General features: G+C 43.7%; 1 protein-coding gene across 1 annotated transcript; it reads right to left on the bottom strand.

The window, feature by feature from the left end:
• Positions 1-33,240: 33,240 nt before the first annotated feature.
• LOC132772552 (BPI fold-containing family B member 3-like) lies at positions 33,241-71,376 on the bottom strand. The gene is made up of 16 exons (XM_060771460.2): positions 71,271-71,376; positions 68,219-68,309; positions 65,441-65,542; positions 56,746-56,901; positions 52,677-52,743; positions 50,466-50,529; positions 49,763-49,854; positions 47,417-47,596; positions 42,926-42,979; positions 40,147-40,167; positions 39,884-40,030; positions 38,773-38,840; positions 37,510-37,552; positions 36,935-36,998; positions 35,441-35,517; positions 33,241-33,264 (listed from the first exon to the last, which is right to left on the bottom strand). The coding sequence occupies exons 1-16, from the start codon at positions 71,374-71,376 to the stop codon at positions 33,241-33,243; spliced, it is 1,356 nt and encodes a 451-aa protein (XP_060627443.2).
• Positions 71,377-72,089: the final 713 nt, after the last annotated feature.

The following is a 72,089-nucleotide window of genomic DNA, read 5'->3' as shown; positions in this document are numbered from 1 at the left end:
GTTTAATGCGATTTATTTATTTATTTATTTGGGGTTCTTGTACCCCGCCCTTCTCACCCCGTAGGGGACCCAGGGCGGCTCACAACAGCAAAGGCACGCTTAGATGCCTGCCACACAAAACAATCATCACAGAAGTACAACAATTCATAGTTACCACAATTCAAGCCATTATCCCAATAAAAACAATAAAAAAATTGATTAAATCAATAAAATCAATACAAACCTAATTCTTCCTCCTACCTATCAGTGTACACTAACTCATAGATCTGTTTTTGATTCCACTTCGACAATCCTGCTGATCTTGCACATCTGATTGTCTTATTTAATTGTCTTATTTAATTGCCTGGTTGCCCAAAGGCCTGGTTCCACAACCATGTCTTCACCCTCCTCCTGAAGGAGAGGAGGGATGGTGATGCTCTGATTTCCCCCGGGAGTGAGTTCCACAGGTGAGGGGCCACCACTGAGAAGGCCCTGCTTCTCGTCCCCACCAGCCTCACTTGTGACTGTGGTGGGGTCGAGAGCAGGGCCTCCCCAGATGATCTCAAACTCCGAGGTGGGACGTAAAGGGAGATACGTTCAGACAGATACACTGGACCGGAACCGTACAGGGTTTTGTAGGTTAAAACCAGCACCTTGAATTGTGCTCGGAATTGAACCGGCAGCCAGTGGAGCTGGCATAGCAGGGGGGTGGTGTGCTCCCTGTATGTCACTCCAGTGAGCAATCTGGCTGCCGCTCGCTGGACAAGCTGAAGTTTCTGAACAGTCTTCAAGGGCAACCCCACGTAGAGTGCGTTGCAGTAGTCTATGCTAATTTTCTAGGATCTCTTGGTTTTTTGTTGGAAGCCTCTAGGTTTTTTGGAAATATCCCAAATTTTCCCTCTCCGTTGTTTACTGCATCTTCTGTTCTATACCATTTTACTTCTCTTCCTAGACCAGTGGTTCTCAACCTTGCTAATCCCGTGACCCCTTAATGCAGTTCCCTATGCTGTGGTGACCCCCAACCATAATATTGCTTTCGTTGCTACTTGATACTCATCATTTTACTACTGTCATAAATCGTAATCTTTTCATTCACTGGACTAAATTGAGCACAGATACCCAATATGCCCAAATGGGAATGCTAGTGGGGTTGGAGGGAGGATTGATTTTGTAATTTGGGAGTTGTAGTTCCTGGGATTTATAGTTCACCTACAATCAAAGAGCATTCTGAACTCCACCAGCGATGGATTTAAACCGAACTTGGCACACAGAACTCCCATGACCAACAGAAAACACTGGAAGGGTTTCGTGGGCATTGACCTTGAGCTTGGGAGTTGTAGTTCACCTATATCCAGAGGAGTGCTGTGGATTCATGTAATGATGGATCTGGACCAAATTCGGCACGAATACGCAATATGCCCAAATGTGAACACCGGTGGAGTCTGGGGAAAATAGACGTTGACATTTGGGAGTTGTAGTTCCTGGGACTTATAGTTCACCTACAATCAAAGAGCATTCTGTACTCGACCAACAATAGAATTGGGTCACACTTCCCACACAGAATCCCAATGACCAACAGAAAATACTACGTTTTCTGATGGTGTTTGGCGACCCCTTTGACACCCCTCACGACCCCCTCAGGGGTCCCGACCCCCAGGATGAGAAACACTGCCCTAGACTGTTTTCTATCAGTGGCTTTCACTGAAATGCTTCATAATAATACTCGTATCATTCCAGGTTTGGTCACTCCCCACCCGACTTCTTCCTGGTACATCTAGGAGACTTGATTTGAAATTCTAAGTTGCTTTTCACTCAAGATTTACTCTCTAATAGTCCTGTTCCAAGTTTTATTTGTCTTTGATTAATTCCTAGTGGGAGAACCTGGAATAAATACATTAATTTTGTGATTAAGAATATTTTGGCTGCTTTTATTTTACTAAAAATATTCATTTTTTGGTCTTAAGAACCTTTTCCCATCCACGCCTCTTTAAAGTTACTCTTCGTCATCTTTTCTATGGTTTTTTTTTTTTTGTATTGTCACTGTTCTGTCGCCGCTGGGCTTAAAACGAAGTGCTTTTAAAACAGGATGTGCAACTTGAGCCCAGCGGGAAGCCAGGGACCCCGAAGAGAAGCCCTTAGAGAATTTTCCTCCATGAACAGTCTTTAGAGGTCTTGAGCTTAAATACAACAAAGTCTTTTATTGATGAACAATCAAACCGGAACTTCTTTTGTCTTCAAAGGTTAAACAAATGCTTCCAGGCTTCAAGCAACTGGTGGCTTCTAACTGTTTCTTTGCTTTACTTTAAAGGAAAATCCCTTTCTAGCTCCTCCCAGGCTAACTGTGAACCTAAACCTAACTGGTGTGGATCCACTACCGGGCTGAACTGTGTCTCAAAACCGAGTGGACCTACCAGTAGGCCTGTAGTCACTTAGCTGGATTTCTTGATGTTTAAAGCTGTTATTCCCTCCGAAATACTTCAGGGCTGTAAGGCTGTTTCCCTGGAACCTTTGGGAATTTTTAGATACTCTTAAGACTGTTCTCCCCCTGGAAGTCTTAAGGGTTGGAACCTTTGTACAGGAGAAAGTCTGTACACATTCTGTACATTAGCTATTCTTGGAGAGACTAACTAAAAATGGCTCCCTTCCCTTCTCTAAACCCAAAAAGGGGGCAGGACTAGGGAACCTAATGATGATGAACAGGTGGACTGCCCTATGACTGCAAACTTTAACAGGAAGCCACCCTGCTGTAGAATCCCAAGCCTAGGATTGCAAGCAAACATTTAATACAAAGCAAATAAAGTGGGAGCTTCTGGTACAGCTGTACCAGCACAGTCACTCCCAGGTATTATATTTTTCTCTTTTCCCATACCTATTTCTGTTATTTTGTTTGTTTCCATTTTTTCTTGTCTATTTACTTTAAAATATGTAATTTCCAATTTCTTTTATTTTAGCCCCCAATCCTGTATTTCTTTCATAATCAAATGCCTTGTGTGCATCTATTCGTTGTCCAAATGCCCAATCACAGTCTCCCAAAGAAGTTAATCTACTCCCAACTCAAGAATAGGAAACGCAATGTTGGTGGGCAGGAAAAGAGTTTTGAAGATGGGCTTAAAGCAACCTTAAAAACTCTGGCATAGACACAGAGAAATGGGAAGCCCTGGGCCTTGAGTCCTCCAGTTGGAGGTCAGCTGTGACCAGCAGTGCTGCAGAATTCGAAGAGGCATGGATGGAGGGAGAAAGGGAGAAACGTGCCAAGAGGAAGGTGCATCAAGCCAACCCCGACTGGGACCGACTTCCATCTGGAAACCGATGTCTTCACTGCGGAAGAAGATGCACGACACTTGGAGGACTATCATCCTCGAGCTTCGAGGATCGCCTAAATAAAGTAAGTTGTTTTTGTTTATTTTGTTTATGTATTTATTTACGCTATTTCTACCCGGCCTTTCTCGATCCCAAAGGTTCCTCAAGGCAGCTTTACAACATAGGCAGCTCTCGGATGCCATTAAAACAATGTAAAATTACGATAAACATTTAAAACAGAATTATAAAATGCATACATTAAACCAAGGGTCCTCAAACGTTTTAAGCAGAGGGCCAGGACACGTCCTTCAAACTGTTGGAGGGCCGGATTATAATTTGGAAAAAAATAATAATGAATGAATTCCCATGCACGCTGCACATATCTTATTTGTAGTGCAAAAAAACAATTTAAAACAATACAATAATTAAAATGAAGAACAATTTTAACAAATATAAACTTACTAGCTGTCCCCTGCCAGGCGTTGCTGTGGCCCAGTCTGGTGATCTGGAAAATGAAGTAATGAGAAAGTGTTGGTTTCTAATCTATGTAATGTCTTTCTGTTTGTGGGTAAACAGTATTTCTTGCTGCTTCTTTGTCAGTGTTGATGTGGAGAGTGTCTGGTTTGCCTACTCTGGAATATGCAACATATAGTTGTCCTTCTTTAGAGGTCCCTTTCAAATCTATGATACTATATCTCTCTCTGTGTGTGAATAATAGCTATCATCTATCTATCTCTAGGGCTCTTTGTCAGGAGGACTTTGATTATATCTTCTTGCCCTGATGAAGGGTGTTGGACTGGATGGCCTTAAGTATTTTCTGATGGTCATGGGGGTTCTGTGTGGGACGTTTGCCCCAATTCTGTCATTCGTGGCATTCAGAATGCTCTTTGATTGTAGGTGAACTGTAAATCCCAGTGACTACAATTCCCAAATGTCAAGGTCTATTTCCCCCAAACTCCATCATTGTTCACATTTGGGCATATTGAGTATTCATGCCAAGTTTGGTCCAGATCCATCATTGTTTGAGTCCACAGTGCTCTCTGGATGTAGGTGAACTACAACTCCCAAACTCAAGGTCAATGCCCACCAAACCCTTCCAGTATTTTCTGTTGGTCATGGGAGTTCTGTGTGCCAAGTTTGCTTCAATTCCATCACTGGTAGAGTTCAGAATGGTCTTTGATTGTAGGTGAACTATACATCCCATCAACTACAACTCCCAGATGACAAAATCAATCCCTCCCTACCCCATCGGTATCCAAATTTGGGCGTATTGGATGTTTGTGCTAAATTTGGTCCAGTGAATGAAATTGCATCCTGTATGTCAGATATATTTACATTATGATTCTTAATTGGAGTAAGATTACAGTTATGAAGTAACAATGCAAACAATTTTATGATTGGGGGTCACCACAATATAAGGAACTGTATTAAGGGGTCACGGCATTAGGAAGGTTGAGAACCACTGTTGTAGGTGAACTATAAATCCCAGCAACTACAACTCCAAAATGACAAAATCATAATTTTTGAGTGATAGTCACTCCTTGTGTTGTGAGACGTTTTGTTGCCAAATTTGGTGTGATTTCGTTCATTGGTTCTTTTGTTTTTAAGGAACTCATTATGCACAGAGCAGATAGATAGATAGATAGATAGATAGATAGATAGATAGATAGATAGATAGATAGATGATAGATAGATAGATAGATAGATAGATAGATAGATGATAGATAGATAGATAGATAGATAGATAGATAGATAGATTAGTATTTCAATGGGAATTGGGACCTGCTTTTGACTGATGAGATAGAATTGTTGTTGTTGTGTGCAAATTTCAAGTTGTTGAAGACTTAGCTTGTCAGTTGGAACATTCACACCTAGCTCCAGCAGACAAGAGTCCTTTGTCCCACCCTGGTCATTCCACAGATATATAAACCCATTTTCCTGGTTCTAACAGACCTCACTACCTCTGAGGATACTTGCCATAGATGCAGGTGAAACGTCAGGAGAGAATGCTTCTAGAACATGGCCATACAGCCCAAAAAAACCTACAACAACCCAGTGATTCCGGCCATGAAAGCCTTCGACAATACACTATCTTCACTATGAGCCTTGTCATCCAAAAGCATGGTCTCAGCCGTTCCAGTATCTGATTTCACATCATTCCGTGTTGATCTATTGCACTCGTTTCCCAAAGGCGTGTTCAAAGAGCCATGTTTTCACTTTTCTGCAGAAGGTCAGGAGGGAAGAAGGGGCCGATCTCATATCCCTAAGGATATGGTTGTTGTTTGTCTTCCATTATATTTAGTATATTTGTAATTGGCTTCAAGAAGAAGAATACAAAATGGCTGCCCTACTACTGCCTGGAAGAAGGGTGGCCATTTTGTTTTTCATGACTTTGCTTGACAGGATGGCCATTTTAGTTTTGGGCCTAACCTCATGGCTAACAGGGATCCTGCCTGGTAGTAAGGCAGCCATTTTGTGTCATTCTTCTTGAAGGCTTCAAGAAGAAGAATACAAAATGGCTGCCCTACTACTGCCTGGCAGAAGGATGGCCATTTTGTTTGTCTTAACTTTGCTTGGCAGGGCGGCCATTTTAGTTTTGGGCCTGACCTCATGGCTAACAGGGATCCTGCCTGGTAGTAAGGCAGCCATTTTGTGTCATTCTTCTTGAAGGCTTCAAGAAGAAGAATACAAAATGGCTGCCCTACTACTGCCTGGCAGAAGGGTGGCCATTTTGTTTGTCTTAACTTTGCTTGGCAGGGCGGCCATTTTAGTTTTGGGCCTGACCTCATGGCTAACAGGGATCCTTCCTGGTAGTAAGGCAGCCATTTTGTGTTATTCTTAGTAAAGGCTTCAAGAAGAAGAATACAAAATGGCTGGCTTACTACTGCCTGGCAGAAGGGTGGCCATTTTGTTTTTCATACCTTGGCTTGGCAGGAACAGCCATTTTAGTTTTGGGCCTAACCTCATGGCTAACAGGGATCCTGCCTGGTAGTAAGGTGGCCATTTTGTGTTATTCTTCTTTAAAGCTTCAAGAAGAAGCATACAAAATGGCTGCCCTACTACTGCCTGGAAGAAGGGTGGCCATTTTGTTTTCCATAACTTTGCTTGGCAGGACGGCCATTTTAGTTTGGGCCTAACCTCATGGCTAACAGGGATCTGAACATGAGGAACAACTTCCTGACTGTGAGAGCCGTTCAGCAGTGGAACTCTCTGCCCCGCAGTGTGGTGGAGGCTCCTTCTTTGGAATCTTTTAAACAGAGGCTGGATGGCCATCTGTCAGGGGGTGATTTGAATGCAATATTCCTGCTTCTTGGCAGAATGGGGTTGGACCCACAACAACCCTGTGATTCAGGCTACAAAAGCCTTCAATAACACATCTGTAATCAATAATAATAATAATAATAATAATAATAACTCTGATTCTATTATTCTATGATCCTTCCTGGTAGTAAGGCAGCCATTTTGTGTTATTCTTCTTGAAGGCTTCAAGAAGAAGAATACAAAATGGCTGCCCTACTACTGCGTGGAAGAAGGGTGGCCTTTTTGTTATTCATACCTTGGCTGGGCAGGACGGCCATTTTAGTTTTGGGCCTAACTTCATGGCTAGCAGGGATTATTCCTGGTGGTAGGGTGGCCATGTTGTGTTATTCTTCTTGAAGGCTTCAAGAAGAAGAATACAAAACGGCTGCCCTACTTCTGCCATTTTGTTATTCATACCTTGGCTTGGCAGGACGGCCATTTTAGTTTTGGGTCTAACCTCATGGCTAACAGGGATCTGAACATGAGGAAGAACTTCCTGTGAGAGCTGTTCAGCAGTGAAACTCTCTGCCCCGGAGTGTGGTGGAGGCTCCTTCTTTGGAAGCTTTTAAATAGAGGCTGGATGGCCATCTGTCAGGGGTGATTTGAATGCTATATTCCTGCTTCTTGGCAGGAGGTTGGACTGGATGGCCCAAGAGGTCTCTTCCAACACTAGGATTGTAGGATTCTATGATCCTGCTTGGTAGTAAGGCAGCCATTTTGTGTTATTCTTCCTGAAGGCTTCAAGAAGAATACAAAATGGCTGCCCTACTACTGCCTGGCAGAAGGGTGGCCATTTTGTTTTCCATAACTTTGCTTGGCAGGGTGGCCATTTTAGTTTTGGGCCTAACCTTATGGCTGGCAGGGATCCTTCCTGGTGGTAGGGTGGCCATGTTGTGTTATTCTTCCTGAAGGCTTCAAGAAGAATACAAAATGGCTGCCCTACTACTGCCTGGCAGAAGGGTGGCCATTTTGTTTTCCATAACTTTGCTTGGCAGGACGGCCATTTTAGTTTTGGGTCTAACCTCATGGCTAGCAGGGATCCTTCCTGGTGGTAGGGTGGCCATGTTGTGTTATTCTCCTTGAAGGCTTCAAGAAGAAGAATACAAAAATGGCTGCCCTACTACTGCCTGGTAGAAGGGTGGCCATTTTGTTTTTCATACCTTGGCTTGGCAGGACGGTCATTTTAGTTTTGGGCCTAACCTCATGGCTGGCAGGGATCCTTCCTGATGGTAGGGTGTCCATGTTGTGTTATTCTTCCTGAAGGCTTCAAAAAGAAGAATACAAAATGGCTGCCCTACTACTGCCTGGCAGAAGGGTGGCCATTTTGTTTTTCATAACTTTGCTTGGCAGGACGGCCATTTTAGTTTTGGTTCTAACCTCATGGCTAGCAGGGATCCTTCCTGGTGGTAGGGTGGCCATGCTGTGTTATTCTTGAAGGCTTCAAGAAGAAGAATACAAAATGGCTGCCCTACTACTGTCTGGTAGAAGGGTGGCCATTTTGTTTTTCATATCTTGGCTTGGCAGGATGGCCATTTTAGTTTTGGTTCTAACCTCATGGCTAGCAGGGATCCTTCCTGGTGGTAGGGTGGCCATGCTGTGTTATTCTTGAAGGCTTCAAGAAGAAGAATACAAAATGGCTGCCCTACTACTGTCTGGTAGAAGGGTGGCCATTTTGTTTTTCATATCTTGGCTTGGCAGGATGGCCATTTTAGTTTTGGGTCTAACCTCATGGCTAGCAGGGATCCTTCCTGGTGGTAGGGTGGCCATGCTGTGTTATTCTTGAAGGCTTCAAGAAGAAGAATACAAAATGGCTGCCCTACTACTGTCTGGTAGAAGGGTGGCCATTTTGTTTTTCATATCTTGGCTTGGCAGGATGGCCATTTTAGTTTTGGGTCTAACCTCATGGCTAGCAGGGATCCTTCCTGGTGGTAGGGTGGCCATGTTGTGTTATTCTTCTTGAAGGCTTCAAGAAGAAGAATACAAAATGGCTGCCCTACTGCTGTCTGGTAGAGCGGTGGCCATTTTGTTTTTCATACCTTGGCTTGGCAGGATGGCCATTTTAGTTTTAGGCCTAATCTCATGGCTAGCAGGGATCCTGCCTGGTAATAAGGCAGCCATTTTGTGTTATTCTTCTTGAAGGCTTCAAGAAAAAGAATACAAAATGGCTGCCCTACGACTACCTGGCAGGAGGGTGGCCATTTTGTTTTTCATAACTTTGCTTGGCAGGACGGCCATTTTAGTTTTGGGTCTAACCTCATGGCTAGCAGGGATCCTTCCTGGTGGTAGGGTGGCCATGTTGTGTTATTCTTCTTGAACGTTTCAAGAAGAAGATACAAAATGGCTGCCCTACAACTGCCTGGCAGAAGGGTGGCCATTTTGTTTTCCATAACTTTGCTTGGCGGGATGGCCATTTTAGTTTTGTGCCTAACCTCATGGCTAAAAGGGATCCTGCCTGGTGGTAGGGTGGCCATGTTGTGTTATTCTTCTTGAAGGCTTCAAGAAGAAGAATACAAAATGGCTGCCCTACTACGGCCAGGTAGAAGGGTGGCCATTATGTTTTTCTTACCTCGGCTTGCCAGGACGGCCATTTTAGTTTTGGGCCTAACCTCACGGCTAACAGGGATCCTGCTGCAGTGAACTTTTGGCGGAGTTCATAGAGGCCTTAAAGTGTGTTAACTGGTCAGTGTAGATCAGGCCCTTTGGACTCTTTCTCCTGACCTACGTCTGCTTCGGCCCCTCTTTTGGTAGTCAGACAGAGTATCTTGGGGTGCCCACAGACTGAGAGGAGGACCAAGGCAGAGACACACTCTCTGGAGAGCTCTCGGCAGCGGCATACTTCTTCTCCCTCTCCTGGGCCCAAGGAAAGGGGAGCGCTGCCTTCCCGGGACCCAGAAGAGCCAGAAAGAGAAACACGCCATTGGCAAGCAGCAGTGGCCTGTTTGTCTCCCTGGAGACAGACCCACCCCTTTCCTCTCCCGGCCCCAGCCCCTCCCTTCCAGCCCCGATCCCACTCCTTATGGCCCACGACCCCGCCTCTTTCGGCCCCACCCACACTCTTGGTCCAGTCCACAAGGCGGTCCCAGGGTGTCGATGGAGTCCTATCCCAGTCTGGTTTGGCATGACTATTCATACGCTTGTTTTTCCTTTGGTTCATGGAATCATGCACGATATATTCCGATAGATAAGTCCACCAACTTTCCAAATCCCGTCTTGTCTGGTCTCCCCATCCTTGGGCTATCTCAGCGTGTATTGTGGCTATCATATATTTTAGGATATCTGTCCAGTCATGGTTCTCTTCCTCTGCCTCTACACTGAGAGACGCAAACCTGGCTTCATCAAAATGCAACAAATGGAACAAATGCAAGATACTCCACTTTGGCAGGAAAAATGAAATGCAAAGATACAGAATGGGGGACAATGCCTGGCTCGAGAGCAGTACGTGTGAAAAAGATCTTGGAGTCCTTGTGGACAGGAAGTTAAACATGAGCCAGGAATGTGATGTGGAAGCAAAAAAAGCCAATGGGATTTTGGCCTGCATCAAGCGGAGCCTAGTGTCTAGATCTAGGGAAGTCATGCTCCCCATGCTCTATTCCGCTTTGGTTAGACCACACCTGGAATATTGTGTCCAATTCTGGGCACCACAATTCAAGAGAGATATTGACAAGCTGGAATGTGTCCAGAGGAGGGCGACTCAAATGATCAAGGGTCTGGAGAACAAGCCCTATGAGGAGCGGCTTAAGGAGCTGGGCATTTTATCCTGAAGAAAAGAAGGCTGAGAGGAGATATGATAGCCATGTATAAATATGTGAGGGGAAGCCACAGGGAGGAGGGAGCAAGCTTGTTTTCTGCTTCCCTGGAGACTAGGATGCAAGGCTTCAAACTACAAGAGAGGAGATTCCACCTGAACATGAGGAAGAACTTCCTGACTGTGAGAGCCGTTCAGCAGTGGAACTCTCTGCCCCGGAGTGAGGTGGAGGCTCCTTCTTTGGAAGCTTTTAAACAGGAGATGGATGGCCATCTGTCGGGGGTGCTCTGAATGCGATGTTCCTGCTTCTTGGCAGAATGGGGTTGGACTGCATGGCCCAGGAGGCCTCTTCCAACTCTTTGATTCTATGATTCTATGATCCCACTTCAATTCTTTCCCTATTATTTCTTGCATTCCATTTCTTATTTTACTACTAGCCATCCCCTGCCAGGCATTGCTGTGGCCCAGTCTGGTGATCTGGGAAATAAAGTAGTCAGAAAGTGTTGGTTTCTAATATATGTCATTTCTTGATGCTGGTGAGTAAACAGTATTTCTTGCTGTTTCTTTGTCAGTGTTGATGTGGAGAGTGTCTGGTTTGCCTACTCTGGAACATGCAATAATAATAATAATAATAATAATAATAATAATAATAATAATAATAATAATAATACACTTTATTTATAACCCGCTACCATCTCCCCAAAGGGGACTCGGTGCGGCTAACATGAGGCCAAGCTGCTGTGGCATACTGTGCTTTTGTGTCAATAATAATAATAATAATAATAATAATAATAATAATAATAACAATAATAATAATAATAATTTATTTGTACTCCACCCTCTCTCCCCATGGGGACTCAGAGCAGCTTCCAAAATAGTAACAGGCAAGCATTCAATGCCCATATAAACAAAAAATCATAAACATTTTAAACAAAGGAAAAATACTCAGCATTGTACAATAATAAACAGTTGCATTTAATTAATTATCATTAAAAACAATTTGAAAACTAGCTGAGGTAAAGTGTCATATCAGTTCCTTTCTGCTTTCTCTCAGGCTTCTCCTCTTGACGCAGCCTAAAATGGCATTGGCCTTTTCAGCATCACATCTTTCTTTCTTTCTCTCCCTTTCTGCCCTCCCTCTTCCCTTTTTCCTACTCTTTACTCTTTTCTTTCATCCTTTCCTCCTGTCCTTCTCCTTCCCTCTTCTTTTCTTCTCTTCTCTTCTCTTCTCTTCTCTTTTCTTTCTTTTTCTTTCTTTCTTTTTCCTCTCCTGTGTCCTCCTTCCCTCTTTTTCCTACATCTTTTCTTTCTCTTTTTTCCTCACTCCCAACTTAACTCTTTCTCCCCTCTTCACTCCCTCCTTCCCGCTCCTTTTTCCTACATCTTTCCTTTTCTTCCTCTCTTTCTCCTGTCCCTTTTCCCTTTCGTTTTTCTTACCTATATTTCTTCCTGTTTCTTTTCTTCTCCCCTCCTCCTTCCCTCCTTCCCATTCTTTCCTTCCTTCCTTCTTCTTCCTCCACTCTTCGCTTACTCCTTCCCTCTCTTTTTTCTCTTTCTTTCTATATTACTTTCTTTCTTTCTCTCTCTTTCTCCCCTCCTTCTTCCCTTTCCTTTTTCCTACTCTTTACTTCTTTCTTTCACACTTTACTCCTGCCCTTCTCCTTCCCTCTTCTTTTCTTTTTCTTTCTTTCTTTCTCCTGTGTCCTCCTGCCCTCTTTTTCCTACATCTTTTCTTTCTCTTTTTTTCCTCACTCCCAACTTAACTCTTTCTCCCTTCTTCACTCCCTCCTTCCCACTCCTTTCTCCTACATTTTCCTTTTCTTTCTCTCTTTCTCCCGTCCCCTTTCCCTTTCGTTTTTCTTACTTATCTTTCTTCCTGTTTCTTTTTTCTCCCCTCCTCCTTCCCTTCTTCCCATTCTTTCCTTCCTTCCTTCTTCCTCCACTTTTCGCTTCCTCCTTCCCTCTCTTTTTTTCTCTTTCTTTCTATATTACTTTCTTTCTCTCTCTCTCTTTCTCCCCTCCCTCTTCCCTTTCCTTTTTTCCTACTCTTTACTTCTTTCTTTCACACTTTCCTCCTGCCCTTCTCCTTCCCTCTTCTTTTCTTTCTTTCTTTCTTTCTTTTTTCTTTCTCTTCTCCTGTGTCCTCTTTCCCTCTTTTTCCTACAGCTTTTCTTTCTCTCTTTCCTCACTCCCAACTTCACTCTTTCTCCCTCCCTTCTTCACTCCCTCCTTCCTACTCCTTTTCCCTACATTTTTCCTTTTCTTTCTCTCTTTCTCCCCTCCCTCTTTCCTTTCTTTTTTCCTACCTACCTTCCTTCTCAGTTCCTTTTTTCTCCACTTCCCCCTTCTTTCCATACTTTCTTTCATTCCCTCCTTCCTTCTTCCTCCACTCTCTGCTCCCTCCATCCGTCTCTTTTTTCTCTTTCTATATTACTTTCTCTTTTCTCCCCCTTCCCATTCTTTTTTCTACCACTTTTACTTTTTTGCTTTCCTTCCTTCGTTCTCCCCTATCCTTCTTTCTTTCTCCCATCATTCCACTCTGCTTCCCTCCTTTTCCTTCCTTCCTTTTTCTTATTTCTGCACTCCTTCCTTCTTCCGTCATTTCCTCTTTTCTCTCTCTCTCTCTCTCTCTCTTTATTTATTTATTTCTTCCCTTCCCCATCCCCCATTCTCTCTTTTCAAAAATTATTTTTTGTCTTTGACTTAAGAAGTTACTAAGTGAGAAAATAAAAAATGATCAAGCAGGTTTCCTACCCAATAGATATCAAAGCCAAAATGTAAGAACAATTATTGACTTAATAGAATACTATGAAATTAAAAACCAAAAGAAAATAATGTTACTGGCCTTGGACGCGGAAAAGGCATTCGATAATATTAATTGGAATTTCTTTAAAGTATTAATGAAAGAAATGGACATTGGTTACTATTTTCAAAATATAATAAACACTATTTATGAAAATAAAGACACAAAAATATTGATAAATGGACAAGAGACAGAAAAAGTGGAAATTCAGAAAGGCACAAGACAGGGATGCCCATTGTCACCTTTGAGATTCATCCTGACACTGGAAGTACTTTTGGATAAAATAAAAGACAAAAAATTAGGGCGTTTGCAGACGACATAATTTGCATAATAGAAGATCCTATGGAAAATTTGGGGAATTGGCTAGACATAAGAAAATTTGGAGAAGTGTCAGGATTCAAAATAAATATGGACAAAACAAAACCATTAATGAAAAATATATCAAGAAAGGAGCAAGAAAAGATCAAAGAAATTTGGAAAATACAAATAGTGAAAAAATTAAAATATTTAGAGATTACCTTAACAACAAAAAATCTTCAATTATTACAAAATAATTATATTGAAACGTGGAAAAAGATTTTAAAATATCTAGAAAATTGGAAAAACCTACATCTGAGTCTATTGGGAAGAATTGCAACCGTAAAAATGAAAATATTGCCAAGGATGATCTTATTTCAAAATGTACTAATAATAAGAAACCAAAAAATATTAAATGATTGGAACAGGGACATTATAAAATTTATATGGCAAAAGAAAAAGCCAAGAATAAATTATAAGAATATGATTGAAGAAACAAAAAGAGGAGGCCTAGCAGTCCCAGATTTAAAATTATATTTTGAAGCAAGTTCACTAATGTGGATAAGGGAATGGGCAAAACTGGAAAACGAAAAAATTCTAAACCTCGAAGGAATAGAATTGAGAGCCGGATGGCACTCATATCTATAGTATGAAGGAGTGAAAAAAGAAAAAAAAACTTCGGAAATCATTTCGTGAGATCAGCTATTTACAAAATCTGGGGAAAGATAAAAAGAAAATGTACGAAAGAACTCCATTATGGGTCTCACCATTAGAAGCAGCACAAAGAAGAGAATTAGGGTGGAATGAATGGCCAAAGTATAAAGATCTAGTGAAAAAAGAAGATGGAATATTAATATTGAAAATGGAACAAGGGATGAAGGAAATAACGATAGAATCTCATGGTTTCAACCTTGGCAAATAAGAGAATGTGTCAAAAAAGATAGAGAATTAGGCTTTGAAGAACAAAAAAATTGGGACAAGATAATTCAAACAGATAAGAAGATAATAATGAAGTTATACAAAAAACTATTAGAATGGAATAATGGAACAAATGAAGAAAAAGAATATATGAAAAGGTGGAACAAAAATATTGGCAGAACTATATAAAAAAAGAGGAATGGGAAGAAATTTGAAACAGGAAATTGAAATACTCATATGCATCTGATTTAAAAGAAAATTGGTTAAAAATTTCCTACCTCCCTTTACATCTTACTCTCATTCATTTTCCTCCCATACCTTTCTCCTACCCATCTTAGTTTCTTCATTTCTTTGTTTCTCTTTCTTTCTCCCTACCTCAGTCCTCTATCCATCTTTTTCCTACCCCTCTTTATTTCTTTCTCTTTCCTTCATTCTTGCTTTCCTCTCTTCCTCGATGCCTTTATTTCCCACCTTTCTTTCTAATTCTTTATTCTTTTCTCCCCTCCTCCCTCTTTCTCTCTCTTTTTCCTTCCCTCCTTTCTTTTCTCCTTTTTTCCTTCTTTCTTTCTCCTCCTACCTCCTTCTCTCTTCTTCCTACTTACTTTTCTTCTCTTCTTTTTTCTTTCTTTCTTTCTTTCCCCTCCTCACTCCTTCCCGCTCTTTTTACTTACATCTTTCTTACGATCTACCTCTCTATTTATTTCTATCTCCCCACCATCCCCCTTCTCTCTTTTTCCTACCTCTCTTTTTCTTTCTTTCTACCCTCCCCTTTCTTTTTACAACCCCTTAATTCTTTCTTTCCTTCTTTCTTCCCCCCTCTTCACACTTTCCTTGCCTTTTTCCTTTTCTTTCTTTCTGTTTCATTCTTTCTCCCATCCTCTGCCTTCCTTTCTTCTCTTTTTCCTTGCCCCTGCTCTCTATCCCTCTTTTTCCTCCCTCCCTTTATTTATTTCTCTTTCCTTTATTCTTGCTTCCCTCTCTTCCTCGTCGCCTTTATTTCCTACCTTTCTTTCTAATTCTTTAATTCTTTTCACCCCTCTTCCCTCTTTCCCTGTCTTTTACCTGCCTCCCTTTTCCCTTCTTTCTTCCTCTCTTCCTACCTCTTTATTCTTCCTACCTACTTACCTTTCTCCCCTGCTCTTTCTTTCTTTCTTTCTCCCCTCTCCCTCCTTGTCTCTCTCTTTACTACATCTTTCTTACATTTTCCCTCTCTCCTTTTTCTTTCTCCCTTCCTCCCCCCTTCCCTCTCTTTTTACTACATCTTTCTTACATTCTCGCTCTCTTTTTTACTTTTTTTCTCCCCACCTCCATCCTCCTTCTCTCTCTCTTTCCTATCTCTCTTTTTCTCTTTCTTTTTTTCTTTCTCCTCTCCTGCTGCCCTTTCTTTTTCCTACTTCATTACTTCTTTTCTTTTCATCCTTCTTCCTCCCCTCTTCCCTGCCTACTTCCCTACTTTTTCTACCTTTCTTTCTTTCTCCCTGTCCCTCCTTCCTTCCTTCCTTCTCTTTTCTTCCTTCCCTCTTTTCTTTCTTTCTTCCCTTCTGCATCCTCCTTCAATGGGCTCCTTCCTTCCTTTCCTGTCATGTTCTGCCTTTCTTTTAGAAGCTCTTTATTTTTCTTGATGACTTCTTCCAATCTTAATGTGTTTTCATTGATTCTCGATTTCCCCATCTTTTTTGTTTCATTTAGGGTCATTTAGGGTCATTTAGGGTCATTTCTTCCCACTCCTTTTCCCTACATCTGTCCTTTTCTTTCTCCCCTCCCTCTTCCCTTTCCTTCTCTCGCGTCTTCTCACATCTTCTCCTTATCCACGCAATCCACGCCTTTTCTCTCCTCTCCCTCCTCCTCTCTTGGCCTCCTTGAGGAAGATCTCTTTGTTTATCTTTTCGGCGGGGCGTAGACTAAACAGTTGCTTTGTTTATCCCTTTGTGGAGTCCCTTCTGCATCGTCCTTCAATGGGCTCCTTCCTTCCTTCTTTCCTGCCATGTTCTGCCTTGCTTTTAGAAGCTCTTTATTTTTCTTGATGACTTCTTCCAATCTTAATGTGTTTTCATTGATTCTCGATTTCCACGTCTTTTTTGTTTCATTTAGGGTCATTTCTATTGGGCAATGGTCTAAATTTGATCTGGGTAAAATTTCTATCCTTGTGATTTTGGTTGTCAGTTGGTTTGTGGACCATATCATATCAATGCAGGATCAATTCTGATGTCTGTCGGAGTACAATGTATAATCCCGTTCTCCAGGGTGATGCATTCTCCGTGCATCTAGTAGGTGGAATTCTTCTTTTAGTTTTAATAAATTTTGAGGTAGAGAGTCTGATATTTCTCCTTTTCTTCTATTGTTCTTGTTTGACTCGTTCTTATTTATCCATGGGTCTAGTACTCCATTAAAGTCTCCAAAAATTAATATGTTACCAAATTCATTAGTTAACCTTGTTAACCTTTCTCGCGTCTTCTCGCGTCTTCTCCTTATCCACGCCATCCACGCCTTTTCTCTCCTCTCCCTCCTCCTCTCTCGGCCTCCTTGAGGAAGATCACTTTGTTTATCTTTTCGGCGGGGCGTAGACTAAACGGTCGCTTTGTTTATTCCTTTCTGGAGTACTTTCCAGCGTCTTTCAGATTGTTCAAGTGTTCATACTTTTACTATTATTGCTTTAGAATAGTGTGAGATTTCAATGCAAAATCTTTCAGCTTTCATTCCCTTTGCTCTCTTAGACTGGCAATTCCATACAAAGGTTTCTCACTCTATTTTCTATTTATTCTCTTTGTTTCCAGTCCAAAATTTCTTTCTAATATCTTATTCTTGTGTTATTAGTTCTTTTGCTCTATATTTCTCCCTTTATTGGGGCCAGTTCTTTCCTCTAGTCAGGAGACCGTCCCACCTCTTCTCCGATACCCTTTTTCTCTACTGACTTTCTTTGCTTCTTCTTCCTTGATTAAAAAGGTACGTTTGGACAGAGATTGTTGGATTGTGTCCTGTAGGCTATTGCCACAGCCCGCCGTACCTTGGGGTCACTGCCGGATCCTTTTGGGGTCCCCCTCTTGAGGAAGGGGGTCTCTTTTGGACCGTCGGCTGATCCCATGGTTTCGCCCTTCCCTTGCCTTTTTTTTTTTTTTTCAAATAATCTTTATTCAGTTTTTCAGCGTACATTTAAAATATAGTTTGTAGCCAAGGCTACCAAAAAGAACTATATTAAAAAAAAAGAAAAAAAAAAGAAAAGTGTGTATGTCTTTTCTCCGAAGTGTGAGGTGATATAGTGCATAGGATAGAAAAGGAAGTATATAGAGATATAGTAAGAGAAGATTCAAAGCCCCAAAGCCCGTATAAGAGATGGAAAAAGAAAAAAGAAAAAAAAAGAAAAAAAAAAACCAAGAAGAAGAATAGCTTCTTGCTTTCAACTTCCCGGGGTTTTTCACAGGGTCTTCTCCATCGTTCCTATAGCCTCCTTCCCCTCTCCTTCCTCTTCCTCTCTCCTCGTATTCTTTCTTTTCTTCTTCCTTCCCTCCATCTCTTCCTCATTTACATCAGGATCTTTTTGTTCCTTTGTTTAAAGTAATCCATCACTACTTTCCAGTTTGTTTCCTTCATTTGTATCCCTTTACTTCTTGTTATTAGAAATGTGAGCCGGTCCATGTTTCTTACTTCCAATATTTTTGTCAGCCTCTCGTTTTCGTCTGGCGTGTCTTCCTGTTTCCATCTTCTGGCATAAGTTATTCTTGCTGCTGTTGTTATCAGAAACAAAATCTTATCTGTATTCTTTTCTATTTTCATATCATGCATCCCTAGGAGAAATAATTCTGGCTTCCAAGGTATTTTAATTTGTAGTATTTCTTGAAGTTCCTTTTGAACTTCCCTCCAAAAAATTTTCGCCTTTTTACAGGTCCACCATGTATGAAAGTACGAGCCTTCTTTTTCTTTACATTTCCAACACCTTGTGCTAGTGTCACTATTGCTCTTCCCTAATTTTTTCGGCGTCATATACCATCTATGTGCCGTCTTAAGCCAATTTTCCTTCAAATCAATGGCATGGCAGTATTTTAATTTTTCTCTCCAAATTTTTTCCCATTCCTCTTGCTTTATATTTCTTCCAATATTTTCGTTCCACCTTTTTTTGTAATTTTTTTCTCCCTTTGTTTCCATTTTCCATTCCAGTAGCTTTTTGTATATCTTCGTTATCAGTTTCCTTTTTGACTCCATTATTTTGTCCCAGAAATTTTTGTCCTGGTTGAAACCTATCTTTTTATCCTTCTTATATTTTTCTTTTATTGTCCAATATTCTAGCCATGATACTTTCTGCTCCACTGTATTTAATTCTTCTTGTGATTTTAGTATTATCTCTCCTCTTTCCATTTTTAGTAAATCTTTATATTTTAGCCATTCATGCCAACCTGTGCATCTTCTTTGTCCCGCCTCTAGCGGGGATACCCACATCGGTGTTTTGTTATATAGTCTATTTTTATATTTTTCCCATATATTCAGAATTGTCGATCTTATGAAGTGATTGCCAAAATTTTTTTCATTTTTTTTCCCTTTGTACCACACATATGTGTGCCAGCCTTCTCGTAAATCCGCTCCTTCCAATATTAATAATTTCTTCTTCTCTAATTTCGCCCAATCTTTAGCCCAAATTAAAGCATTTGCTTCCAAATATAGTTCCAAATCTGGTGCTGCCATTCCTCCTTTTTCCTTTTTTTCTGTTAAATTGTCAAAACTAATTCTCGGTTTTTTATTTTTCCAAATAAATTTCTTAATATCTTTATTCCAATCATTTAAGATTTTCTTATTTCTTATTATTGGCAAATTCTGAAATAAGAAGATTAATTTTGGCAATACTGCCATTTTCACTGTGGCTATCCTGCCGAGAAGTGAGAGATTGTAGTTCTTCCATTTTTCCAAGTCCTTCCTTATCTCCTTCCATTTTTCTATGTAATTGTTTTGTAGCAAGTGTAGGTTCCTTGACGTCAAAATTATCCCTAGATATTTTAGCTTATTTACTATTTGTATCCTCCATTGATTTTTTAATTCCTCTTGTTCCTTTTTCCCAATATTTTTAGTTATTGCCCTTGTTTTTTCCATGTTGATTTTAAATCCTGATACTTTGCCAAATTCCTTAATTGTTCTTATCCATTCTCCTAAATTGTTCTTTGGATCCTCAATTACACATATTACGTCATCCGCATATGCGCGAATTTTAAATTCTTGACCTTGCACCTTTGCGCCTACCAAGGTTTTTTCCTCTCTTATCTTGTTTAACAATATTTCCAGCGTTAGAATAAAAATTAGAGGCGATAAGGGGCATCCCTGTCTCGTTCCTTTCTTTATATCGATGTACTCTGATTCCTTCCCATTCACTAAGATTTTTGCTTTTTGTTCCTCATATATGGCCTCGATTGCATTTTGGAAATAAAAACCCAGATCCATTTCTCTCATTATAATTTTAAAAAAACTCCAATTTACATTATCAAAAGCTTTCTCCGCGTCTAGCGCGAGTAGCATTACTTTCTTTTGATGATTATTTTCATAGAATTCAATCAGGTCCACAATCGTCCTCACATTTTCATTTTGATGCCTGTTGGGTAGGAAACCCACCTGTTCTTCCTTAATGTATTCGTTGAGTACCCATTTGAATCTTTCTGCCATAATCAAACTAAAGATCTTGTAATCTACGTTCAACAGCGAGATTGGTCTGTAATTCTTTACTTGTTCTTCATCTGAGTTTTCTTTATGTATCAAGCATATATGTATCAAGCATACTGACTTTCTTTGCTTCTTCTTCCTTGATTAAAAAGGTACGTTTGGACAGAGATTGTTGGATTGTGTCCTGTAGGCTATTGCCACAGCCCGCCGTACCTTGGGGTCACTGCCGGATCCTTTTGGGGTCCCCCTCTTGAGGAAGGGGGTCTCTTTTGGACCGTCGGCTGATCCCATGGTTTCGCCCTTCCCTTGCCTTGATCCACGAATGGGAAGGGAGCTGTTGCTCCATTATTTTAATTTCTGTAATTTTTGAGGGGAGCTGAACAATGCCAACGTAGTCCAGTTCAAGGCATCCTAGGGCACATCTACCCTGGTCACTTCAATCAGTTTGAAGAATGGAGATTGTAAACCCCGTAAACTGGATGGCACACAGAGGGTGAACTTGAGATGTGACCTTGGGGTCACTGCCAGATCCTTTCGAGGTCCCCCTCTTGAGCTGGGAAGGGAGCTGTTGCTCCATTATTTTAATTTCTGTAATTTTTGAGGGGAGCTGAACAATGCCAACGTAGTCCAGTTCAAGGCATCCTAGGGCACATCTACCCTGGTCACTGGCACATCTACCCAGGATGGCCTGGATGGCACACAGAGGGTGAACTTGAGATGTGACCTTGGGGTCACTGCCAGATCCTTTCGAGGTCCCCCTCTTGAGCTGATCCCATGGTTTCGCCCTTCCCTTGCCTTGATCCACGAATGGGATCTGTAATTTCTGTAATTTTTCTGTAATCCACGAATGGGAAGGGAGCTGTTGCTCCATTATTTTAATTTCTGTAATTTTTGAGGGGAGCTGAACAATGCCAACGTAGTCCAGTTCAAGGCATCCTAGGGCACATCTACCCTGGTCACTTCAATCAGTTTGAAGAATGGAGATTGTAAACCCCGTAAACTGGATGGCACACAGAGGGTGGGATGGCACACAGAGGGCCTGGATGGCCTGGATGGCACACAGAGGGTGAACTTGAGATGTGACCTTGGGGTCACTGCCAGATCCTTTCGAGGTCCCCCTCTTGAGCTGATCCCATGGTTTCGCCCTTCCCTTGCCTTGATCCACGAATGGGAAGGGAGCTGTTGCTCCATTATTTTAATTTCTGTAATTTTTGAGGGGAGCCCAACAATGCCAACATAGTCCAGTTCAAGGCATCCTAGGTCACTTAAATCACTTTGAAGAATGGAGATCGTAAACCCTGGAAACTGTTTGAGGCCTGGATGGCACACAGAGGGTGAACTTGGGATGGTTCCAGGATCTGCAGGATGTGTGGCTTGGCTGTTTGCCCCCCACAGCCCCTCCCATAATGCACAACTGAACATCAGTGGAGCACTTGGGGAGTCTGCACACTGTTTCGCATTGGGCAGAGCGCATTTCTTCATGTGGTGCGGTTTTTCCTACACCTTCCTGATGCACATCAAGGGCATCATTTGGGAATTTCCCCCCACGTTGTTCATGCCAGCTTGATGTTGCATTAACTGGTCAGTGTAGATGGGGTTCTTATGACCTCCTGTGGGCAAAATAAATAAATAAATAAAAACAACATTGCAACAACTGCACAGTTTCTCTATCCTTCTGCACTTTCTCTATCCTTCTCACTTTCCCTCCTTCCTATTTCTTTCTTTTTCCTACCTCCCTTTCCATCTTTCTCTCATTCGTTTCTTCCCCTACCTTTCTCCTACCCATCTTAGTTTCTTCATTTTTTTGTTCCTCTTTCTTTCTCCCTACCTCAGTCCTCTATCCATCTTTTTCCTACCCCTCTTTATTTCTTTCTCTTTCCTTCATTCTTGCTTTCCTCTCTTCCTCGTTGCCTTTATTTCCCACCTTTCTTTCTAATTCTTTATTCTTTTCTCCCCTCCTCCCTCTTTCCCTCTTTTTCCTTCCTTTCTTTTCTCCTTTTTCCCTTCTTTCTTTCTCCTCCTACCTCCTTCTCTCTTCTTCCTACCTACTTTTCTTCTCTTCTTTTTTCTTTCTTTCTTTCCCCTCCTCACTCCTTCCCTCTCTTTTTACTTACATCTTTCTTACGTTCTACCTCTCTATTTATTTCTACCTCCCCACCATCCCCCTTCTCTCTTTTTCCTACCTCTCTTTTTCTTTCTTTCTACCCTCCCCTTTCTTTTTACAACCCCTTAATTCTTTCTTTCCTTCTTTCTTCCCCCGTCTTCACACTTTCCTTGCCTTTTTCCTTTTCTTTCTTTCTGTTTCTTTCTTTCTCCCATCCTCTGCCTTCCTTTCTTCTCTTTTTCCCTGCCCCTGTTCTCTATCCCTCTTTTTCCTACCTCCCTTTATTTCTTCCTCTTTCCTTCATTCAGAGGGTGAACTTGAGATGGTTCCAGGATCTTCGGGATGTGTAGCTTGGCTGTTTGCCCCCCACAGCCCCTCCTGTGGGAAAAATAAATAAATAAATAAATAAAGATAACATTGCAACAACTGCACAGTTCCATCATATTCAATAGATACATCTGACCGCCATCTTAAAAGCCGAGACTCAAGGGATGGGTCCAGGTCAAGGAGGCACAATCAGGAGGAGCCAAGAGAGGGAGGGGGGCAGCAGCCTTCTGTAAGGGAAAGGCCAAAGAAGGAAGGAAGGAAGGAAAGAAGGAAGGAAGGAGAAAGGAGGGAGAATGGGAGGGAGGGAGGGAGGGAGGGAGGGGAGGGAAGGGAAGGGAAGGGAAGGGAAGGGAAGGAAGGAAGGAAGGAAGGAAGGAAGGAAGGAAGGAAGGAAGGAGAAAGGGAGAGAAGGGAGGAACGAAAGAAGGAAGGAAAGAAGGAGAAAGGGAGGGAAGGAAGGAGAAAGGGAGGGAGGGAGGAGGAAGGGAGGGAAGGAAGGAATGAAAGAAGAAAGGAGAAGGGGAGGGAAGGAAGGAAGGAAGGAAGGAAGGAAGGAAGGAAGGAGAAAGGGAGGGAAAGAAGGAGAAAAGGAAGGAAGGAAGAAGAAAGGGAGGGAGAAAGGGAGGGAGGGGAGGGATGGGAAGGGAAGGGAAGGGAAGGGAGGAAGGAAGGAAGGAAGGAAGGAGGAGGGAAGGAAGGAGAAAGTGAGGGAAGGAAGGAGAAAGGGAAGGAAGGAAGGAAAGAAGGAAGGAAGGAAATGGAGGGAAGGAAGAAAGGAAGGAGAAAGGGAGGGAGGGAGGAGAAAGGGAGGGAAGTAAGGAAGGAAAGAAGAAAGGAGAACGGGAGGGAAGGAAGGAAGGAGAAAGGGAGGGAAGGAAGGAGAAAGGGAAGGAATGAAGAAGAAAGGCGGAAAGGAATGAAAGGGAAGGAAGGAGAAAGTGAGGGAGGGAGGGAGGAGAAAGGGAGGGAAGGAATGGAGGAAAGAAGGAGAAAGGGAGGGAAGGAATGAAGAGGGAAGGAAGGAAGGAAGGAAAGAAGGAGAAAGGGAGGGAGCGAGGGAAGGATTGAAGGAAGGAGGGAAGGAAGGAAGGAAGGAAGAATAGAGGGATGGATGCCACCAAGCAAGGTCTCATCCCCATTGGAGGAGGAGGGTCCCCAGACACCAACCAACCAGAGAGGAATCCACCACTCGGCCTCCTCATCCTCACCACAGCCTCCTCCCAAACCAAGCTTCATGGCACCTGGGAGTCCCTGCAACTGATTTTGGGGATCGTCTTCTGGCATCTCAACCCACGTCCCTTTGACCGACCCTCTTAATCAGGGGTCCTCAAACTTTTTAAGCAGAGCGCCAGGTCACAGTTCCTCAGACTGTTGGAGGGGCAGATTATAATTTGGAAAAAATGTGAAGGAATTCCTATGCACACTGCACATATTGTATTTGTATTGCAAAAACAATACAATAATTAAAAGGAAGCACAATTTTTAAAAATATATATAAACTTATTAATATTTCATTGGAAAATTTGTGGGCCTGCTTTTGGCTGAGGAGATAGGATTGTTGTTGTTTTTGTTGTTGTTGTTGTTGTTGTTGTGTGCTTTCAAGTCATTTCAGACTTAGGTTGACCCTGAGTGAGAGCCAGTTAAATGACCTTGGAGGGCCGTATCTAGCCCTCAGGCCTTAGTTTGAGGACCCCTGCTCTTTGTTTCTCCTTCCCTCCTCCTTTCTTTCTTTCTTTCTTTCTTTCTTTCTTTCTTTCTTTCTTCCCTCCTCACTCCTCCTTTCCTCTCTTTTCCTTCTCTCTCTTTCTCTCCTCTTTTCTTTTCTTTTCTTCTTTCTTTCTCCCCTCATCCCTCCTTCCCTCCTTTTCCTACCTTATTTTCTTTCTTTTTTCTTCCCACCTGCCTTTTTCCTTCCCTCTCCTTTTCATTCTTTCTTCCATCCTCCTTCCCTCTTTTTCCTACGTCTCTTTCTCTATTTTCTAGCCTTCCCTTTCTTTTTTCTACACCCTTTTCTATTTTGTTCCTTTTTTCTTCCCTCCCTACTCTCACATTCCCTCTCTTTTTTGTACCTACCTCTCTTTCTTCATCTTTCTTCATTTCTCCCCTCCTTCCCTCCCTCTCTCCTTCCTTCCTTCCTTCCTTCCTTTCTTTCTCCCCTTTTCCTCCTTCCCTCTTTTCCCTACATCTTTCCTTCTTTTTCTCTTTCTTTTCTCCCTTCCTTCTTCCCTTTCTTTTTCCTACACCCTTTACTTTTTATTTCCTTCATTCTTCCCCCTCCTCACTCTCCCCTTCCCTCCCCTTTTCCTAAGTACCTTCCACCTTTCTTTCTTTTTTTTCTCCCCCTTCTCCATGTCCTTCCTTCTTCTTTTCTTTTTTTCTTTCTCCTTTTTTCCTCCTTCCCTTTTCCTACGTTTTTCCTTCTTTCTCGCTCTGTTTATCTTTTTCTTTCTTCCCTCCTCCTTCCCTTTCTTTTTCCTACACACTTTATTTATTTCCTTCATTCTTCCCCTCCTCACTCACTCCTTCTCTCTCTTTTTCCTAAGTGCCTTTCTCTTTTCTTTTTCCTTTTCTCCCCTTCTCCCTTCCCTATTCTTTTCTTTATTTTTTCTCCCCTCCTATGTCCTCCTACCCTGTTTTTCCACCACTTTCCCTTCTTCTTTCTTTCTTTCTTTCTTTCTTTCTTTCTTGCCTCTACACTCCATCTTTCCTACCTCTGTCTTTTTTCTGTTCTTTCCCCCCTCCTCCTTTCCTCCTTCCCTCTTCCCTCACTCCTTTCTTCCCTTCTCCGTTCTCCATCTTTCTTCCTACATTTTTTTCTGTTTTTCTCACCTTTCCTTTCTTTTTCCTACATCTTTTACTTCTTTATTTATTTTCTTCTTTCCCCTTCCTGTTCCCCTCCTTCCCTCATTTTCCTACCTAATTTTCTTTCTTTTCTTCCTTACTCTCTTCCTCCTTCCCTCTCTTCTTTTCTTTCTTTCTTCCCTCCCCTCTACCCCTTCCTTTTTTCCGACCCCCTTCCTTCCTTCCTTCCTTCCTTCCTTCCTTCCTTCCTTCCTTCCTTCCTTCCTTCCTTCCTTCCTTCCTTCCTTTCTCCCTTGCCCCTCTTCCCTTTCTTTGTCCTACCACCCTTTGCTTCCTTTATTTCCTTACTTGCTTTCTCCCCTCCTCTCTTCTCCTTCCCTTTCTTTTTCTTACCTCTCTTTCTCTCTCTTTCTCCCCTCCCCCTTTCTTTTCATTTTCCTACCTCCTTTACGTTCTTTCTTTCTTTCCTTCTTTCTTGCTCCCTTCCTAGCTGCCTCATTCTCTCCTTTTCCTAGCTTTCATTCTTTCTTCTCTCCTTCTCCCACCCTCCCTCTTTCCAACCTACTTACCTTGCTCTCGCCTTCCTTCTTTCCTTCCTCCCCTCACCTTCTTCGCTCTCTTCTGGAGAGGGGTTTCCACAAGGCGGGCATAAACAAGAGGGGCGGAGGCGGGCCCACAGCCGCCTTAAAGTTCGGACTATACGGGCCCGGATGTACCTGTGCCGGTTTGGAGGAGGAGGAGGAGGACGAGGAGGACGTGGACGACTTTGAAAAACGTCGGGCTCTCCGCTGCCTGCGTCCAATTGCCTTTTTAAGTTCTCCATTTTTTTGTAAAATTCTAAAAGTTCTTGTACTTGGTCCTCTGTGGAAATGAAAAAAGAATAGAAAGGTTAGAAAAGGGGAAAGGCCCCAAGAAGTCAGAAAACCTTGCAAAGCCCACCAAAGCTGGGCCTCTCCCTCTCTGGGTTAGGGTCCTATCTTTTCCTCCTAGCTCCAGCCCTGGGGAACCACCAAAGGCCACCTAGTCCAACCCTTTGGGCCTTGCAGAACAAATGGAATGGGGTTGGAATGGATGACCCCTGGGGTTTCTGCAACTATAGTTTCTGCAACTGCTTTTAAACAGAGGCTGGATGGCCATCTGTCGGGGGTGATTTGAATGCAATATTCCTGCTTCTTGGCAGAAGGGGGTTGGACTGGATGGCCCATGAGGTCTCTTCCAACTCTTTGATTCTATGATTCTATTTTCATCATCATCATCATCATTGATCTGGCCGGGGTGGTCCATGCCTTGGTCACCTCTAGATTGGATTACTGTAATGCGCTAATGAGTTGAAGTCCAAAACACCTGGAGAGCCCAAGTTTGCCCATGGCTAGGCTAGGGCTTCTGGGAGCTGGAGGGCCACAAAGTTGACCCCTCCGGTCTCCCAGGTGCAGAAGAGTAGCGGGGAGCCAAAAGGATTTAGGGGAAAGTCCTCTAGACCTTTGTGCCCAAACTAAGTGAAACCTTCCCCTCTTCCTTTACCTTCTCCTTCAGTTCTTCCTTCTTCTGCTGCTCTTCCTCCTCCTTCCTCCTCCTTTTCTTCCTCCTCTTTCTTCTCTATCTGCTTTTCCTCCTCCTCCTCCTCTTGTTGTTCTTCCTTCACCTCCTCCTGCTCCTTGTCATTCTCCTTTTCCTCCTCCTCCCCTTGTTGTTCTTCCTTCTCCTCCTCTTTATGGTCTTTCTCCTCCTCTTCCTCCTCCTCTTTATCATCTTCTTCCTCCTCCTCCTCATCGTTCTCCTTTTCCTCCACCACCTTTTCTTTCTCCTCCTCCTCCTCTTGTTGTTCTTCCTTCACCTCCTCCTGCTCCTTGTCATTCTCCTTTTCCTCCTCCTCATCCCCTTGTTGTTCTTCCTCCTCATCCTCTTTATGGTCTTTCTCCTCCTCTTCATCCTGCCCTTCCTCCTCCTCGTTCTCATCTTCCTCCTCGTCCTGCTCCTTGTCATTCTCCTTTTCCTCCACCACCTTTTCTTCCTCCTCCTCTTGTTGTTCTTCCTTCACCTCCTCCTGCTCCTTGTCATTCTCCTTTTCCTCCTCCTCCTCCTCATGTTGTTCATCTTCCTCATCCTCGTTATGGTCTTTCTCCTCCTCTTCATCCTGCCCTTCCTCCTGTTCCTCCTCCTCGTTCTCATCTTCCTCCTCCTCCTCCTCCTCCTCCTTGTCATTCTCCTTTTCCTCCACCACCTTTTCTTCTTCCTCCTCATCCTCCTCTTTCAGATCTTCCTTCTTCTCCAGATGTTTCTCCTCCTCCTCCTCCTCCTTTTCTTCTTCCTCCTCCTCCTCTCTAAGATGTTCCTCTTCCTTCCACTCCGCCTTCTCCATGTTTCCAACTCCTCCAAGCACCAATCTGTCAGGAAAAGAGAAACCCCTGGTTACACAGCAATTCGCCCCACGGCCATTCCCCTCTGGAACCCTGCTTTGGTCACTAGAAATAGTTTTTGTCAAGCATTCCAAGTCATTTGGACTCCATTAGATAACATAAGAGAAGCCTCTAGTTTTATCCCCTGGGCTTAGATGCAAAGAATAGATCCATCAGTAGTGAGTATCAATCTCTACCCACTTATAGATCACACCACGATTGAACTATACCAGTCTTTTGCTCAATACTGACTTTATGCCATCAGTGAGTGATGACTTGGGATGCTGGGTCTGTTTAGCATGCAGAAGAGAGAACCGAGAGTCATAGGACAACTATTCTGAAATATCTGTAGACATGTTACATGGAAAATGGGACAAGCTTCTTTTCTGCTGGTCCCTGGACTAAAGCACAAACCAAGAGATTGGGACTTGTAGGCAAGCAAAGACCGAAACACCGGGAAAGAATCTTCCTGATCACAACAACAGTCTCAAGAACGGAATATGCAAAGCTATGGAAGCAACCAGAACACCAACACCAGGCGAACGAAAAAACAACAACATTGAAATGGCTGAAATGCACAAATGAACTTTAATTCTACAACAAGAGAACACACAAAAACTGCAAGAAGAATGGAAACCTCTTGTGGATTTTGTAAATAACCAGGAGAATATGACGGAAATTGGATTTGTGAACTGAAAGTATTGTGTAATAATAAATGGGTATACTATATAACTTGTAATAATAATAATAATAATAATAATAATAACAACAACAATAATAGCTTTATTTTTGTGCCCTGCCTCCATCTCCCCAAAGGGACTCTTACATATGGCACATCGTGCCTAAAACAACACATAAAATAAGTACACAATACAATACAAGATAAAACCAATAGCATATAAAACAAGGTTTAAGCTCCAAACAGCGGCCCATCGCCTAGGATGGGAATTGTTGTAAAACAAGCTCGAAAGGCAGAAGATGGGCCAAAAGTGGAAAGGCAGAAGATGGGCCAAAAGTGGAAAGGCAGAAGATGGGCCAAAACTGGAAAGGCAGAAGATGGGCCAAAACTGGAAAGGCAGAAGATGGGCCAAAACTGGAAAGGCAGAAGATGGGCCAAAACTGGAAAGGCAGAAGATGGGCCAAAACTGGAAAGGCAGAAGATGGGCCAAAACTGGAAAGGCAGAAGATGGGCCAAAACTGGAAAGGCAGAAGATGGGCCAAAACTGGAAAGGCAGAAGATGGGCCAAAACTGGAAAGGCAGAAGATGGGCCAAAGCCAGAAAGGCAGAAGATGGGTCAAAGCTGGAAAGGAAGAGGATGGCCCAAAACTGGAAAGCCAGAAGATGGCTCAAAGCCAGAAAGGCAGAAGATGGGCCAAACCTGGAAAGGCAGAAGACGAGTCAAAGTGGAAAGGCAGAAGATGGGTCAAAACTGGAAAGGCAGAAGATGGGTCAAACCTGGAAAGGCAGAAGACGAGTCAAAGTGGAAAGGCAGAAGATGAGTCAAAGTGGAAAGGCAGAAGATGGGCCAAACTGGAAAGGCAGAAGACGAGTCAAAGTGGAAAGGCAGAAGATGGGCCAAAGCCAGAAAGCCAGAAGATGGGTCAAACCTGGAAAGGCAGGAGATGGGCCAAAACTGGAAAGGGAGAAGATGGGTCAAAGCTGAAAAGGCAGAAGATGCATCAAAACTGATAAGGCAGGAGATGGGTCAAAGCATGAAAGGCAGAAGATGGGTCAAAGCTGGAAATCCAGAAGTCTTACCCGTCACAATCCGCAGTTTCCAGTCCTCCTCCCTCCCTGGCACAGGAAACAGAGAACTCAGAGGAGAAGACCTGCTTATGTAGGAGACTGCAGGACGCATCATAAAGGTTTCCATGGAACCTCTGTGCAGTCACAGTCCAAGCTTGGAGCTGGCTTGAACCTTGCTTCCGCACAGCCTTTCCCCTTTAATGCTCTCTTCTGTCCCCAGCTCTCAATGTGAATCCATGGGGCCAGCCCAGTCTGGGGTGCCAGGGGTCTCTTCGTGATGCCCTATAAAGGAGGGTGTCTATAGATTTCAAGATTTATAGTTCACCAAGGGCTCAGAAATAAACATAGGACTTTTCCCCTTTTAAAAAAGGCCCTTTCCAGAGTTGGAACAGGTTCAAAGCATCAGAAGATCAAGACCAAACCAGCAACAGTTATAAATCTCTAAACTTGATCAGATCTAACTCTTTAATAAATTCTTCGGCCTGTGCGATCCATGTAAACAATGTTTCAGTGCTCATTGCTAAATTAAGGGGTGTGATTGGGAATCATTTCAAAAGTGTTTCCTAAATTGGACGGGGTCCATGTCGGAACTATAACAAGGCAACTACTTTTTTGTTAAGTAATTTGGCCAATGGGGGAATTTCAGGGGCTCCTTTCTCCCTCATTGTGAGAGCTATTGACATGAAACTTAGTACAATGATAGACCACCTTGACCACTATCAACCCACCAAGTTTCAGAATATTTCACTCATCCACTGATAGAATCATAGAATCAAAGAGTGGAAGAGACCTCATGGGCCATCCAGTCCAACCCCATTCTGTCAAGAAGCAGGAATATTGCATTCAAATCACCCCTGACAGATGGCCATCCAGCCTCTGTTTAAAAGCTTCCAAAGAAGGAGCCTCCACCACACTCTGGGGCAGAGAGTTCCACTGCTGAACGGCTCTCACAGTCAGGAAGTTCTTCCTCGTGTTCAGATTTCAGGGGAATTTCCAATTTTTTGCAAACAAAAAGAGCTATCTCATTGAATTTTCTATGCAATGATACGAGATAACAGAGGATCATTCCCCCAAGTTTCAGAAAGATTTTGCATTTCTACCGATTTTTTGGAATTTTAAAGTTTTGATAAAAACTTGAGATACGCCACAGCAATTCTCTCCTTGAATGTGTCTATATGACACACAACCCAACGTAGCCCGTAGAACTAAAATTTTGGGGGTTTCCTCCCAGTCACTATCAGATTTACTTCCTAGTACCAGTCAGTCCTCCTCTTTGCAGATTCAACGATTTATTGGCGCTCTGGCTGCCGCTACGGAGGGACAAATCCCTCCCCATCTTCTTATTGGGATTTTCTGGTACTGAGCAAATGTCTTTAGGCCTTTTGTTGCAAAAGAATACATTTTCCGTTCTGTCACGCGCTGGGCCTGTAATAATTGTTTTTGGAAATAGGACGTGCACCTTGTGCCCAGCGGGAAGCCAGGGCGCCACAAAAGAGGCCCTCAAGGATTTTCCTGAAGAAATGGTCTTTAGATGGCTTGAAAAGTTAAAAAAAGTCCTTTATTATTGAACAAATTAAACATATTTCTCAAATCTTCAATGAGTCAAACAAATGCTTCAAGGCTTGAAATCAACTGGTGGCTTCCTTAGTCTCGTCCACAAGGGACAGGCAACTGTCTTCGTTAATTGTTCTTATACTTTGAGAGGAAAACCCTTTTTTAACCTCTCCCAGGCTGTTTGTTATCTAAGTTTTGTTGGTGTGGGATCTACTACCGATTCCAAACTGCGTCTTGGTACCGAGTAAACCTACCAGACAAAGCTTGTAGATTCTCCAGCTGGAGTTCTTTGGGTCTGTAAAGCTGTTTTCCCTCTGGAATTTCTTTAAGACTTTAGGGCTGTTTCCCTCAGATGCTGTAAGGTTGAGAGGCTGCAAGCTCCCAGCCACAGCTTTGGGAATTTTCCCCTGGAATGTCTTGAAAAATGAAGCTTTTCTGCAGGTGAAGCTTGTCCACGTCCTCTAACTTAGACAAATTAAAAATGGCTCCCTCTTCCCTTCCCACCTCCCTGGGAGAAGGGGCAGATCCAAACTTAGCAATGATAGACAGGTGGCTTGCCCTATGACTGCAAACCAAAGGAAGCCTCCTTTTGCAGAATCCCTAAAACTTTGGAATGCATGCAAACATTAAAATAGAAAGAAAATGAAGTTGGAGCTCCTGGTACAGCGCATCTTCAGCGAAGAATTATTGCAGTTTGTCATAGCCCAATGGTATGTAATCCTGGGAGTTATAGTTTTATAAGGGCTTTACAACCTTCTGTGCCAAAAAGACCAAATTACAACCCAAGATTGCATAGTATTGAGCCATGGAAGCTGAATTTTACAGCACAGATGCAGCTTGAAACTGAACTCATGAAAAACTAGGGAAGAGATTCCATTATGAGTTGCTAGGACAGTGTTTCTCAACCTGGGGGTTGTGAGGGGATTTCAGAGAAGTCGTCAAAGACCATAAGAAAACATACATTTCCGAAGGTCTTAGGAACCCCTTTGGCAGAGAAGGCTGAAGATCTCTCCACCTGCCCTTCTCTCCCTTTTTGGAAACAGATGGGGAATCCTCCCACCGAAAGCCCTCCTCTGGTTTGATTGGCCGGCCTCTCAGCCAAAAGAAGGGCTGTTTCTGAGACTCAAAGCGGAGAGGGGAGGGCAGATGTGCACAGCTCATGGCAGCATGGTGTGCATCTGTGGGTAAAGGAGAGCGTGTGAGGCCGGAGGTAGGAGTACATGAGTGAGTCTCTTTGAGGCATAGAGGTTCTGTGTAGGAAGTTTGGCCCAATTCTATTGTTGGTGGGTTCAGAAAGCTCTTTGATTGCGGGTGAACTATAAATCCCAGCAACTACAACTCCCAAATGTCACGGTCTATTTCCCCCAACCTCCACCAGTATTCATATTGAGTATTTGTGACAATTTTGGTCCAGATCCATCATTGTTTGAGTCCACGGTTCTCTCTGGATGGAGGTGAACTACAACTCCAAAACTCGAGGTCAATGCCCACCCAACCCTTATGTTGGTCATTGGAGTTCTGTGTGCCATCGTTCAATTCCATCGTCGGTGGAGTTCAGAATGCTCTTTAATTGTAGGTGAACTATAAATCCCAGCAACTACGACTCCCAAATGACAATATCAGTCCCGCCGCCAACCCCACCAGTATTCAGATTTGGGTGTATTGGGGATTTGTGCCAAATTTGGTCCAGTGAATGAAAATACATAGAATCATAGAATCAAAGAGTTGGAAGAGACCTCATGGGCCATCCAGTCCAACCCCATTCTGCCAAGAAGCAGGAATATTGCATTCAAAGCACCCCTGACAGATGGCCATCCAGCCTCTGTGTAAAAGCTTCCAAAGAAGGAACCTCCACCACACTCTGGGGCAGAGAGTTCCACTGCTGAACGGCTCTCACAGTCAGAAAGTTCTTCCTCGTGTTCAGATGGAATCTCCTCTCTTGTAGTTTGAAGCCATTGTTCCGCGTCTTAGTCTCCAAGGAAGCAGAATCCAAGGAATTATGAATCAGATTACTTACTTACTTACTTACTTTACTTAGATATTTGCATTATGATTCATAACAGGAGCCAAATTATAGTTATCATGTAGTGACGAAAATAATTTTATGGTTGTGGGTCACCACAACATGAGGAACTATATTAAGGGGTTGCGGCATTTGGAAGGTTGAGAAACAATTCATTTATTTGAAGAATTACATGAGAATTGCAAGAACAAGAATCAACCGGAATCAAGTGAGATCAATAAAATAGAAATCTTCAGGGAAGGGCTTTGTGTCTTCTGCTGGCTGTTGTCTTTGTTCAGAGATGCTTCCATTAGACCAGTCCTCTATTTTCACTTGCAGATCACAAGGGCGTTCTAAGCAAGGAGGGGAGAAAAATAATAAGTTTCATTTTTGCAACATCCCATCTCCCGTTAAACATTACCACTTAGATCATTTCTGGTTTTCGTTGGGTGCACCTCTAGACTGTCGTGGTCTCCAACTGCATTCAGTCTACAGTGTACACGCAGCCTTAGTTCTGGGAAATGGTTGCACTTGAATACTTTCACTTCTTCCTACATTTCATGTATTTTGAAACTACGTCAAAGTACAGCAGTTTGACAACAAACACCCAGGAAAGCATGCAAAAGAAAGCTCTTAATGAACATCACTGCTCTGTAGTTCATGTCATCGCCATAGCTTAATTCTGTAGAATCCTGGCCCTCAAATGGCTCCAGGATTGCCAATGGAACCATCAACCACTTTCTTCAATACTTGAAACTTTTATAAATGGTCTGTGAAGATGTTCTGCCATTTTAGGACTCACTTTACAACATGACCAATGGTTCCCACACTTTTTTTGACCAGGGCCCATTTGACCAGGACCCACTTAACAAAGGCCCCCTTGACCAGGGCACACTTGACCAGGGCCCACTTTGACCAGGGCACACTTGACTAGGGCACACTTTGACCAGGGCATGCTTGACCAGGGCCCACTTTGACCAGGGCCCACTTGACTAGGGCACACTTTGACCAGGGCACATTTGATCAGGGCCCACTTTGATCAGGGCCCACTTTGATCAGGGCACACTTTGACCAGGGCACACTTTGACCAGGGCACACTTGACTAGGGCACAGTTTGACCAGGGCACACTTGATCAGGGCCCACTTTGATCAGGGCCCACTTTGATCAGGGCACACTTTGACCAGGGCACACTTTGACCAGAGCACACTTGACCAGGGCACACTTGACCAGGGCCCACTTTGACCAGGGCACACTTGACTAGGGCACACGTGACCAGGGCACACTTGACCATGGCATGCTTGACCAGGACCCACTTGACCAGGGCCCACTTTGACCAGGGCTCACTTTGACCAGGACCCACTTGACCAGGGCCCACTTTGACCAGGGTCCACTTTGACCAGGGCTCACTTTGACCAGGGCCCAGTTGACCAAGGCCCACTTTGACCAGGGCCCACTTTGACCAGGGCTCACCACTTGACCAGGGCCCACTTTGACCAGGGCCCAATTTGACCAGGGCATACTTGATCAGGGCCCACTTTGACCATGGTCCACTTAACCAGGGCATGCTTGACCAGGGCCCACTTGACCAGGGCACACTTGACCAGGGCACACGTGACCAGGGCCCACTTGACCATGGCATGCTTGACCAGGACCCACATGACCAGGGCCCACTTTGACCAGGGCTCACTTTTACCTGGGCCCACTTTGACCAGGGCCCACTTTGACCAGGGCCCACTTTGACCAGGGCTCACTTTGACCAGGGCCCACTTGACCAGGGCCCACTTTGACCAGGGCCCACTTTGACCAGGGCTCACCACTTGACCAGGGCTCACCACTTGACCAGGGCCCAATTTGACCAGGGCACACTTGATCAGGGCCCACTTTGACCATGGTCCACTTTGACCAGGGCTCACTTTGACCAGGACCCACCTGACCAGGGCCCTCTTTGACCAGGGCCTACTTTGACCAGGGCCCAATTTGACCAGGGATCACTTTCCAAGAAAACTGAGTTTTTGTCTATACAACAAGAATGAAACTTGAGGCCCATGGGCTATATACAATATGTTATGTGGCCCTCTAGATGCTGGACTACCTCTTGTCTTCCTCACCATTAGACATCATGACTAGAACTGATGGGAGCTGGAATCTGTTCTGTTTAGTCTGAATAATTGGGTTTGAATATAGATATAAGGCTTGTGGGTAGGATGCCGGACTTTAAAATGTCTTTTAACTTTTCCCCAACCTCAGAGCCACAAGGGTTGTTGTGTTGCGATTCCCATTATCCCCAGTCTACATGGCAGATAATCCAAAGTGAGTATTTTTGTTCTGTGAGAATTTTTCTTCAAACCTATCTTTCAGTTTTTCTGGCTGTTGCTGTAATTTGTTCTTTCACGATTTCCAAAGCTTCTTCAATTTTTCTGGTGTTCAGCCAAGTACTTTCAGATCAGATATTGCTTATTGATCTTTGTCATTCTTCAGTTTCTTCTCCTATTATTATTATTATTATTATTATTACATTCAAAACTTACCCCAACTATTTTGATATTCACATTCACAAGGGAAAGGCCTAGGAATTCAGGCAGTGGTAAACCATGGGAAAGTGGCTCTGTAAGAAACAAATGATGTTATTGTAGCCCCTGTGAGAGATGCATGGAGCATCCGTGGATTCTAGCAACCACGGGAAGTTCTGGGACCATTGTATATAATGGGGTATGAGCACCCATGGATTCTAGCCTCCATTGGAGGTTTTTGAACCATTGGATATAATATGACATGAGCAGCCATGGATTCTAGCCTCCATTGGAGGTTCTGCAACCAATGTATATAATGGGACATGAGCATCCATGGATTCGAGCATCCACTGGAGGCTCTTGAACCACTGGACATGAGCATCCATGGATTCTAGCCTCCATTGGAGGTTCTTGAACCATTGGATATAGTAGGACATGAACATCCATGGATTCCAGCCTCCATTTGGAGGTTCTTGAACCATTGGATATAATGGGACATGAGTATCCATGGATTCTAGCATGCACGGTAGGTTCTTGAACCATTACTTTTAATGGCATATGAGCATCCATGGATTCTAGCCTCCATTGGAGGTTCTGCAACCAATGTATATAATGGGACATGAGACTCCATGGATTCTAGCCTCCATTTGAGGTTCTTGAACCATTGGATTCTAGCCTCCATTGGAGGTTCTTGAACCATTGCATATAATGTGACATGAGCCTCCTTGGATTCTAGCCTCCATTGGAGGTTCTCATGTATATAATGGGACATGAGACTCCATGGATTCTAGCATCCATGGGAGGTTCTTGAACCATTGCATTTAATGGGATATGAGCATCCATGGGTCCTAGCTTCCATTGGAGGTTCTGCAACCAATGTATGTAATGGGACATGAGCATCCATGGATTCTAGCCTCCATTGGAGGTTCAGGAACCATTGTATATAATCGGACATGGGCATCCATTGATTCTAGCCTCCAATGGAGGTTCTGCAACCAATGTATATAATGGGACATGAGCATCCATAGATTCTAGCATACACGGGAGGTTCTTGAACCATTTTTTTAATAGGATATGAGCATCCATGGATTCTAGCCTCCATGGGAGTTTCTTGAACCATTGTATTTAATGGGATATAAACATCCATGGGTTCTAGCTTCCATTGGAGGTTCTGCAACCAATGTATATAATGAGACATGAGACTCCATGGATTCTAGCCTCCATTGGAGATTCTGCAACCATTGTATATAATGGGACATGAGCATCCATAGGCTGTGGCATCCATACAGAACCTAGAATCAAACCCCTACTGAATGCGTTTTGTCACAGAGGTTCAGCATCCTCTGACACCTAATAATCGGGATTTTGTCTAACGTGTTTTCCCATGCATATATCTAATAATCTCCCACAATTCCCGCCCAATGAATGTGACTGCCCTCCTGACGTCAAATCTCTGTGAACGTCTCCTGATGTCCCGGGCTGTTGCTCAGCCTCTTTTCCAGAGGGTCTTACCATTGAAAGCAGGCAAAATGATTTCCTCTATTAAGATGTTGATGGGAGCAAGAAGACCAGAAGGCTGTGAGAGAAGGAAGAAGTGAAAGGTGAAGGCATGGAACAAATGTGGATAACGCACATTAATACAAACTCATACTTCATGTAGCCTGGTAATGTCACCTGGAGAGGTAGAGTTAGGGTGCCTGCCATAGATGCAGGTGAAACGTCAAGAGAGAATGCTTCTAGAACGTGGCCATATGGCCCAAAAAAACTACAACTACTCAGGGATTCTGCTCATGAAAGGCTTCGACAATACATAAAACAATTTTAGCCATCAATAATAAAAAAGCAAGCAATGCAATTACCCCCTTATTTTGTTAAATGCCTACTTGAATTGAAATTAAAATCACTCACAGTTTCATTTCTCCCACAAAGAGTTTCAAATACATAACAATTTTCCAAAATATTCCAGGAATTGACAGAAGGACCTTCTGCATCTTATCCACCAATAAGCTCGAATATTTTCCTTTTGAAACCCATCATATCCTAAAAGAAAGCTTGAAAGAAATGTGACGATGCTCTAGAAAACTTACATAAATGATTCCAGCAGCTGAGGTCACCAGTGTAAGAGCGTTCCTGAGGGTCAAAAATATGTGATATGGTTAGAATGCAAGTGTAAAAAGAGCTTGATGTTTCCATGTATATCTATGCACCTTCATGTCACCGGTTCATTTATGGTGACCCATGAATTTCTTAGGATTTACTTAGGCAAGGAAGACACTGGTGGCTTTGCCAGTTCCTTCCTTGGGAAGATAGCCTACAATGCCTGGTCTCCCATCCAAGAACTAGTCAGTATTTTTGGGATTAGTTCCTCCACTATAATTAGGTATTGCAACAACATAGTTAGATGGCCATGTTCTAGAAGCATTCACTCCTGACGTTTGGCCTGCCTCTATGGCAAGCATCCTCAGAGGTTGTGAGGTCACAACCTCTGAGGATGCTTGCCATAGATGCAGGCAAAACATCAGGAGAGAATGCTTCTAGAACATGGCCATATAGCCCGAAAAACCTACAACAACCCAGTGATTTCAGCCGTGAAAGCCTTCGACAAAACAGAGTTAGATACTGTCCATTGAGAGTGCATCTGCACTGTAGGGTTAATACATTCTGAACCCACTTGAATTGTCATGACTCAATGCTATGGAATCCATCACCTCTTTGCAGAGAAGACCTTGCAAAACTACACTTCCCAGGATTGCATAGCATTGAGTCATAGTAGTTAAAGTGAGGTCAAACTGCTTTATTTCTAAAGTGGAGATGCACCTTGAGTTTCATCATGACTTTTATAGAATAGAATAGCTTTACTGTCATTGTAATAATAATAATAATAATAATAATAATAATAATAATAATGCCAAGTGGAATGGTGACTTTTCAGAAGGTATTTAGGGAACAAGAACTGCATGAAAAGGAGAAGACAATGCTTTGGCCATGTTTTCTTCCTGTTCTTCTCACTGAGCTTTTCCATCAGTGACTTCAAGGCTCACACTGAGTCTTTTTTGAAGGACAACCCAAACTACAAAGTAAACCAAAGGCTATGTCATCAGCGTAGCGCTTTCTCCAAAAAGACCTCAAAGACCCAATTCATAGCCATCCTCCCAAGATACCTTAGAGCAGTGGTTCCCAACCTGTGGGTCCCCAGATGTTTTGGCCCCCAACTCCCAGAAATCCTAACAGTTTGTATACTGGATGGGATTTCTGGGAGTAGAAGGCCAAAACACCTGGGGACCCACAGGTTGAGAACCACTGCCTTAGAGACACTGTCCAGATGGGATGATGAGTCCCAAAACACTTACTTGGAGAGTGAGAGGTTGACAGTCAGTTTGCCATCATGCAAAGAGAAGGTGGCTTTCAAGGAAACGATCTGCATTACACATTTCAAAAAGACAAAAATGGAAATTGGTGAGTAAAGATGACTAGATTCCCACTTCCCATTAACATGCCAGAATCTTGCTGAGGTTCAAGGGTTTCTGACATTCCAGAAGAAAGCCTTTATTTACAAACTGGCATATCTACCCAGAGTCGCCTGGGTATGTAACCTATATAAATAAAAATGTAATGCTCGTTTGTGGGATTAAAAGAACTCAAAAACCACTGGACAAATAGACACCAAATTTGGACACAAGACACCTAACAACCCAATGTATGTCCTTCACTCAAAAAAATTGACTTTGTCTGCCTGGTCCTCTGAGAAGACCTCCTTTAGAACATCTCCATGGCAATGCTCTGTCCCCCTGAAAGGGCCTCCTCAATACTCTAGCCCTCTTCCAGCGGTCTTTCTGAGAAGCCTTTCTATCATTATATTGTTCTCTTGTGGTTGTATCTGAGCACTACCTGCATACATACCTATTCACTTGTTTTGGGGGCCCTAGTCCCAAATGGGGTGAATGTGCTTAGTTGAAATCCCACTAGCATATCTTCCCAGTGATATGCTTCTAATACTCTATATTGTGATCATATATTCCATATTGTGTTTTAAGTGGGATCATGATGGATATGTGTACCAAGTTTGGTCCAGATCTATCAAACCACATAGGAGCTTTTGCAGAATAAAGCATATTATATATATATCTAATCTATTTAAATAAAAATACAATGTTTGTTTGTGGGATTAACAGAACTCAAAAACCACTGGGTGAATTGACACCAAATTTGGACACAATAGACAAGTGACAATCACGCCTAAAAACACTGAAAAAACAGCAGAAGAAACCTAAAAAGCCAAAAAATAAAAACACATTACAATGCATGTGCAAAACCACATATAGAAACACAAACACACACCTATACATATATACACAAATATATACCACACATACACACACACAAAACACATATACATAGACTGGGCCACAGCAGCGCATGGCAGGGCACAGCTAGTATATATATATAAATGGTACTACTTACACATCTCAAGACAGCTACAGAAAGTGGAGATTCATCTTTTTTCTTGGTCACGACCTCAATACCAGCAAGGAGAATCACAGTGCCACCATCAGTGCCGAATGCAATGTGTGGGTTTCCCCTAACAGCAATTTTAAGATGGAAGTCACTCTACAAAAGGAGGAAGAGAGAAAGGTGATCATCAGTAAAATTTAACTGGCAGAAATATTCAAATGTTCAAAGCCAGCTCTGAAGGAATGACATCCCAGGAGGGTTATCACACGTACCGTGGGGAGGTCTGGAAGAATCTAAAGAAAGAAAGAAAGAAATGGGAGATTTAGCATGGAATCTCAAAAAAGCTGTCAGGATCCTATCCATCGGTCCTACCATGCTCTATTGGCACCATACTCTCTGTATGATCATGCGTGGCTTCTACGTGTATTCCACATGCCTCCTGTATTGCCCTGTATTGCAATATGGCTAATCTACCCAGTGATATACTTATAATACTCTATATTGTGAGCACATATTAGATATTGTGTTTTAATGCTTGTGCAGGTACAGCTGTACCAGGAGCTCCAATTTTGTTTGCTTTGCATTTAATGTTTGTTGTAGTCCTAAGTTTCAGGGACTCGGCTTCTTTTGGCTGCAATCATAGGGCAAGCCACCTGTCAATTATAATTAGGTTCCCTGGTCCCGCCCCCTTTTTGGGTTTTGGAGGGAATAGGAGCCTTTTTGCATTCAGTCCACACAGAGAAGCTTTCCATGCAGGACATAATACTAAGAGCTCCTGTAGAAAGCTTCGTCTTCTACAGCTTGGCTGGGATTATACAGCCCTACAGCTTGGCCAAGGATCATACAGCCTTACAGCTCCTTTGCGGAGTGACTTCAGTCAACCATCACTGAAACCTGAACTCCTTTTCCCCTGGAGGTGACCCCTGGTAAGGGTCACTCGCAGAAGCCAGAAGCAGTTGGTACCAGGTGCAGGGTCTCCACGCCATCAGAGGCAAAGACAGACTGCCCAGATTAGAAGTTAAGGATTTCCCCATTAGTTACAGTTATGAAGATAGTGCCTGATCCCTGTGGACAAGATTGAGAGAGAGCCAATAGACTGTTAAGAAAGCCTTAAAGTACCTGTTTGTTTTATTAATAAAGAACTTTGTTGAACCTTTTAATCAATCTAGAGACTCTGTTTTAAGGAAATCCAAAGGCCTTTAATCTGAGGCAGCCCCGGCGTCCCCGTTGAGCACACAGAATTTATGTCCTGTCTACAGTCTGATGCACAGGCCCAGCGTGCGACAGCACAATGCTTGTATATGTAATACACATGATGGTTAATATTTGAAAACTACTAGATAGAAAATCGTTCCTTGGTCAGCAGGATGGTATGACTGAACTTCATTAGCCAGAAATTCAGGCCTATCTTGTTCAGACTGAAATTATTTATTTATTTATTTATTTACTTCATTTATATACTGCTTTTCACAGCCCTCAGGCGACTCAAAGCTGTTAACAACAGCAAAATTCAATGCAAAAACATCACAAAACGAATATGGGACAGTTAAAAGCAGTAGCATCATCAACGATTAAACATCAGTATAACAATCATTAGTTTCTCATCAGTAAAATCAGAATCCAATCTCATCGTCCATTATTCCATATTCCTATATTCAATTACACTGCTTAATCGAATGCTTGTTCAAACAGCCAGGTCTCCACTTTCCTCCAAAACGCCAACAGGGAGAGGCCCGATCTGATATCTGTAGGAAGGGCGTTCCACAGCCGAGGGGCCACCACTGAGAAGGCCCTGTCTCTCGTCCCCGCCAGGCACGCCTGTGATGCAGGCGGGACCGAGAGCAGGGCCTCCCCAGATGATTTTAATGTCCTAGTTGGTTCATAGGAGGAGATGTGTTCAGAGAGGTAAGTAAGGCCAGAACCGTTTAGGGCTTTATAGGCTAACGCCAGCACTTTGAATTGTGCCTGGTAGCAAACTGGCAACCAGTGGAGCTGGCGCAACAGAGGAGTCGTCTGCTCCCTGAGTGCCGCTCATGTTAGCAACCTGGCTGCCGAACGCTGGACCATTTGAAGCTTCCAAGCAGTCTTCAGAGGCAACCCCACGTAGAGAGCGTTGCAGTAGTCTATACGGGATGTAACCAGAGTGTGGACTACCGTGGCCAAGTCAGACTTCCCAAGGTACAGGCGCAGCTGGCACTCAAGTTTTAACTGTGCAAATGCTCCCCTGGTCACCGCCGAAACCTGGGGTTCCAGGCTCAGTGGTGAATCCAGGATCATACCCAAGCTGCAAACCTGCGTCTTCAGGGGGAGTGTGACCCCATCAAGCACAGGCTGTAACCCTATTCCCTGTTCGACCTTGCGACTGACCAGGAGGACCTCTGTCTTGTCTGGATTCAATTTCAATTTGTTCGCCCTCATCCAGACCGTCACAGCGGCCAGGCACCGGTTCAGGACCTAGACAGCCTCCTTAGTAGCAGGTGGAAAGGAATGACAGAGTTGGACATCATCTGCGTACAGGTGACATCGTACCCTGAAACTCCGGATGATCTCTCCCAGCGGCTTCATGTAGATGTTAAACAACATAGGAGACAATATTGAACCCTGAGGAACTCCACAAGACAATGGATACAAAGGTCATACAACATTTATCATAACTCTAACAGTTAATCTAGCCTGCAATATATATTTTAAGGCCTTTTTGTTATAACTATTTTATTTTGGATATAAGTTGTCCTGAAGAGGGGGGTGGAAGGGTATACATTCCAATATCCCAAATATCAGGATCATAAACACTCGTTTGGCAGCTCACATGGACATATTCACTGAGCCCTGGCTATTAACAAAGATCACTTCAATATGAATAATGAGCCGGGGCATTTATGTATTCCCTTGGTTTAGAAGAAAGATATCCAACTGCCTTTTCCCCTTTTTGTCTTCCACTCCCCTTCTACTCTCTTCATCCACACTTCCAAGCCATCCTGCAAAAGACCACTTTCGATATGGCCTAGCATTTCAGGGAATCCAGAATGCGTTGCGCTAAACATCACTCACCCAAGGTGGAAGCAGAGCCACAATAGCCTTCCTCAGCTCCTCGGCTTTAGAGAACTGTTGTAAGCAAAGGAATGGAGAGCATTAGTGCATGAATTTGAGGAACGAACATCTTGCTACTTACATAATGACTTAATTGCATTGAAAGCTATGAGTAAAACGATAATAAAATGACCATGCAACGTGAATGCAATGCTGCAAAAACATATCTTGCTTTGTAACTTGGAGTTGTGTTTGTATGTTGCAGACGTTTGCATGTTCATAGTGATTGAGATAAGCCCATATGCTTTCAAAGGATCTATTTTGGTTGTAAAATTTGCCCTCTCCATGATGGACTTTGTCACAAAAGGAGCACCTCTGACTTGAAACACCACACCAGCTTGATAAAATCAGCAAGCAGTTTGTTGAAGAATATGGGTAGCCAAAGCAGTAAAAAAAAAAGTAAAACAGTAAAATCCCAAAATCCATTAGTACATAGAAATCCATGAAGCAAGGCACTTGAAACCATGGAACAAAACAGCAGGAACTCCCAGGCAAAAACTTAAACTTGGCAACAACTTGATACATGAAACATAGAGCACTTGAAAGCAAAACCAGCATGCAATAACAAGCCCAGCGGGAAGCCAGGGTGCCTCAAAGGGAGGTTCTCAGGGAGTTTTCTGAAGTAATGGTCTTTATTATGGATCAAACAACAAATCTTCAATGGTTCAAACAATACTTCAAGGCTTTCTTAGTCTAGTCCTCAATGGACTGGTACCTGACTTTAATTAACTGTACTTTCTCTGTAGGAAAAACCCCTTTTAACCTCTCCCAGGCTGTTTACTATCTATGCCTCATCGGTGTGGGACCTACTACCGATTCCAAATGTGTCTGGGTATCGAGTAGACCTACCAGCCGAGGCTTGAAGATATTTCAGCTGGAGTTCCATGGATCTGTAATGCTGTTCTCCCTCCAATAATTCTTTGAAACTTCAGGGCTGTTTCCCCTCTGATTGCTGTGAGGCTGAGAGGCTGTGAGCTCTCAGCCAGAGCCTTGGGACCTTTTCCCTGGAGTTTCTGTTTCTGTTTCCCAGGATGTTCTGTTTCCCTGGATGCTCTGTTTCCCTGGATGCTCTTGAGAAAAGAAGCTTTTCTATGGGGTGAGCTGGTCTACGTCCTACAGTTAGCTTCCTTATGTGAGACTGCCCAAAAAATGGCTCCTTTCCCTCCCAGAGCCCTGAACAAGGGGTGGAACCAAAGCTTAATTATGATCGTCAGGAGGCCTGCCCTATGACTGCAAACAGATAACAGAAAGAAAATAAAGTTGGAGCTCCTGGTACAGCCATACCAGCACACAACCCATTACGCAAAGTAAGCATTTGCAGTATAGTTGATTTTGCCCAGGGGCGTTCTTGAGGCGCTCTTGGGGGGAAAGACCTTGACATATGCAAGTTGTAGTTACTGGGATGTATAGTTCACCTGCAATCAAAGAGCATTCTGAGCTCCACCAATGATTGAATTGAACTAAATATGACACACAGAACTCCCACGATGAACAGAAAATATATATCAGTGATTGGTTCGGGGGGGGGGGGGGTGCCAAAATACTGTTTGCTTACTGTTGAAAATTACCTAGGGCTGCCTCTGCTCATCTGAGATACTAGTCCCCCATGAATCATTATAAACCCTTTCCAAAGGCTGAAACTGACAGGAAAGCCTTCTTTCTCACTTTCCCACTAGATAACGGTGTCGTACCTCAGGGTAGATTCACCTTGCTCAGAACACCACACACACCAAGGCTGTAGGTTTTGTAGTTTATTAAAGAAAATGCAAAGACTTAAACACAAAAGTAAAGTTGCAAAAGTTCAATAGTCAAACAGAGACTTACATGCAAAGGCAGAGTTTCCAAGGTCCAAAGGCAAATAACATTAAGCATAATCCATAAGCATTGATCAAACAAGGTTCCATGGCAACATGACAGTCTCCAGAAGCCAAGATCCAAATCAAAGTCCCAAGAAGCCAAAAGCATTGCGCAAAAACCCAAGCAATCCAAAGAAGTTATCAGGGTGTTCGCGGAAGTTGCACTGACAAAAGGTTGCCTTCAATCAGCTCACTAAATATACTTTCCCAGCATGAAAGCATCCCTTTGACTTCTAACTTCTCTCTTGTTGACAAGCCTTGTACTACAGCGAACCCTGAATTGCAAGCGATCCTCCCTATCTAAATCTGCAGAGTCTTCAAGGTTGAATAACTCATTATCCTGAGACGGGGAATCGGTAGGCAGAGCGCTCACAGGCTGGCTCGCCTTCTCCACCCGCACCTGTGAAGTTTTACTAAGATCAGAAACATCTTCTAAGACATCATCCCTTCCCATAGAGGAGCGAATTTTGTGGGAGCGAATTCCACAAACAGGAGGCCACCACCGAGAAGGCCCCGTCCTCGCCCTCAGCATCAAAATTGTCTATATCAACAATAGGAACATGTTCAGGAATCTGAAACCCATCATCCTCTTCCTGCTCTTCCTGAGGCTCCAGCTGAGCCACAACAAACGGTTTGTTATCTTTCTTCTGCTGTAAACAAACAGAACGCCTGAAATTCTGAAAGTTCTGCTTCTGTTTACTAAAACTTTGCTTTCTGGCCAAGGTTTCACTGTTCTCTCCCTCTGCACCTGGCAAAGCAATCTCAGCATCATTTTGGGGTGTGAATATAAATGCTGCAAATAATAATAATACATAAATATGGCTGTAGAGACACAGATTACAAATCAGCACATTTGCACAAATTGAGATAAGTGGAATAACGAATTTGCTCAATCTGGTATGTAGCAGCTGTCGATTATGGTGCAACTGGTATAGCAGAGCAGCTTTGTGCAGTATTTATTTATTTATTTCAAATATTTGTACCACGCCCTTCTCAAGCCCCCCCCCCCCCCCCCGGGGGGGGGATGGACTCAGGGTGGCTTCCAGCTGGCAACAATTTGATGCCTCCATGTACACATAATAACATACATAGGAGAACCAATAATTATATTTATTTATTTATTTATCGAGTCATCAGCAACCAGTCAATTATATTACATTTCTAACAAAACAAAGCAAACAAACAGACAAAATACAAAAATAAAAATACAGGATACAAAATTTGTGAGTTTGGTAGTTGATTAAATGTCGGTTGACCAGTATCTGGCCACTTGGAGTGCTTCTGGTGTTGCTGCAAGAAGGTCCTCCCTTGTGCATGTGGCAGGGCTCAGGGTGCATTGCAGCAGGTGGTCAGATGTTTGCTCCTCTCCACACTCGCATGTCGTGGATTCCACTTTGTGGCCCCATTTCTTAAGGTTGGCTCTGCATCTCGTGGTGCCAGAGTGCAGTCTGTTCAGTGCCTTCCAAGTTGCCCAGTCCTCTGTGTGCCCACGGGGGAGTCTCTCATTTGGTATCAGCCATGGCTTGAGGTTCTGGGTTTGAGCCTGCCACTTTTGGACTCTCGCTTGCTGAGGTGTTCCAACGAGTGTCTCTGTAGATCTTAGAAAACTATTTCTAGATTTAAGTCGTTGACGTGCTGGCTGATACCCAAACAGGGGATGAGCTGGAGATGTCTCTGCCTTGGTCCTTTCACTACTGGCTGCTACTTCCCAGCGGATGTCAGGTGGTGCAATACCGGCTAAGCAGTGTAATTTCTCCAGTGGTGTAGGGCACAGACACCCCGTGATAATGCGGCATGTCTCATTAAGAGCCACATCCACTGTTTTAGCGTGGTGAGATCTGTTCCACACTGGGCATGCATATAATATAATTATATATAGTTAAAAACAGTAAATCAATTCAATTAAAATGTGGTTAAATATAATAGCTTTATGGCCTCATCTAGCCAAATTCTGTGGTCGGAGACTCCATCAAGCTTGCCCATTGTCCATTACCATATCAATTGTTATCATTGTCATTGTCCTTGTCAGCATAATTACCCAAAGGCCTGGTCCCACATTCACGTTTTCAACTTCTTTCTGAAGGAAAGGAGGGGTGAAGATGACCTAATTTCCCCAGGGAGCGAATTCCACAAGCGGGAGGCCACCACCGAGAAGGCCCTGTCCGTCGTCCCCACTAAGCATGTTTGTGACAGAGGCGGTCCAGAGAGCAGGGCCTCTCCAGAAGATCTTAAACTTCGAAGTGGAATGTAGAAGGGAATACGTTCAGACAGGTACACAGGGGCGGAACTGTATAGGGTTTTATAGGTCGAGACCAGCACTTTGAATTGTGCTTGGAACTGGACCGGCAGCCAGTGGAGCTGACATAACAGGGGAGTGGTATGCTCCCTGTATGATGCTCCAGTGAGCAGTCTAGCTGCCGCCCGTTGTACAAGTCGGAGTTCCCAAACAGTCTTCAAAGGCAACCCCACGTAGAGCGCATTGCAGTAATCTATTCAAGATGAACAAGACCATGGACCACTGTGACCAGATCAAAGTCCTATGACAACCAATTTCCATTTTTGGGTAAGAATTATCTATTGGACTGAGAGTACTCACCACCGCAGGGTCATTGCTCAGTTCCAAGGGCAGTTTGGGGGCGAAAACACGCAGTAGTATGTTGAAGACTTCTGGGTGGAAAGCAACACAGTAGTCGCGGCCATTCAAAGAAGGCACTTCGATCAAGGCAGCTGACTTGGGGATGGAGATAATGATGCCTGACTCTAACTGGACAGAAAACTGAAAAGAGATATATTAGATATATTAGATGGCTAGGTGTGTATGTGTGTGTGTGTGTGTATAAATGCTCTGTGCATAATGAGTACCTTAAAAACAAAAGAACCAATGAACGAAATCTCACCAAATTTGGCAACAAAACGTCTCACAACGCAAGGAGTGACCATCACTCAAAAAATTATGATTTTGTAATTGGGAGTCGTAGTTGCTGGGATTTATAGTTCAACTACAATCAAAGAGCATTCTGAACTCCATCAACAATGGAATTGAACCAAACTTGGCACACAGAACTCCCATGACCAACAGAAAATACTGGAAGGGTTTGGTGGGCATTGACCTTGAGTTTGGGAGTTGTAGTTCACCTACATCCAGAGAGCACTGCGGACTCAAACAATGATGGATCTGGACCAAACTTGGCACAAGCACTCAATACGCCCAAATATGAACACAGATGGAGTTTGGGGAAAATAGACCTTGACATTTGGGATCCGTAGTCACTGGGATTCACAGTTCACCTACAATCAAAGAGCATTCTGAACCCCATGAATGACAGAATTGGGGCAAACATCCCACACAGAACCCCCATGACCATCAGGAAATACTTAAGGCCATGCATTCCAACTCCCTTCATCAGGGCAAGAAAACGTAATCAAAGCCCTCCTGACAAAGAGCCATAGATATAGATAGACAGATAGATTGGGAGTTGTAGTTGCTGGGATTTATAGTGCACCTACAATCAAATAGCACGATAGAATTGAACCAACCAGGGCATAAAGGACTCCATGACCAACAGAAGACACTAGAAGGGTTTGGTGAGCATTGACCTTGAGTTTGGATCACCTATATCCAGCATTGACCTTGAGTTAGTTCACCTACATCCAGAGACTACCATGGATTCAAACAATGATGGATCTGGACCAAACTTGGCACGAATACTCCATATGCCCAAATATGAACACAGATGGAGTTTGGGGAAAATAGACCTTGACATTTGGTATTTGTAGTTACTGGGATTTATAGTTCACCTACAATCAAAGAGTGTTCTGAACCCCACAAACGACTGAATTGGGGCAAACTTCCCACACAGAATCCCCATGACCATCAGGAAATACTTAAGGCCATCCATTCCAACTCCCTTCACCAGAGCAAGAAAACGTAATCAAAGCCCTCCTGACAAAGAAACATCCAGCCATAGATATAGATAGATAGATAGATATGATTCACACACAGAGAGATATAGTATCATAGATTTGAAAGGACAATTATGTGTTGCATTTTCCAGAGTAAGCAAACCAGACACTCTCCACATCAACACTGACAAAGAAACAGCAAGAAATACCGTTTACCCACAAGAAGAAAGAAATTGCATATATTAGAAACCAACTCTTTCTCATTACTTTATTTTCCAGATCAACAGACTCGGCCACAGCAACACATGGCAGGGGACAGTTAGTGTGTGTGTGTGTGTAAAGGAAAACAACATCTGTCCGTAACTGATGGAGCATTGGCAAGTCTTAGCTGAATAATGAGTGGTCAACCAATCCAGAACAACATCAGCAAGAAGTTGCTGTATAAGAAGCCCTTTCCTGTTGGAAAAGTGTAGCAGTATTCATGTATTCGTGGATTCATGTAGATCCGCCTAGTCAAAGCCATGGTATTCCCTGTAGTAACCTACGGATGTGAGAGCTGGACCTTAGGGAAGGCTGAGCGAAGGAAGAGAGATGCTTTTGAGCTGTGGTGTTGGAGGAAAGTTCTGAGAGTGCCTTGGACTGTGAGAAGATCCAACCAGTCCATCCTCCAGGAAATAAAGCCCGGCTGCTCACTGAAGGGAAGGAGACGAGAGACAAAGTTGAAGTCTTTGGCCACATCATGAGGAGACAGCAAAGCCTGGAGAAGACAATGATGCTGGGGAAAGTGGAAGGCAAAAGGAAGAGGGGCCGACCAAGGGCAAGATGGATGGATGGCATCCTTGAAGTGACTGGACTGACCTTGAAGGAGCTGGGGGTGGTGACGGCCGACAGGGAGCTCTGGCATGGGCTGGTCCATGAGGTCACGAAGAGTCGGAGACGACTGAACGAATGAACAACATTCATGTATTCACAACAAAGACAAGGAAACAGACACAGCTGAAGATCTAGAGGGGTGTTTCTATCTATTGCCAATACTCACAAGAATATCTATTTCAAGCTGAACGGATGTTATCTTAGGCAAGGCTGCCAACTGAAACATGGCATTTCCATAGGGGCCCAGAGGAATCACCGCTGTGTGGAAACAGAAAGAACGGTGAGGTCACTCAGCTGCACTTGTTTCTTTTAAAATCCCATATTACTTTCTTTGCCCTTTTACATGGTTGTGCGATTTCAGCTCCCCGACATTGCGGGGTTCAGAAGCCCAGACTGCAAAGCAACCAGAAGTTCGAAAGAAATGCAAACGGGGTTTGAAGGCAAGGCAGAGGTCATTCTTCTCAATGGTCAAAGGTGGCGGCTTTTTTTTTTTGCCGCCACATCACATTGTTGGCTCATGTTTAACTTGATGTCCACGAGGACTCCAAGATCTTTTTCACACATCCTGCTCTCGAGCCAGGCATTGTCCCCCATTCTGTATCTCTGCATTTCGTTTTTTCTGCCTAAGTGGAGTATCTTGCATTTGTCACTATTGAACTTCATTTTGTTAGTTTTGGCCAATCATCTCTCTAATCTGTCAAGATCGTTTTGAATCCTGCTCCTGTCCTCTGGAATCTCCAGAAATTATTCCTCCCAGCAAAGTCGCAACCTGACTCACATAAAGCATGGTCACCTCAGTGGGATTTAATATATGAAACACAGGAAAACCATTAAATAGTCAAGGAAGGGTTCAGGTTCAAAGTTCTCACCATTTATACTATCCGTCCATATCTGCTCAACCTGATCAAAGACAATCGGCAGAACGCCACATATCTGCAGGAAGAAGACATAGAATAAGAGCCTGTGGGAAGTCACATCTTTCCTTCAGCTTAGCCAATACAGGTTCAGCATCCCTTATCCGGAATTCCAGGCTTGCCCACATTGCCAAAATAGCGACCTTTGAGTTTCTAATGGCTCTGTGCTGGTACGGCTTTACCAGGAGCTTCAGCTTCATTTTCTTTCTATTGAGTGTTTGCATATATTCCAAGGTTCCGTGCATTTTGCAGTAAGGTGGCTTCCCTTGGTTTGCAATTATAGGGCCAATGACCTGTCTATCATTGTTAAGTTTTGGTTCCGCCCCTTTTCCAGGGCTCTGGGAGGGAAAGGGAACCATTTTTAGTTCAGTCTTATAGTGGAAGGCTTAGCTACAGGACGTGGATCAGCTCCATCTGTAGACAAGCTTTCTCACACCATCCAGGGGAAACAGCTCCACATCTTTCGTGGAAAAAATCCAAAAGAACTCCAGCTGGAGAATCTACAAAGCCTTGACTGGTAGGTCTACTCGGGTAACCAGAAGCAATTGGAGCCGGGAGTAGAGCCCACACCAGCAAGCATAGGAAGTAGATTGCCTGGGAGGGGTTAAAAGGTGTTTTCCTCTTAAAAGAAAAGAAACAGTTCACGAAGCCAGTTACCTGTCCATTTGGGCAAGTTAAGAAGCATTTGTTTGACTTGTTGAAGATCTGAGAAGTGTTTGTTTAAATTGTTGAAGATCTAAGCAATAATAAAGGACTTGTAAAACCTTTCAAGCATCTAAAGACTTTTGTATAGGGAAATCCTTAGGGCCTCTCAGCCAAGGTACCCTGGCTTCCCGCTGGGCACAAAGAGCACGTCCTGTTCAAAAGACAATTATTATAGGCCCAGTGCGTGACAGCACAGGCTCTATGTACCCCAAACTTTCTTCTCTACACAAAATTATTAAATATATTGAGTATATAATTACTTCCAATCTATGTACAGGCAAAACATCAGGAGAGAAGGCCTCTAGAACATGGCCATATAGCCCGAAAAAACCTACAACAACCCAAAGTCTTGTATTAGCTTATCTTGGTAGATTTCTGTGTATCTGTTAACAATAATGTACTTTGGAAAAACCAAATCAGCTTCCATTGAAACAACAGTCAGTCTACCAAATTCCTGATCCTCTTTCACCATTTTGTCATATCGATCCTTTCTGCATGCACCGGTCACACTCATACACTGGAATCAGATGATATATTTATTTTTGTCACTCTCAACTCAAGACAAGCATGGATTGCCCATTCAAATCCTAGAATCTCAGAATCATAAGAGCTGGAAGAGATCTCAAGGGCCATCCGGTCTAAACCCTTCTGCTAGGAAGGAAAACACAATCCAAGCTCTCCCAATAGATGGCCATCCAGCCTCTGCTAAAAAACCAGCCTCTGCTTTAAAACTCCTCCAGGGAAGGAGATCCCAAAAGACTCCCAAGCAGCATATTCCACCGTTGAAGAACTACCACTTACAGGAAGTTCTTCCCAATGTTTAGGGGAAACCTTTTTGCCCTCCTCTCCTTTGCCTACCGTAGCTTGGGATCCAATAGCAGCCTCTTTCTTTCTGTCTGCCTGTCTTCCTTCTTTCATCTCTTTTTCCTTTCTCCCTTGCACACTCTCTCCTTTCAGGCTGTCCGGCCACAAGCTCCGCCCGAGACGAAGAGGAGGAGGAGGAGGAGGAGGAAAGGGAAAGCTTGGTCCTCTTTTTCTCTCTTGGATGGTCCCTCCCGCCTCTGATGCGCAACGATACTGGGGCAACAACTCCCATCAGTGGGCAGAGGAGGCTGCAAAGGAACTCTTCCCCACCTTTGGTCGCTATATCACGAAACCAACCCAGTGCAGGGAGATTGTGTGTGTGTGTATGTACCTACTTCGAGGATTTTCACTTTTCGCGGATGGTCCTGGAACATAACACCCGCGATAAGTGAGGAAACACTGGACATTTTGTTAGTTCTGGCCCAGTTCTCTTATCTGTGAAGTTCCTTTTGGAGCCTGACCCTGTCCTCTACCATATTAGCTCTCTCTCTCTTTCAATTTGGTGCAAGGCATCTGCAAATGTGATCAGCGTGGCTTCTGTTCCATCTTTTGGCCACGAATGCTTTCCCGTCCCTTGACGACAGACAGTTGTCTTACCTGCTCCTGTAAATCTGTCACAAGAGATTTCTGCATTGGTGTTCTCAACGATGGTGGAAGCGCACTGCTAAATGAAACAATAAGCACAAGAAATCACCGGAGAAAGGAAGGCCTCCAGCATATCGTCAAACAAAGACTATGTGTCCTATTTAAAAGATGGTATGTTAACTGCAATTCTATAGTCAACATCAATCAGAAGGGGTCAGTCTGGGTCAATGGTTCTCAACCTGGGGGTCAGGACCCCTAGAGGGGTCATGAGGGGGTGTCAAAGGGGTCACCAAAGACCATCACAGACAGTATTTTCTGTTGGTCATGGGAGTTCTGTGTGGAAGGTTTGGCCTAATTCTATCGTTGGTGGGCTCCAGAATGCTCTTTGGTTGTAGGTGAACTATAAATCGCAGCAACTACAACTCCCAAATGTCAAGGTCTATTTTCCCCAAACTTCACCAATGTTCACATTGGGGCATACTGAATATTCGTGCCAAGTTTGATCCAGATCCATCATTGTTTGAGTCCACAGTGCTCTCTGGATGTAGGTGAACTATAACTCCAAAACTCAAGGTCAATGCACACAAACCCTTCCAGTATTTTCTGTTGGTCATGGGAGTTCTGTGTGCCAGGTTTGGTCCAGTTCCATCGTTGGTAGAGTTCAGAATGCTCTTTGAATGTAGGTGAACTATAAATCCCAGCACCTACAACTCCCAAATGACAAAATCAATCCTCCCATCCCAATCCCACCAGTATTCAAATTTGGGCATATTGGGTATTTGTGAATTTGGTCCATTGAATGAGAATACATCCTGCATATCAGATATTTACATAACGATTCATAACAGTAGCAAAATTACAATTATGAACGTTGAGAACCACTGGTCTAGGTGTTTCTAGTTCCTTCAGTGATGGAAATTGACTCTGAAATCGCACTGGAAATGCCTAGAGAAGTTACTTCTGATGGATACCGGAGGACTTAGAAATACCTATGGAGAACATTATTTTTTAATTGCAAAGAGGGCCGTGGCAGCAGCAAATATAGTATTCTGCACGTAATCAAATGCACACATTCTTAACCCACAAACATGGAGAGACAACTACACATATTCTCTTCATTGCCTCATATTTACCATCTGTTTTCTCAATGGATTATTGATCCCAGTGACTAATGGAACTTATACTTTACTTATCAGACAAGGTGGAAATGATGACTATGTAGTAAGAAATTCAATGTGCAAATTTGATAAATGTGAATTTAATATGATGTGTGGGAATGAATGGAAGGATGGATGGATGTATTTTGGAAACACCAGTATAATATTAAGGCCTGCAATGACTAATACCTGCTTGCTGGACTTGCTAATGAGAAACCCTGATAAGAACTGGGACAGTGATAAAGATGATAAGGGAAATGTTTAATATTGCTTTAATTGTTTTTTTTATTTGCTTTAGGTTTTGAATTGTTATGTTGTGTATTGAGGCCTTGGCCTTTGTAAGCCGCATCGAATCCTTCGGGAGATGCTAGCGGGGTACAAATAAAGATAATAATAATAATAATAATAATAATAATAATAATAATAATAATAATAATAATTGTTTGCAACCTTCCTTATGTTAAGAAGGAAGTCAACACAAGCCTTGTGTTTGTTAACACCAATCAAGAAGATGGATCCAGGAGGGAAGACGTCTATCATTAATTTACAACTTTGGGACTACATCAACAGAATTTTCCTATAAAAGACTCAGTCTAATAATGCTCAAAGTGTGGCAGACCTGAGGAGTCTGTTCCACCCGCTATGCTCTGCTCCATGGGAAGGAGAGAGATGGTGTATTCAGAGAGTGGCAGATCTGCACGGGAGCAGTCTGGTCACTTTGGGACTTCTTTCTCAAGGGAAGAGGAAGGAGTGCACTTTTGGAGTCTTAGATTCTGCAGTGAATCTAACCCTAACCCTAACCCTGCACCACTTCACTGCAGACAAGGAGGTTTTTTTTTTTTCTTGTGTCAGGGCAGCCAGTCAAATATATTACATTTCTAACAGAGCAAAGCAAACAAACAGGGAAAATACAAAATGTGTGAGTTTGATAGTTGATTAGATGTCCTTTGACCAGTATCTGGCCACTTGGAGTGCTTCTGGTGTTGCTGCAAGAAGGTCCTCCATTGTGCATGTGGCTGGGCTCAGGGTGCATTGCAGCAGGTGGTCAGTGGTTTGCTCCTCTCCGCACTCGCATGTCGAGGATTCCATTTTGTAGCCCCATTTCTGAAGGTTGGCTCTGCATCTCGTGGTGCCCGAGCGCAGTCTGTTCAGTGCCTTCCAAGTCGCCCAGTCCTATGTGTGCCCAGGGGGGAGTCTCTCATTGGGTATCAGCCATTGGTTGAGGTTCTGGGTTTGAGCCTGCCACTTTTGGACTCTCACTTGCTGAGGCGTTCCAGCGAGTGTCTCTGTAGATCTCAGAAAACTATGTCTGGATTTAAGTCATTGACGTGCTGGCTGATACTCAAACAGGGGATGAGCTGGAGATGCCTCTCAATCCAGAAGCAATCAGCATGCAAGAGGAGGAGGTGCAGTAATAGGATACAAGGGTAGGCCAGAAAGTAAAAGAGGTGTGTTTTCTGGGCCCAGAGCCACTCTATCTCTTTTTTCCATATCCCGGGCACCCCGGACGCCTGCAGCTCGCTCCGCCCTTCACTTACACCTTCCCGGTGAGGCACCCCTTCCCCTCACCATCGGGACCGCATTAAGTCCACGAATCCTGATGAATGGATTTTCTTCTACCAAACTTGTAAAGCGTCTCCCTTAATTGTATTGCCGAAGGCTTTCATGGCTGGAATCACTAGGTATCTCTGAGGATGCTTGCCATAGATGCAGGCGAAACGTCAGGAGAAATGCCTCTAGAACATGGCCCTATAGCCCAAAAAACCCCACAAGAACCTAGTCTCCCTTAATTGATTCATACAGTTGCTGCATAGGGCAGGGACATGGCCACTGCAATTTTTTAGCTCCCCCCGCTATATGCAGCAACCACAGATTCTCCAATCCAGATTGGAAGTTTCAGCACCCACTCTATGAGACGACTCCTGGAGTATAAGACTACTCCTGCATATAAGACAATTTCCATGCATAAGGCTATCCCAGCGTATAAGACGACCCCCACGTATAAGATGATCCCCGCGTATAAGATGACCCCCACGTATAAGACGACCCCTGACTTGAGAAGATATTCTTGGGTTAGAAAGTAGTCTTATACACCAGAATATACCTTAAATAAAAATGTAATGTTCGTTTGTGGGATTGACATAACTCAAAAACCACTGGACGAATTGACACCAAATTTGGACATAATACAAGTATCAGGCCAACAAGTGACCATCACTCATAAAAACACTGGAAAACACAGCAGAAGGGACGTAAAAATCCAAAAAACAAAACATAGGTAAAGGTAGTCCCCAGACATTAAGTCCAGTCATGTCTGACTCTGGGGTGTGGTGCTCATCTCCATTTCTAAGCCGAAGAGCCAGCGTTGTCCGTAGACACCTCCAAGGTCATGTGGCCAGCATGGAGCGCCGTTACCTTCCCGCCAGAGCAGTACCTATTGATCTACTCACATTTGCATGTTTTCAAATTGCTAGGTTGGCAGAAGCTAGGGCTGACAGCGGAAGCTCACGCCGCTCCCCGGAATCGAACCTGCAACCTTTCGATCAACAAGCTCAGCAGCTCAGTGCTTTAACCCACTGCGCCACCGGGGGCAAAACAAAACATATATACACATATATATGCAAACACACATATATGCACACACACACACACACACATATATATATGCAAACACATATATATACACATATACACAAATATACACACATGCACACATATATACACACACTAAACACATATACACAGACTGAGCCACAGCAACGTGTGACAGGGGACAGCTAGTAACAAATAAAATGTTGTTGTTGTTGTTAACGGTGAGCTAAGAAGCTTCTACAACTCTGAGGAATTCTGTAAGAGTTCCTGACTATTCCAAGGACACAACAATCCTTGACTCAGAGCACAAACTGTAAGAACCAAATACTTACCCGCCGAAGAATTTGGTGTCAACAGCTTCAAATACAATCCCACATTCAAAAACCTTTAGATCTAATTGACCAGCATCAAAGTTTTCTAAACGATACATCACTTTAACATGCAAATCCATCGAAACAGTCATTAAACTGGAGGGTCTTTGGTGGATCCTGAAAAATACAAACACAAGGGTACACTCCTTTGCAATGTGACAATATACCATTAAGAGTAGGTAGAGATTTAATCACATGTAATGTCAAACAGAAGAGGGGGAAATACCTTATTTGAAATTGTAAGGTAAAGGTTGTCCCCTGACATTAAGTCCAGTCATGTCTAACTTTGGGGTGTGGTGCTCATCTCCATTTCTAAGCCGAAGAGCCGGCGTTGTCCATAGACACCTCCAAGGTCATGTGGCTGGCATGACTGCATGGAGCACCATTACCTTCCCGCTGGAGTGGTACCTATTGATCTACTCACATTTGCATGTTTTTGAACTGCTAGGTTGGCAGAAGCTAGGGCTGACAGCAGAAGCTCATGTCGCTCCCCGGAATCGAACCTGCGACCTTTCAGTCAACAAGCTCAGCAGCTCAGCTTTCTATTTTCCTTCAACGAGCCACATAGGTATAGGAAAAGTAGGTATAACAAAAACTGATACTGAAATGCAACACCGCTTGAGCTCTGCAAGTGCAACATTTTTATGAATGAAGCAGAGAGTGTTTAAGGATCAGAACATCCATAGGGATGCCAGGGTGCTTGTCCATAAAGCCATTGTCCTCCCAGCCCTGCTATATGCCTGCAAAACGTGGACTGTTTATAGATGTCACTTTCAACTTCTGGAATGATTCCATCAGCGTTGCCTCTGAAATGTCCCCTATATCTTTTGGGAAGACAGGTGGACATATGTCAGCATGTGGAAGAAGCAAAGACCACCAGCATTGAAGCCGTGATACTCTGCCATCAACTTCCTCTGGACTTCTGCTTCCTTGGAGACTAGGACGCGGAACAATGGCTTCAAACTACAAGAGAGGAGATTCCATCTGAACATGAGGAAGAACTTCCTGACTGTGAGAGCCGTTCAGCAGTGGAACTCTCTGCCCCGGAAGGAGTGTGGTGGAGGCTCCTTCTTTGGAAGCTTTTAAGCAGAGGCTGGATGGCCATCTGTCAGGGGTGATTTGAATGCAATATTCCTGTTTCTTGGCAGGGGGTTGGACTGGATGGCCCATGAGGTCTCTTCCAACTCTTTGATTCTATGATTCTATGACTGAATGCCATGATGTCCGAATGCCCAAAGATCACCGTTTCCCAAAGCACTTACTATATTCTCACCTCAAGAATGGTAAACAGAATGTTGATGGACAGGAAAAGAAATTGAATGATGGGCTTAAAGCCAACCTTAAAAACCGTGGCCTAGACACCAAGAGAAAACTGGGAAACCCTGGCCCTTGAGCGCCCTAACTGGTGGTCAGCTGTGACCAGCAATGCTGTAGAATTTGAAGAGACACGAATGGAGGGTGAAAGGGAGAAACGTGCCAAGAGGAAGGCGCATCAAGCCAACCCTGACCGGGACTGCTGTGATGGCACGCCCGGGCCCTTGGGAAAAACTAATGTCTGGCTTTACTCGGGGGCTATCTGATACCTTCTGTTATGATCTCTTTTTTCGATAGAGTTACAAGCTGGATAGATGCGGGAAATGCCGTGGATGTAGCACACCTGGATTTCAGTAAGGCCTTCGACAAGGTCCCCCATGACCTTCTGGCAAGGAAACTAGTCCAATGTGGGCGAGGGAAAACTACGGTGAGGTGGATCTGGAATTGGTTAAATGGACGAACCCAGAGCGTGATTCTCCCCAAGGATTCCTCTTCATCTTGGAAAGAAGTGACAAGTGGAGTGCCATCAGCAGGGTTCCATGCTGGGCCCGGTCCGGTCCACCATCTTTAATAATGACTTAGATGAAGGGCTGGAAGGCAAGATCATCAAGTTTGCAAACGACACCAAGAGAGCCAAAACTCCAGAGAACAGGAGTAGAATTCAAAACGATCTTGACAGATTAAAGAGATGAAGGGCCAAAACTAACAAAATGAAGTTCAACAGTGACAAATGCAAGATACTCCACTTTGGCAGAAAAAATGAAATGCAAAGATACAGAATGGGGGATGAAGCCTGGCTCGAGAGCAATACTTGTGAAAAAGATCTTGGAGTCCTCATGGACAACAAGTTAAACATGAGCCAACAATGTGATGTGGCGGCAAAAAAAGCCAATGGGATTTTGGCCTGCATCAATAGGAGCATAGTGTCTAGATCTAAGGAAGTAATGCTCCCCATGCTCTATTCCGCTTTGGTTAGACCACACCTGAAATATTGTGTCCAATCCTGGGCACCACAGTTCAAGAGAGATATTGACAAGCTGGAATGTGTCCAGAGGAGGGCAACTCAAATGTTCAAGGGTCTGGAGAACAAGCCCTATGAGGAGCAGCTTAAGGAGCTGGGCATGTTTAGCCTGAAGAAGAGAAGGCTGAGAGGAGACATGATAGCCATATATAAATATATGAGAGGAAGCCACAGGGAGGAGGGAGCAAGCTTGTTTTCTGCTTCCCTGGAGACTAGGACGCAATGGATCAATAGCTTCAAACCACAAGAGAGGAGATTCCATCTGAACATGAGGTAGAACTTCCTGACTGTGAGAGCTGTTAAGTAGTGGAACTCTCTGCCCCGGAGTGTGGTGGAGGCTCCTTCTTTGGAAGCTTTTAAACAGTAGCTGGATGGCCATCTGTCAGGGGTGATTTGAATGCAATATTCCTGCTTCTTGTCAGGGGTTGGACTGGATGGCCCATGAGGTCTCTTCCAACTCTTTGATTCTATGATTCTATGATTAAGACCCTTAGCAGACCGAGGCACTTAAGGCAAGGTGAAAAGATAACCAAAATGAGTTTATTGAAACAAGATGAATAAAGGGTTAACTCCACCTGGGACTATCATAGGATAACTCAAAACAATACATTACAAAAGGAGATACTGCTGATTGCAGCCATCTCTCTGGAGTCTTTGAAAGTCTCTTACCTCTGGTGCAAAGAGATGGTTATAAAGAAAGAAAACACAGTATTTTTTTATGGTTATAAACTGTCTCAATCTTCTTCCTTGTGAAGCTTAAGCTGGCCAAAAGCTTCTGTTGTCCTTTGGACTGCTAGTATATGGCTACTGCTGAATGCAGGTGCTAAGAATGCCTGTTTTGGATTGTGTAGCGAATTTGTTACTCTATGTGAAAATTTTAGTGCATAGCTCAGCGTTTCTCAACCTGGGGGTCGGGACCCCTAAGGGGGTCACGAGGGGGTGTCAGAGGGGTCACCAAAGACCATAAGAAAACACAGTATTTTTTTATGGTCATGGGGATTTCCATGTGGAATGTTTGAGCCAATTCTATCGTTGGTGGAGTTCTTTGATTATAATGAACTATAATTCCCAGCAACTACAACTCCCAAATGTCAAGATCTATTTTCCCCAGACTCCACCAGTGTTCGCATTTGGGCATATTGAGTATTCGTGCCAAGTTTGGTCCAGATCCACCATTGCATGAGTCATAGAATCATAGAATCATAGAATCAAAGAGTTGGAAGAGACCTCATGGGCCATCCAGTCCAACCCCCTGCCAAGAAGCAGGAATATTGCATTCAAATCACCCCTGACAGATGGCCATCCAGCCTCTGCTTAAAAGCTTCCAAAGAAGGAGCCTCCACCACACTCCGGGGCAGAGAGTTCCACTGCTGAACGGCTCTCACAGTCAGGAAGTTCTTCCTCATGTTCAGATGGAATCTCCTCTCTTGTAGTTTGAAGCCATTGTTCCATTGCGTTCTAGTCTCCAAGGAAGCAGAAAACAAGCCTGCTCCCTTCTCCCTGTGGCTTCCTCTCACATATTTATACATGGCTATCATATCTCCTCTCAGCCTTCTCTTCTTCAGGCTAAACATGCCCAGTTCCCTAAGCCGCTCCTCATAGGGCTTGTTCTCCAGACCCTTGATCATTTGAGTCGCCTTCCTCTGGACACATTCCAGCTTGTCAATATCTCTCTTGAATTGTGGTGCCCAGAATTGGACACAATATTCCAGATGTCCACAGTGCTCTCTGGATATAGGTGAACTACAACTCCCAAACTCAAGGTCAATGCCCATCAAACCCTTCCAGTGTTTTCCATTGGTCATGGGAGCCAAGTTTGGTCCAAATCCATCGCTGGTGGAGTTCAGAATGCTCTTTGATTAGAAGTGAACTATAAATCCCTGCAACTACAACTCCCAAATGACAAAATCAATCCTCCCCCAACCCCACTAGCATTCACATTTGGGTGTATTGGGTATTTGTGCCCAGTTTGGTCCAGTGAATGAAAATGCATCCTGCAGATCAGATATTTACATTATGATTTATAACAGTAGTAAAATGACGGTTATGAGTAGCAACGAAAACAATATTATGGTTGGGGGTCACCACAACATGAGGAACTGTATTAAGGGGTCACGCCATTAGGAAGGTTGAGAAACACTGGCATAGCTCTATGTTTGCAGGGGGCAGATAAGGAAGATTAGAGACAAGTAGGATAGCAACAGCGGACAAGATCATTTGCATATGGAGGCCAATTGGTCCTATGCAGATTAGTGCAGACCGTTGGGAAGAGCAGAGCTGAACATTCTAAAGGGGCGGAGTTAAGTTCAAAAAAGGAGTGAGGGGGAGAGTTTAAAAAATGACAGTTGGTGAGGGACTGCCATTTGTGAAGTACAGTTAAAGGATTAGGAACAGAGCCTGTCAGGAATAAGTACTTAAAGAATCATAGAATCATAGAATCAAAGAGTTGGAAGAGACCTCATGGGCCATTCAGTCCAACCCCGTTCTGCCAAGAAGCAGGGATATTGCATTCAAATCACCCCTGACAGATGGCCATCCAGCCTCTGCTTAAAAGCTTCCAAAGAAGGAGCCTCCACCACACTCCGGGGCAGAGAGTTCCACTGCTGAACGGCTCTCACAGTCAGGAAGTTCTTCCTAATGTTCAGATGGAATCTCCTCTCTTGTAGTTTGAAGCCATTGTTCCATTGCGTCCTAGTCTCCAAGGAAGCAGAAAACAAGCTTGCTCCCTCCTCCTCCCTGTGGCTTCCTCTCACATATTTATACATGGCTATCATATCTCCTCTCAGCCTTCTCATCTTCAGGCTAAACATGCCCAGCTCCCCAAGCCGCTCCTCATAGGCCTTGTTCTCCAGACCCTTGATCATTTTAGTCGCCCTCCTCTGGACACATTCCTGCTTGTCAAGATCTCTCTTGAATTGTGGTGCCCAGAATTGGACACAATATTCCAGGTGTGGTCTAACCAAAGCAGAATAGAGGGGTAGCATTACTTCCTTAGATCTAGACACTATGCTCCTCTTGATACAGGCCAAAATCCCATTGGCTTTTTTTTGCCGCCACATCACATTCCTGGCTCATGTTTAACTTGCTGTCCACGAGGACTCCAAGATCTTTTTCACACGTACTGCTCTCGAGCCAGGCGTCACCCATTCTGTCTCTTTGCATTTCATTTTTTTCTGCCAAAGTGGAGTATCTTGCATTTGTCACTGTTGAACTTCATTTTGTTAGTTTTGGCCCATCTCTCTAATCTGTCAAGATCGTTTTGAATTCTGCTCCTGTCCTCTGGACTATTGGCTGGAGTCCTCGTGGACAACAAGTTAAGCATGAGCCAACAATGTGATGTGGCGGCAAAAAAAGCCCATGGGATTTTGGCCTGCATCAAGAGGAGCATAGTGTCAAGATCAGTGGTTCTCAACCTTTCCAATGGCATGACCCCTTAATACAGTTTCTCATGTGGTGCTGACCCCCAACCATAACATTACTTTCGTTGCTACTTTGCTATCGTTATGAATCGTAATGTAAATATCTGATATGCAGGGTGTATTTTCATTCACTGGATCAATCGGCACCCGATACACCCAAATCTGAATACTGCTGGGAGTTGTAGTTTCTGGGATTTACAGTTCAGCTACAATTAAAGAGCATCCTAAATTCCAGTACTGATGGCACACATAACTCCCATGAACAAGAGAAAATACAAGCAGGGTTTGGTAGGCATTGACCTTGAATTTGGGAGTTGTAGTTCCCCTACATCCAGAGAGCACTGTGGACTCAAACAATGGTGGATCTGGACCAAACTTGGCATGAATACTCCATATGCCCAAATGTGAACACTGGTGAACTTTGGGATTTGTAATTACTGAGATTTATAGGTCACGTACAATCAAAGAGTTTTCTGAACTCCACCAACAATAGAATTGGGCCAAACTTGACACACAGAACCCCCTTGACCAACAGAAAATACTGTGTTTTCTGATGGTCTTCAGTGACCCCTCTGATGTCCCCTCGCGACCCCCCCAGGGGTCCCAACCCCCAGGTTGAGAAACGCTGGTCTAGATCCAGGGAAGTAATGCTACCCATGCTCTATTCCGCTTTGGTTAGACCACTTTACCTGGAATATTGTGTCCAATTCTGGGCACCACAATTCAAGAGAGATATTGACAAGCAGGAATGTGTCCAGAGGAGGGCGACTAAAATGATCAAGGGTCTGGAGAACAAGCCCTATGAGGAGCGGCTTAGGGAACTGGGCATGTTTAGCCTGAAGAAGAGAAGGCTGAGAGGAGATAGGATAGCCATGTGTAAATATGTGAGAGGAAGCCACAGGGAGGAGGGAGCAAGCTTGTTTTCTGCTTCCCTGGAGACTGGGACGCAATGGAACAATGGCTTCAAACTACAAGAGAGGAGATTCCATCTGAACATGAGGAAGAACTTCCTGACTGTGAGAGCCGTTCAGCAGTGGAACTCTCTGCCCCGGAGTGTGGTGGAGGCTCCTTCTTTGGAAGCTTTTAAGCAGAGGCTGATGGCCATTTGTCAGAGGAGATTTGAATGCAATATTCCTGCTTCTTGGCAGAATGGGGTTGGACTGGATGGCCCAGGAGGTCTCTTCCAACTCTTTGATTCTATGATTCTATGTGAGAGGAAGCCACAGGGAGAAGGAGGGAGCAAGCTTGTTTTCTGCTTCCCTGGAGACTAGGACGCAATGGAACAATGGCTTCAAACTACAAGAGAGGAGATTCCATCTGAACATGAGGAAGAACTTCCTGACTGTGAGAGCCGTTCAGCAGTGGAACTCTCTGCCCCGGAGTGTGGTGGAGGCTCCTTCTTTGGAAGCTTTTAAACAGAGGCTGGATGGCCATCTATCAGGGGTGATTTGAATGCAATATTCCTGCTTCTTGGCAGAATGGGGTTGGACTGGATGGCCCAGGAGGTCTCTTCCAACTCTTGGATTCTAGGATTCTGTGATGTTTTAGGAATAGCTGTTAGTGAAAAGCAGTTAGATAAATAGATCTTGAGTCTTAAGGAAAGTAAAAAAGGCCCGAGTTGCCTATTTTCAGAATATAAAAGGAAGTAACATGTTCGTGGATGTGAAACTTTGAAAGTTATTGAGAAAGGTTAACCAAGCAAGTGTAACTAAATGTAAGCATCAAGAACTGTAACAAGACACAAAAACAATTGTATCCACAACATTTAGAGCCTGAAGGGTTTGAATAAACTTACTTTGTTACATATAAGAGAGCCTCCAGCCAGTGTTTCCAAGCCAAAGAGGCTTTTGTTTTACAACACACAGAGCATCTCAGATATTAAAGTGTTGGAAGAGGACTGCACATAGAATCATAGAATCAAAGAGTTGGAAGAGACCTCCTGGGCCATCCAGTCCAACCCCATTCTGCCAAGAAGCAGGAATATTGCATTCAAATCACCCCCGACAGATGGCCATCCAGCCTCTGCTTAAAAGCTTCCAAAGAAGGAGACTCCACCACACTCCGGGGCAGAGAGTTCCACTGCTGAACGGCTCTCACAGTCAGGAAGTTCTTCCTCATGTTCAGATGGAATCTCCTCTCATGTACATAGGTACATGCTTCTTTACAAACTGGTGGCTTCCCTCCCTGGCATTGCAGATTGCTTGGCCTAGGATTATCAGACAATGCTCCAAGACTCTAGTAACTGTAGAAAAAGGAGGAGTCCAGCAAGAGAGCCCTATACAGGGAATTGGAATAGACCATCAAAGAGAGCTCTATATAGGGAATTGGAATAGACCAACTAAGGCTGGCCTCTGGGGGGTGTTATGCTCCACCCAAAAACTAATACAAAAGAAAGTACCTACACTATTGAGAAAATCATCAGTTCCTCTCAACAGGGGGACCTGATTCAAAGGAGAAGAAAAAGCAGAGCCAAGACTTCACAACCGCCTTTCACCTGGAAACCGATGCCTTCACTGTGGAAGAACATACGGGTCAAGTATAGGCTCCAGAATCACCTATGTATCCACCACCAAGACACTACGCTTAGAAGGCCATCACACTCGGACAACGAGTAAGTAAGTAAGATATAGAAATGGTTATCAATTACTTTTATTGGGGCTTTATGCGTAAGGTCACGGTGAATTATATTTTTTTAAAATAAATTACCAATTTCGGAGGGCTAATAAGAGTTTCTGAAGTTTAGTTCTGGGCCTGATTTGGGAGATAATTTGTTTAAATCGCTGGTACCCTTTACACCATTTGGTATGTAATACTATACAGATGAGTAAAATACATTATATCTTTTTTCAGTGGCAAGATATGTTTGTTTTGCTGTTGGAAAAAGCGGATTGCCAATACTCACGCATGGCCAATGATGTCCATATGAATATACGGATTCACTTCTGCTGCCCCGTCGAGCAAGAACACCTTAACATCAGTAAGATCAACATTCGCAATACTAAGCCTGAAAAAAGGGATTGAAAGCAGTGAGAACAGGGATGCACTCAGGCAACTTTAAATAATGTAATTCCTTTAATTGTTGTTATGTAGCGGTACTCAACCTGGGGGTCGCGACCCCCAGGGGGGTCACCTGGCCATTTTGGAGGGGTCGCGAGGTCACCTCCATTGGCCCCGTCTTCACGCGAGGCTTGACTTTGTGCAAAGCCCCTTCGCCCACCTCGCGCTTTCACCATTTGGCGAGGGCGCGAGGCGGGCGGGGTGTCCTCGGCGTGAGACCTGACTTCTCGCAAAGCCCCCTCACCCGCTTCGCGCTTTTGCCATTTGGCGAGGGTGTGAGGCGTGTTAGGGGATCTCAGAGTGAGGTCTGATTTCGTGCAAAGCCCCCTCGCACGCATCACGCTTTTGCCATCATCAGGACCCCTGAACGGGTCACAAGGGGGGTTTCAGATGGGTCACCAAAGACCATCTGTTGACCACGGGGCTTCTGTTTGGTAACTTTGGCCCAATTCTATCATTAATTGGGTTCAGAATGCTCTTTGATTGCAGGTGAACTGTAAATCCCAGCAACTATAGCTCCCAAATGTCAAGGTCTATTTTCACCAAACTCCACCACTGTTCACGTTTGGCCATATTGAGCATTCATGCCAAGTTTGGTCCAGATTGATCATTGTTTGAGTCCACAATGCTCTCTGGATGTAAGTGAACTACAACTCCAAAACTCAATGCCCATCAAATCCTTCCAGTATTTTCTATTAGTAATGGGAGTTCCGTATGCCAAGTTTAGTTCAATTTCATCATTAGTGGAGTTCAGAATGCTCTTTGATTGTAGGTGAACTATAAATCCCATCAACTACAACTCCCAAATGACAAAATCTCTCCCCCACCCCCACCCCACCAGTATTCAAATTTGGGCCTATCGGGCATTTGTGCCAAATTTGGTTCAATGAATGAAAATACAACCTGCATATCAGATACTGACATTACAATTCATAACAGGAGCAAAATTCCAGTTATGAAGTAACAATGAAAATAATTTTATGGTTGGGGGTCACCCCAGCATGAGGAACTGTATTAAGGGGTCACCGCATTATTTTTGGTGCTACTTCATAACTGTAATTTTGCTACTGTTGTGAATCATAATGTAAATATCTGATAGGCAGGATGCATTCTCATTCACTGGACCACATTTGACACAAATACCCAATACACCCAAATTTGAATACTGGTAAGGTTGGGGGGGAATTGATTTTGTCATTTGGGAGTTGCTGTTGCTTGGATTTCTAGTTCACCTACAATCAAAGAGCATTCTAAACTCCACCAATGTTGGAATTGAACCAAACTTGGCACACAGAACTCACATGACCCAACAGAAAATACTGGAAGGGTTTGGTGGGTGTGCTGTCATGCGCTGGGCCTATAACAGTTGTCTTTCGAACAGGACGTGCTCTTTGTGCCCAGCGGGAAACCGGGGTGCCTTGACTGAGAGGCCCTAAGGATTTTCCTATACAAAAGTCTTTAGAAGCTTGAAAAGTTTAACAAAGTCCTTTATTATTGCTTAAATCTTCAACAAACAATCAAATACTTCAACAAATTAAACAAATGCTTCTTAACTTGTTTACAAAGGACAGGCACCTTGCTTGGAGAACTATTTCTTTCTTTAACAAGGAAAACCCTTTTTGACCCCTCCCGGGCAATCTGTTCTCTAAACTTTGCTGGTGTGGGCCCTACTCCCGGCTCCAAACTGCTTCTTGGATCCTGAGTAGACCTACCAGCCAAGGCTTTGTAGATTCTCCAGCTGGAGTCCTTTTGGATTTTCTCCACAAATGATGTGGATCTGTATCTTTAACCCCAACAAGGGTTGTGCTGTAAAACTGTTTTCCTTAGAAGCTTTAGGGCTGTTTCCCCCGGATGTTGTGAGAAATGAAGCTTCTCTACAGGTTGGGAAAGCTCACGTCCTGTAACTAGGGTTGGTTCAGACTGAAAGACTGTCTGAAGTCTTTCTTTTCCCTCCCAGAGCCCTGGGGAAAGGGGTGGAACTAAAGAACATAATGATGATTGACGGGTCATTGGCCCTATAATTGCAGAGCAAGGGAAACCACCTTACTGCAAAATGCATTGAAGCTTGGAATACATGCACACACTCAATAGAAAGAAAATGAAGTAGGAGCTCCTGATACATCCGTACCAGTACAGTGGGCATTGACCTTGAGCTTTGGAGTTGTAGTTCACCTACATCCAGAGAGCACTGTGGACACAAACAATGATGGATCTGGACGAACTTGGCACAGATACTCAATGTGCCCAAATGTGAACACGGTGGAGTTTGGGGGAAATCGACCTTGACATTTGAGGGTTGTAGTTGCTGGGATTTATAGTTTGCCTACAATCAAAGAGCATTCTGAACTCCACCAACTATAGAATTGGGCCAAAGTTTCCACACAAAACCCCATGACTAACAGGAAATACTAAGTTTTCTGATGGTTTTGGCGACCCCTCTGGCACCCCCCCCCAAAAAAAAACCCAAAACACCCCAGGTTGAATGATGCTGTCCCAACATCATTGTGTCAATGCTGGCAACTTTTTCCATAATCCCATTACCAGGCATTGCTAATGTACAAGAGTGGTCTTTAGAGACATCAATCATAAAGCATCCACATTGCAAATCTCCGTTTCTGCTTACCCAACAACACTGCCATGCTTGATGTCAAGAAGTGTAAGGCCTTTGAGGTGATTCGCTAGAAGATCATCTTGTGTTAAAGTCCCTTTAAAGGCTGAAACATATAAATAATATCAGTGAGACGATGTGATTCTGTATCCACGGATTCCTTCATCCACTATTATTTATTTATTTATTTACTGTATTTGTATACCGCCTTTCTCAGCCTATCGGCGACTCAAGGCGATTTCCAACAAAACAGTATACATAATATCATAGTACAAATTAGACATTAAAACAACATAAAACACAACAAGCAATAAAAACAACATCATTAGTGTCTCCTTATTGTCAAGCATTGTCCAGTTCCATCGTCAAATCGTCAGATTTCCTATATCAGTTATCTATATCCGTTACTCTGTGTTTGTGAATGCTTGCTCAAATAGCCATGTTTTAACTTGCTTCCGAAATGTTAAGAGGGAAAGAGCAGATCTAATTTCTCTAGGGAGGGCGTTCCATAGCCGAGGGGCCACCACTGAGAAGACCCTGTCTCTCGTCCCCGCCAAATGTACCTGTGACGAAGGCGGGACCGAGAGCAGGGCCTCCCCGGATGATCTCAAGGTCTTTGATGGTTCATAAGGGGAGATGCGTTCGGACTAGTAAGTTGGGCCAGAACTGTTTAGGACTGTATAGGCCAAAGCTAGCACTTTGAATTGAGCCTGGTAGCAAACCGGCAGCCAGTGGAGCTGACGCAACAGCGGGGTTGTATGCTCCCTGAGAGCCACTCCTGTTAGCAATCTGGCTGCTGTTCATTGGACTAAATGAAGCTTCTGGACCGTCTTCAAAGGCAACGCCACGTAGAGCGCATTGCAGTAGTCTATACAGGATGTAACCAGAGCGTGTACTACTGTGGCCAAGTAAGACTTCCTAAGGTATGGGCGCAGCTGGCGCACAAGCTTTAATTGTGCAAATGCTCCCCTGGTCACCGCCGAAACCTGAGTATAAACAGCCACACCTGTACAATCAGCCACTCATGGGATTTTAATGTTTATACTATAATTATTTTATGCTTGTCTTTCGATTCAATCAGTTTATTTTATATTGAGATGAAGACTGCTACAGACAGCTATTTTTGGGTCCTTCAGCCATTTCGGTTAATGAGCAGGCGTGCATTGTGGGAAATGTAGTTTAACAGCAGGGCCTTTTGCAATCTCTACCACTGGGGGCCTGGCCTTCCCAAACTACAATTAAGATGGCTGCGATTAGCCACGCTCACCGCATCCCTTCTGGCAGCCCTGGCCAAAAGAATGAGATTTTAAAAGTTTTTAGGCTTTACCAAAGTTGCTTAATGGTTGTGAAAATGGTTTGGGAGACATCCAAACATTACAGAATATTTCCCAAAAAAAGGGGTAAGAGGTTCAAAATCGGAATTTTCCCCACAACTTTCCTGCATGGTTCAAAACCCGCTTTGGATGTTCAAATTCGTATGTTTTTCCCAAATTTTAATCATTTCCAAGCGAACCTATCCAACCCTAATAGTGTTGGAGCTCAGCCTGTGGTTGTGTTTCAGGATCAGGGTGGTTTAGATTTGGGGAGTGATGTCAATGAGTTTCAAGATGGCAATGGTTTGGTCAATGATATTGATGCAGAGAATGACCAGGAGATCACTGTTCAAAGTATAGTTTCTCATGAGAATGTCCCTGAAGGGTGCGGGGATGATGGTGTGCTCCCTGAATTGCTACCAGAGAATTCCCATGATTTGGAGCTTGAAAACAGCTCGGCACCTGGCCCAGCTGCAGGAATTAATGAGCAAATAGATAGACAAGAGGAGATTGGTCAAAACAGAATAACCGAACAGTGGCTTCGGCGTTCTGTCAGGCTCAGAGAGAAAAAGATAAGAGATTCTAAGCTAAAGTGAAACCAATTCCTGAGCAGAGCTTAACAAGGAGATAAAAATCCCAAGTACAGGATATGTAGTCAGATGAAGCATCGTTTGGAATCAAGTCAAAATCTAGTCCTTGTTTCATGGAAGCTTTGCTTGGAAGATTTATGCTTAAGTGTCTTTTGTTTCATGGTTTTGATTCTTGGATTCTATGATTTTATATTCATGCCCTGGGATCATGTTTCCTGGTTTTTTGGATTTTATTAGAGAAGTTTTGCCTTTGTTTTCATGGACTTTGCTGGACTTTTTCCCTGGACTACTTTGTTCCTGCTTATCTTCTTACCGAATTGGATTTACCTATTTCTTTAAAGTGCTTTTTTACTTTACTGCTTTTTAATTATTTATTTATTATTTATTTATTTGCTTCATTTCTATACCGCGTTTCTCAACCTTATTAGGCGACTCAATGCGGTTTACACAATGTAAATTATCACAACACTAACAGTTAAAACACATCATACACAATAACAAAATACACAATTATTATCAATTCATAATGCCTCGATAACAAAACAAAATCCATTCTCATAAGCCTTATGCCATTCCTATGTTCACTTTACCGTCTTCCTATGTTCGATTGCACTGAGTTAGCCAAACGCTTGCTCAAAGAGCCAGGTTTTAACCTTCTTCCGAAACGCCAGCAGCGAAGGGGCCTGTCTGATGTCAGTGGGTAGGGCATTCCATAGCCGAGGGGCCACCACCGAGAAGGCCCTGTCTCTCGTCCCCGCCAACCGTGCCTGTGACGCAGGCGGGACCGAGAGCAGGGCCTCCCCGGAAGATCTTAGTGTCCGCGATGGTTCATAGGTGGAGATGCGTTCGGAGAGGTAAGTGGGGCCGGAACCGTTTAGCGGTTCTGGCCCCACTTATTATCTTCAATAAAAGGATTGTTTTCCTATTCAACTGCATGGTGTTTAAAATCAGAGAGCTTTTCATGTTCTGGAGTGCAACAATAGGGACATCTTAAGGTTGTCATAAATCCAAAACAACTCAAAGGAGTACAACAGCTACATCCTTTCCAAGCTCATGCCTCCCAATTTTCCCTTGTTTGCACCAGGTGGGCCGGGGAAGGATTAGTATGGAACGTTCTTAGGATGGACTGCTCTCTACCCTAAATAATCCAGTGGGCTTTCTTACCTTTAGACATTTCATCATCAGATAAAGCAACCCTAATCCCTGGAATCGTTCCTTCAGCAGGGCTCAATAGGCCACAGAAGGCTAGAACTCCCAGAATCTTCCACATCTTGCTGTCCTCAGACCTAAATGGGAAAAATACTCGGACTGTTAATGAACATCGAGAAAACCAAAGTGCTCTTCCAGCAGTTACCAGCCAATCCCTCTCCAATGCCAGAAATACAGCTTAATGGTGTAACATTAGAAAATGTTGGCCATTTCCGCTACCTCAGGAGCCACCTCTCCACCAAAGTCAACATTGACACTGAAATACAACACCACCTGAGCTCTGCAAGTGCAGCATTTTTCCGAATCGAGCAGAGAGTGTTTGAGGACTGGGACATCCGTAGGGATACCAAGGTGCTTGTTTATAAAGCTATTGTCCTCCCAACCCTGCTATACGCCTGCGAGACGTGGACAGTCTACAGACGTCACATGCAACTCCTGGAACAATTCCATCAGCGTGGCCTCTGAAAATCCTGGAAATCTCTTGGAAAGACAAGCAGACAAATGTCAGCATGCTGGAAGAAGCAAAGACCACCAGCAATGAAACGATGGTCCTCTGTCATCAATTCCGCTGGACCGGTCACATTGTCCAAATGCCCGACCACCATCTCCCAAAACAGTTGTTATACATCGAACTCAAGAACGGAAAACGGAATGTTGGAGGACAGGAAAAGAGGTTTAGAGATGGGCTCAACACCAGCCTTAAAAACTGTGGCATAGACACTGAGAACTGGGAAGCCCTGGCCTTTGAGCGCTCCAGCTGGAGGTCAGCTGTGA

This window comes from Anolis sagrei, chromosome 4, assembly GCF_037176765.1.
Source record: "Anolis sagrei isolate rAnoSag1 chromosome 4, rAnoSag1.mat, whole genome shotgun sequence".
In the NCBI taxonomy this organism is placed as follows: Eukaryota; Metazoa; Chordata; class Lepidosauria; order Squamata; family Dactyloidae; genus Anolis; species Anolis sagrei.
This window is presented reverse-complemented; position numbering and strand designations above follow the sequence as displayed.

Excerpts from the sequence above, each read along its gene's own strand:
- LOC132772552 (XM_060771460.2), bottom strand. The coding sequence starts at position 71,376 with ATGTGGAAGATTCTGGGAGTTCTAGCCTTCTGTGGCCTATTGAGCCCT. Across the intron at positions 38,841-39,883 it reads CTGTAGCTGTCTTGAGATGT|ATCGTTTCCTTGAAAGCCAC; the intron begins GTAAGTAGTACC and ends TGTGTAATGCAG. Across the intron at positions 37,553-38,772 it reads GTCAACCTCTCACTCTCCAA|GAACGCTCTTACACTGGTGA; the intron begins GTAAGTGTTTTG and ends TTTGACCCTCAG.